The sequence below is a fragment of the Magnolia sinica genome, chromosome 7, assembly GCF_029962835.1.
Source record: "Magnolia sinica isolate HGM2019 chromosome 7, MsV1, whole genome shotgun sequence".
Classification (NCBI taxonomy): Eukaryota; Viridiplantae; Streptophyta; class Magnoliopsida; order Magnoliales; family Magnoliaceae; genus Magnolia; species Magnolia sinica.
The window spans coordinates 3,936,690-4,001,192 of record NC_080579.1 but is presented as its reverse complement, the minus strand read 5'-3'; the positions used below and the strand labels follow the sequence as shown (position 1 = coordinate 4,001,192).

At 41.3% G+C, this 64,503-nt stretch overlaps 5 protein-coding genes across 5 annotated transcripts; 3 read left to right on the top strand and 2 right to left on the bottom strand.

Annotated features, from left to right (window-relative positions):
* The first annotated feature begins 21,867 nt into the window (after positions 1-21,867).
* On the top strand, positions 21,868-30,911 carry LOC131250881 (calcium-binding protein CBP-like). Its single transcript, XM_058251259.1, has 5 exons — positions 21,868-22,339; positions 29,210-29,256; positions 29,356-29,531; positions 29,826-29,844; positions 30,588-30,911. The coding sequence occupies exons 1-5, from the start codon at positions 21,895-21,897 to the stop codon at positions 30,690-30,692; spliced, it is 792 nt and encodes a 263-aa protein (XP_058107242.1). The 5' UTR covers positions 21,868-21,894; the 3' UTR covers positions 30,693-30,911.
* Positions 30,912-34,172: 3,261 nt separating this feature from the next.
* Positions 34,173-38,812, top strand: LOC131250878 (protein FAR1-RELATED SEQUENCE 5-like). Its single transcript, XM_058251256.1, has 4 exons — positions 34,173-34,348; positions 35,748-38,199; positions 38,323-38,472; positions 38,571-38,812. Exons 2-4 carry the CDS (start codon positions 35,752-35,754, stop codon positions 38,655-38,657), a joined length of 2,685 nt encoding a protein of 894 aa, XP_058107239.1. The 5' UTR covers positions 34,173-34,348; positions 35,748-35,751; the 3' UTR covers positions 38,658-38,812.
* Positions 38,813-42,299: 3,487 nt separating this feature from the next.
* On the top strand, positions 42,300-43,111 carry LOC131251895 (uncharacterized). Its single transcript, XM_058252890.1, has 2 exons — positions 42,300-42,490; positions 42,716-43,111. Exons 1-2 carry the CDS (start codon positions 42,341-42,343, stop codon positions 43,109-43,111), a joined length of 546 nt encoding a protein of 181 aa, XP_058108873.1. The 5' UTR covers positions 42,300-42,340.
* A 2,929-nt stretch (positions 43,112-46,040) lies between these two features.
* LOC131251894 (uncharacterized) lies at positions 46,041-51,795 on the bottom strand. The gene is made up of 16 exons (XM_058252888.1): positions 51,685-51,795; positions 50,063-50,092; positions 49,307-49,957; positions 49,086-49,226; positions 48,941-48,994; positions 48,780-48,851; positions 48,605-48,673; positions 48,417-48,497; positions 47,856-48,319; positions 47,689-47,770; positions 47,509-47,601; positions 47,160-47,414; positions 46,971-47,068; positions 46,821-46,893; positions 46,619-46,746; positions 46,041-46,197 (listed from the first exon to the last, which is right to left on the bottom strand). Exons 1-16 carry the CDS (start codon positions 51,793-51,795, stop codon positions 46,041-46,043), a joined length of 2,559 nt encoding a protein of 852 aa, XP_058108871.1.
* Positions 51,796-52,275: 480 nt separating this feature from the next.
* On the bottom strand, positions 52,276-55,420 carry LOC131251893 (putative disease resistance protein RGA1). The gene has a single exon (XM_058252887.1). It carries the CDS (start codon positions 55,120-55,122, stop codon positions 52,276-52,278), a length of 2,847 nt encoding a protein of 948 aa, XP_058108870.1. The 5' UTR covers positions 55,123-55,420.
* Positions 55,421-64,503: the final 9,083 nt, after the last annotated feature.

The window sequence follows — 64,503 nt, the reverse complement described above, 5'->3', positions numbered from 1 at the left end:
CAAATTCTGGGAGTTTTAGTCATAGTTTGATTCTGATTTCTCTCCCATTGCTTGGTATCCCTATTTAAAGGGTTGTGAATTCATTTTTATTCATTAATTAATTAATTTCAAATTTATTCGAATTTATTTCTATTTTCTTGCTTTCTTTCCTCGTGGATTCGAGGAGTCTCTGTGAGGAGTCTAGAGAAGTTATGTAGATTCGGAATAGTTATCCTCTTGAGGAAGACGGTGCTCGACCTTGTGTCCTTCCCCTGCGTCAAGTGGAATAGAATCGATCAAATTTGAGCAACAACAACTGTAATTTGTTCACAACATGTAAAGCCTTTACTGGCAAATACATGCATCTAAACAGCCCATGTAATCTGTTAGTTGTAATCCCTTTACAACTTAAGGATTTTGTAAGCATCTAAACGACCCCTTAGAGAAAACAACAAGGATTAAATGACCGCCATTGAAACCTCAAGTGGGCCACACACGTTCAAAAGGAATCACAATCTGTTGAGTATGCAATTATAATCCAAACAAAATAGATTGGGTAATATCTCCTCTTAAGATTGGCAATAGGTCTAAGATCAGCAACGTTCTATTATTGTTGATAATTAACCAGAGATGCCGTGTAGTGGTGACAGTAATATGTTTGAACGACGGCAATGGTGGACGCACAAGGGTCTTGATTTGGGGATTTGGTTTTTTCACACAGGGATGCAGGAAACAAGAATGAAAAAGGGTTGGTTTGTCGAAGATGGGGGTTTGGACGGAGATGTTGCCGAAGGTAGTGTTCTGACAGTTGTAGGGTTTGCAGATCGAGAGCCAGAGGTTTGGTGCAGTAAGAGAGATAATGAAAAGAGAGAGATGAGGATGGGCACATGCATAGACATATTCCTATGCCCGGGGTTATGTGGGGTCCACAGATGACCCTGACATATCCACTTCGTCCATCTGTTTTAAAAGATAGCAATGGGGTAGGATTTTAAAAATCAGGAATATCCAAAATTAAGGTGGAATACACCAACAAAATAGTGGGAACAACATACAACGTCAATAGTTAAAACCTTCTTAGCACCCCATAGCATAGAACAGTTTAAAACTGTTTCAAATAGGAACGGTCTTGGGTTCAATTAATTGGAACCAAGGGGATGCCTAGACAAAAATCGTTCCAAGTAGGGCTCCATGGTATCCACCATGATGTAAGCCCCGTATCCTAGACCGTACCGTTCCATAGGCTTCCGCGGTCTTCCCGGTCGAATTTCGGCAACCTTCGACCCTTAATCGGTATTTGCGCGGGACCTGAATTCTCGTGCCGTCAACCCGAGTCGACTCAACCCAGGGCTTGTACCTTAGCGACCGCGTCGTCGCCGCGGTTCCGATGCCGTGACTCACGCGCTGATGCGATACTCTGGTCGGGAGTTGTGGGCCAGCGTTCGGTGCGAGGAAACGCCACGCGTGTGAATCCCGAGAGAATCTCTACAAGGTGTCACATCAATCAATCAATCCCATCAATCCCATCATGTCAAGTACACATCAACTTTCACCCTTTCCAAGCAAGCCCCAAAAGTCAAAAAGTTTCTTACAACCCATAACTCCTCTTACAACTTTTGCCAAAAAAGTCAAAAAGCCTCTTACACACCCATCCCTCTCTCTCCCATCCATCACTCCATCACCCATCACTCCCTCTCTCTCTCCCTTTACAACTCTCTCTCTTATTCATTTTTTTTTCAAATCCAATCCAAGCAAGAGAGCACCATACGTATGAACTTCTCCAAGCCCTCCCATGGTGAGAAAAATGCTCACGTGTGGCCCACCTTTCCATCCTTAGATCTCTCATCTCAACCATCCATTTCTTATCTTCCTTCATCAAAGAGAAGCACTAGGAGCTAAGGAAGCCAAGGGAGCAAGAAGATCAAGTGGTGGGTGTTTTGATAGGGTAGATTTTGATATTTTTAAGATGGACCAAGTGAGGCCAACCGATCAATGGTTTGGATCTCGCTTTGGACCCTAAGATGTGGCCGATGGCCCACTTGGATCATCATGATCGTTCCATGATGGGGCCATTCTCCATGGACCCCATCATGATGTTTATTTCCTTGCATGCTTAGGGTCATCTAGACCATCTATTTTAGTGGAGAATGGATCTCCACCGTTGGATTTCGATTTCATGAACTCATATGTAATGGGACCCACTTAATGTATGATTTAGTGCAAGGGAGGGCCCATAGTGCCGGGGTCCCTCCATCACACGGTCTCACTCTCTATCTCTCTCCCTTTTATTTTATTTATTTTATTTATGTTAATGAGGTTATGTGGCCCACTTGAATGGACCCCACCATGAGGTAGGTATCTTATCCAAACCATTTATAAGTGGGGCCCACCTTATATGTGTAGTACCCGCACCATCCATCAGTGGTGGCCCACCTGAGCAGGCCCACCTTGTATGGCAGACCGTCCAGCGTCCAGGGACGCTGGACGTTTTAATGGGAAAACACAAATACTAGCTTGGTTCAAGCTTGGGTGGTCCACTCATGTAGGCCCCACCTTGATGTATGTATTAAATCCACACCATTCATTCCTTTTCCAAGCCCTTTTTAGGCGTTGACCCAAAAGATGGGATCAATCAGACCTTCGGGTGGGCCATACCATAGCAAATGGTGGTTTTCACCATTGAAACTTTCCCTGATTGTTTATACGCTGAAATATGCCCAATATTGGGCTTGTTTTGCCTGTCATGATGCATAGAGAGCCATTGGACGGAGTGGATTTGCGATATGTGGACCCCACCTGTAAATCCATGAGAAAACAGAAATTAAAAAAAAATATAACAGGTAACACAGCAGCTGCTGTTGCTGTGTCAGACGCAGCAGGTAGCGCCTGCGCACGGCGTCCGGGCGAACGGGCCACCTTGATGTTTATATACCATCTAAACCGTTCATAGGGTGGGCCACCCCCTGACATGGGCCCACCCCAAAAATCAGCGTGATCCAAGACTCAGGTGGCCCACACCGTATGGAACAGTGGGATTGAACCTCTACCATTGAAACCTCTTTTGGGCCCACAGAAGTTTAGGATCAAAATGAAATTTGTTTCTACCCTTCATGTAGGTCCACGTGGCCTTCTCAAGGGGTTGGATGACATATAAATATTATGGTGGGCCCCACATGGAGCCCACATAGATGTATGTGTTTCACCGTCCGCCTGGACGGTGGACGTGGAGCCCACTGTGATGCGTGGAGCCCACTGTGATACGTGGTGCCCACTGTGATGTGTGTGCATGCGTGTGTGTGTGCGTGCGTGCGTGTGTGGTGTGTATGTATATTTATATATATATATATATATATATATTATATTATATTAGATATAATATCATATGTATATATATTATATTATATCATATTTAATATAATATTGGTGGGAGGCCCACCTCAGTTGCTTGTGGCCTGTGATTAAGGCCACCTTGATATAGATGTAAGGCCCATGGGTCGAGGCCCATAGATGTATTAGGGGCCCATGGGTTATGGCCCATTAAAAGTGTTTTGGGGCCAATGGGTTTAGGGCCATTTGATGTACATATGGGGCCCAATTGGCGAGGCCCATTTTGATACACAAACGGCCCATAAAATTAGGCCCATTTAATGCATTCTAAGGCCCACGGGTTGTGGCCCATTGCAATGCGCATAAGGCCCATTGGTGTGGCCCATTGTTGTGGCTCACTTGATGAACATGAGGCCCATATGATACGGCCCATTTGATGCATTGAAGGCCCAATGAGATATACCTAAGGTTCATTGCAATGTGCAGCCCTAACATGATTTATGTAATGATGTTTACGTCAGGGCTATGCCTTGGGAGCAATGGTGGTTTGACGTCCACATTGCAAGTATAGTGTGGTTAAATGTCCGCATTATGACTTTCCCTAGGGCCCATTGTTAGGCTCGTACGTTTGATGTGTAGGCCGTCTAGGCCCATCTTTGTTATGATTATCATTCATCTTATATAACATGTTAGTTCCATGATTCATGATCATATGCATCATACGTATGCTTGATATGAGAAATGACTGATCATAGTATATGCCTTCGGACAGATTGTCTAGAGGCCCCGTACAGGGGTGTTGCCCTACATGAGCGCACGATACGCGCAGGATTGCTGCATGACTGGATAGTGTGATTCATGCATTCGCATTGTGTGATATGGTTACTATACGCCCTAGCGACATCAGGGCCGTAGCCTCCACAGACATATCGTGGTTGGCAGGATTGGATACCGAAAATACTGTTCTACATGGGGTGCGATAGATATCCCTGGGTGAAAGTCCCTAAACCCTTATGGTACCAGGAGGTTGCTCCAACGTCTAGACTGAGTGGATGCATGAGCGCTGAGTGCCGATTACCAGACGGTTGCGCTTTCCACTGTGTCGTGGTCGGTTGGAAGGGGGTGCGGCCTTACCCGCCCGAGAGTAGGGGGCAATGCTAGGCTGAGTCTGACCAGCTCGAGGAATGGGTCCGCTATTGACGAGCCGAGCCCGATATTGGCAGGCGGATAGTGAGGTCTTTTCCACTCACCTTATTGCGCGCGATGGGGCGACAATCTGGCTTGGAGTGTACTAGACCTCGGTGATATTCCAGATTTTGAGCTGTATTGATATGTGGACTTAGATGAGGATTTGTATGCTTGAGTTGCATTTCGCATTGCATGGTCTTGGTATGGCCAACATCATTCTTTGCACCGCCTGGCCTTGGTACGGCTATGGTATTCTTAGCATTCATCAGCATGTTCCGCATTACTCTGATACTGCATGACTACATTACCACCTTGAGCATACACTTTTACCACCCTCTAAACTTTCTATAAGCTTATGCACGACCGTTGCGTGCAGGTGACGTTGGATCGCAGCAGCGCTGAGGCTTGGGCGCGTAGCTGATCTTTTTGGAGCTTTTGGTCTATCATCATTGTATTTTTCTTATACTCGTTATACTTGTAAAGTTTTTGATTATAGTGGAAATGTGATGGAGTTTTTGGTTGTTGTTGTGAGTTATGCCTTTGGTTATGCTTATTACGAATTAAACTGATGTTGAAAATCCTCCTTGTAGCATCCCAGGACCGGAACCTGGCGAATGGGCGCTGGGAGCCGAGAATGGGGTTCTACGGAGGCTGTCGGCGCCGGATTCGACGATCGAAAATTTTGTGAGCCCGATTTCCGAGTTTGGGGCGTGACACATGATGTATGGGTTTTATCCACAGGGTCCATCAATTTTCCAAATCATTTTAGGGTATGATTGGAGGCAGACTTGGTACTACTCCCTTCAGGACTTAGCTAGCGATGGACTTTCCTGTCAAGGGATCTAGGGTACCCACCATGATGTATGTATTTTGTCTAAGTTGTTCATCTATTTTGAAAGATCATTTTAGGACATGAGCCCAAAAAGGCAACAGATTAAAAGCTTGAGTGGAGCACACTAGGAAGGAATGGTGACAATGGCTCCATTGTTGAAACCTTCCTACGGCCCACCGTGTGTTTATTTGCATCCAACCTGATCATAAGGTCATGCCTAGATGAAGGGAAAAAATAAATATCAGCTTAATCCAAAATTTCTGTAGCCCTTATTGTTGAGGGTCAAATATTGCATATCAGACCCAGTTATTGCCTGGATTTATGAACATGGTACCGTTGAATAGCCCATTTTAATCATGTTTGTGTTGCAAGGTGGAATTGCGAGTTGAGACTGGATCGGGATGCTAAAAGCACGGATTTAACGTTCAGAATGCACCAAGGCAAGGGACGGACTCCAGGAGACCAAGATCGACGGAATTACACGCCAGGGATCCGCGAAAATTGAGAAACTGAAGCTCAAGCGGCCTGAAAGTCAGCCAGAATGCAAGATCACTGGGTTTCCATCATCTGTTTGGCTCGAAACTTTATACATGGCTCGAGGACCAAAAACTAACCGTACACGTCAAATTTCAGCCATTGGATCCTCGTGAAAGTAGATGAACTAATAGATTAGTCCATAAAACCCTGATTTGGGGCCCACCCGCTGTCTAGATACGCTTTAACTTCGGCCCCCACGGCTCAAATGAAATGGGGAACAAGATGGATGGTGTGGATTTCTCATAATCATCATACAGTGTACATAGTACACTTTTTGCACTAAGACGTGCATGGCAACACAGGGACGTATCCACTTCAAAAAAACAGAACTCTGTTTCTGGTATGAAATAGAGACTGCGGATGATCTCAGTGGGCCATCATCATGGTCCAAATGCTCAATCCGAGCTGTCCATCATGCAGAGGGGCTCGATTTAGCCAAACCTATGTTGACTTTATGCACTCATGCACACACACGTGTTGGTTTCAATGGTCACAAATGGACTGCCCTACAACTATTGCAGCTGATTTCTTCCGTGGGTCACGCCGAATCTGATCCAAAACTGTCCCTTCCCAACCGAAATTTCGTGAAGAATATTATGGATGGCATGGATTTCTCAAAACACCGAATGAAGTGGGCCCCACCAAGCATCAGCGCAGCTTCCGTGCGTGAAGTTACGCACGTCCAAGATTTTCGGAAGTTCCGGGAGGTGGTGACCCACTTATGATGATTAGATCAATGATCTGGACCACTCAGTAGACTCCAACGACTCAACTAATGAAGACCTAGGAGAGTGAATTTGAAAAGAGCTGCATGATCAGTTTTTCATCGTCCAAACGCAGTTCGAACGGTGGTCTAAAAAGCTAAGGAGGGCCACATAAAAACGGATGAAAAACCGTCATGTTCAACCGGTTTTTCGTGTACAATCCAAGGAACGGACCCGATCTCGCAAGAAACACCAAGAAATTGGCCCACCATCATACTAGCGCAAGACCGTTTCACAGCCTCCGCACGCCGAGAAAACCGGCCGCTGTGGGCCATTATGCGATCAAATACAAGATCAGCTTGATTATCCAGACCGTCCAAAAGGTGGATAGGAGGGTTTTTACCCTTCTTATGCAGTTGGAATTCGCGGAATGGATGACCATTCGTCTCGGTTTCAGTTCAAACGCAACTGTTTTGCGTTGTTGCTGCGTAAAACAGAGACTCGTGTCCGGCTCTGTTACAAAGGACGTGCGGAGCAAGGGGGAGAAAGCGGAGGAGTTTTTTTTTATATAAAGCTGGACGTGGAAGTAGAAAGAAGAAGAGTTTTGGAGGGACGTGAGGAGTTGGGCTTGGACGGCTGCACAAGTGAAAGGCTTTGGCTGGAACAGGGGGCTGGAAACGAGAGAGAGAGAGAGAGAGAGAGAGAAGATAATAAGTTTTTTTTCTTATTTTCTTTTATTTTTCGTTTTCTTTTTCTTTTTATTTGCTTTGAGTTCAAGCCATTCATGTCTGGCTAAACCTCTTAGCTAGGGCTAAGAGGTGAAGCCTGTAGCGTGATGGGAGACTGTTATTATGCCTTTTATTTAGACTGAATTGAATTTTGATTTAATTTTATTATGAGAATATTTGTAGTCTTTAATGGCCTGTTGTGACTGACATTACAATGGGTTTGCAATGGCTTTGAGTATTTCCTTTTCTCCTTTTATGTTCATGACGTCAGGAAGCCCTATTGTTCACCATCGTCTCATGGGCATGGTCGGATGACGGTACCCTTCCTAACTTTCATGCATTGTTGATTGGTTGATAATTAGTTTAATCCTGTTGTTTGCTTTGTCTCCTGGGCATGGTTAGATGATGGAATCCATTCTAATTCTTATACCTTTCATCTCTTGAAAACCAGATCAAGTCAGTTCAGTTTAAATTCAATAAATCTTGATGCAGGCATAAGATCTCCTTGATCCCTACAAGTGGATCCTCTGAATCCCTAGTTTCCTTCCTTTGAATTCCTTAAGTTAGTAGATAATTATTCCACAAATTATTCCTTAAATTCTATTTGGTTTAGATCACCTCTTAGTCTAGTTCTAGTTCTACTTGGTTTCAGACAACGTACAAGTTTCAGTCCCTGTGGATTCGACCTCGGTCTTACCGAGTTTATTACTACATCACAACCCTATACTTGGGGAGTGAACACTTATGGGGTTTGTGGCTGTAGGCATTCAGTCCCCACTGTTTCTGTGGTGTGGTCTACCTGGGCATTCAACTTGTCTTATTTTTGGGCTCATTTTTCAAAATGGATGGAGGGAACAGATAAAACACATGCATCATGGTGGGCAGAACCATCCGTCCCTAGCTAGGTACCGGAGAAGGTTGATGTAGAGCGGGTCGCAGACAGCTTCATGGCCAAGATGGATTAGAAAAGGCCCGGTCGACGACAGAAGTGATCCGGACCATCGGACCTTAGATCGGGCGTATCTCGCAATCCGGAATGAGTTATCTGACGTAAAATATATGATTTTGGGGTAGAACGAGCTACTTTAGCCAACCAACCCGCTATGCAGGGTTGCGTAGCCCGGAATTGCGAAAAACCCCTTGATCGATGGTCGTTTCCCTGTTTTAATTTCGTTTTTACTATAAATAGTAAGTTTTAGTTTTGATTATAACTCTTCATCCGTCGGGCTTTAGGAGTTGCGCCCAACGTGAAAAGAGCTTAGAATAATTAGGGGAACGGTTTGGTGAAGCCAAATAGGACACTTACTATTTTTGGCCAAAAACCTTGCGCACCAGTAGACATCACGACCGTCTATAAATAGTAAGTTTACTATTTATAGTAAGTCGCGGATTCTAGGAGTTTGAGTTGTAGTTTGATTATGATTTCTTTCCCATTGCTTGATACCCTTATTTAAAGGGTTGTGAACTCGTTTTTAATTATTCATCAATCAATTTCGAATTTATTAGAATTTATTTATATTTTCTGCTTTCTTTCCTCGTGGATTCGAGAAGTCTCTGTGAGGAGTCCAGAGAAGTTCCGTGGATTCGGAATAGTTATCCTCTTGAGGAAGACGGTGCTCGACCTCACGTCCTCCTCTGCGTTAGTTTGGTATCAAAGCGAGGTTTCTCCTCGGATTGATGATTTCTAACGACGGGTCGGGCAACAATCCCATGGGCGGTGCTCTAGGGAATTTACCTTTAACGGCGGCAGCTTTCGAAGTAGCGCAACGAGAGAATCAGCAAGCCATGCAAGGGCTGCAGGCTTCCATCGACCGCATAGCAGATCTCTTGGTAAAAAACCTAAGGCAACTCCGTTTTCCTGGTGGTAATCCTCCACCCCCAATTAAACGCCCTGATCGCAGGATAGTACCGACAGTGCATCTAAGGGTCATTCCTGAGGAAGGGGGCTCTAGTGAGGAGGAAATCGACGACATACTCTTCCAACACCCCAGACATGGCGGCGATCGAGTAGATCGAACGGATCGAAAATTCAAGATGAGGGTTGATATTCCTAGCTTCAATGGCCAACTACACATTGAGGATTTTCTCGATTGGCTTTCTAAAGTTGAGCGATTTTTTAACTATATGGACATCCCTGAAGTAAAGAAGGTCAAGCTTGTGGCCTACAAGTTGAAAGGAGGAGCTTCAGCTTGGTGGGAACAACTGCAACTCGCGCAAACCAGGCAGACGAATGCACCAATCCGCACCTGGCAGCGAATGAAGCAGCTACTACGTGGCCGATTCCTTCCTAGCGATTACGATCAGGTATTATTCCAACAATACCAAAATTGTCGACAGGGTAGTCGGTCGGTGAGAGAATACGCAGAAGAATTTTACCGCCTGGCAACGCGTAACGATTTGGTCGAGACTGAATCGCAACAAGTCGCCCGATTCAATGGTGGATTGCGTATGGCTATCCAGGATCGGGTCCAGATGCAGTCTGTCTGGACGATGAATGATGCGATCAAGTTGGCTAGTCGTGCAGAAGCGCAACTTGAACGTCCTAACACATGGACTTATCCTACTGCAAGGATTCCTGTGGCAGGTCTGCCCCAGGGAACTGCACAGCCTAAGGGGAAGGAGCCCGTAGGAGCACGCACTCAACCTCCTACGTTTGAGAACCGAGATCAAGGAAGTGGGCAAGCTAGACCCCAAAGGGGCGTATCGACTGCTGCTGGTCCAAATAGAATCCTGAACCCCTATGCTCGGCCAAGGCCCGGTAACTGCTATCATTGTGGCCAACCGGGTCACCTATCAAATACTTGTCCCCAGCAAAAAGTGGCAAACCTCGCTACCAATGATGGTAGTGTGATAACGCTTATGAAGATCCAGATATTGAAGAACAGGAGCATACCACTGAGGACGAGGCAAATGATTCAGGTTGGATTCAGCAAGATCACGGCGAGTCGCTTGTCGTGAGGCGACTATTATATGCGCCAAGAAAAGAAGTGCATCCACAGCGACATAACATCTTCCGCACTAGGTGTACGGTGAATCGAAAGGTTTGTGACGTGATCATTGATAGTGGGAGTAGCGAGAACATCGTCTCCAAGGTCATGGTGGAAAAATTGTAATTGAAAACGGAGCGTCATCCCTCTCCATATACAATCGGTTGGATCAAGAAGGTCAGCGAAACAAAGGTAACTGAACGGTGCACCATATCCTTTTCAATTGGCAAACATTATAAGGATGAAGTAGTATGCGATGTGGTCGATATGGAAGCATGTCACATACTACGGTCGGCCCTGGCAATCTGACCGTGATGCCACTCATAAAGGGCGAGATAATATATATATATCTTCGTCAAGGATGGCCGGAAGACCATATTGGCCCCTATGGATCCAGAGGGACCAGCTGAAACTTCTAAAGTGGAGGGTCATTTTCTCTTAACCATACGGGACTTCGTGGAAGAATCAAAGGAAACAGGACAGACTTATGCATTAATTGTAAAAGGGGAAGAACTCGAGCCTACCAAAATCCCTGAAATACTAAGGCCCCTGCTACATGAATTCAAAGAAATCTGGCCCGATGACCTTCCCGATGGGTTACCCCCCATGCGGGATATCCAACACCATATCGACTTTGTCCCTAGGTCCAGTTTATCGAATCGTCCCCATTATCGAATGAGTCCGAATGAGTGCGAGATTCTGCAGGGACAAGTAGAGGAGTTGATCCGTAAGGGTCTTATTCGGGAGAGCATGAGTTCATGTGCTGTACCAGCTCTATTAACTCCAAAGAAAGATGGGAGTTGGCGCATGTGTGTCGACAGCCGAGCCATCAACAAAATCACCATAAAATATAGGTTTCCTATACCACGGTTGGACGATATGCTGGACATGTTAGAGGGTGCAAAAATATTCTCTAAATTGGACTTAAGGAGCGGCTACCATCAGATTCGAATACGGTCGGGTGATGAGTGGAAAACAGCCTTTAAGACCAAGGAAGGATTATATGAATGGATGGTCATGCCCTTCGGTCTTTCGAATGCGCCTAGCACATTTATGAGATTGATGAACCAAGTTCTGAAACCTTTCATTGGGCGGTTCGTTGTGGTTTACTTCGATGATATTTTGATATACAGTCAAGACGAAACCACCCATATGGAACACCTCAAGAAGGTCCTTTAAGTGCTCACTAAAAATAAACTGTACCTCAATTTAAAAAAGTGCAGCTTCATGACTGATAGCCTATTGTTCCTGGGTTTTGTCGTCACATCCACGGGCATTCGGGTGGATGAGGAAAAGGTGAAGGCAATCAGAGAATGGCCGGTTCCTACAAATATTCACGAAGTGCGAAGTTTTCATGGACTGGCGACATTCTATCGTCGGTTCGTGAAAAATTTCAGTACCATTGTGTCACCAATCACAGATTGCATGAAGAAAGGACAGTTTTAGTGGACTGACGAAGCCGACAGGAGCTTTGCCGAAATCAAGCGCAGATTATCCACGACCCCGGTTCTTGTACTTCCCAATTTCAACAAACTATTTGAAGTCTAATGTGATGCCTCATATGTCGAAATTGGAGGAGTTTTGTCTCAAGAAGGTAGGCCGGTAGCCTTCTACAGCGAGAAACTTAGCGATGCACGTAAGAAGTGGTCTACATATGAGATCGAGTTATACGCGGTGGTCCAGGTACTGCGGCACTGGCGACATTATTTGATTCAAAGGGAATTCATACTTTACACGGACCATCAAGCTCTCAAATTTATTAATAGTCAAGCTAACTTAACCGTGTGCATGCTAGATGGATCTCGTTTTTGCAGGAATTTACATTCGTACTAAAACATAAGTCAGGGTAACAGAACAAAGTAGCTGATGCATTGAGTCGCCGTGCAACTTTGTTAGTCACTATGAGCAATGAGGTTGTCGGGTTCGAGCGCCTCAAAGACATATATGCCAATGACGACGACTTTAAGGACGCATGGGTTAGATGCCAAGAAGGTCACCTCGGCAACTTACATATGCAAGATGGGTTCCTTTTTAAGGAAAATCGATTGTGCATCCCAAACAGTTCGCTAAGGGAACAAATAATCTAAGAGCTACATGGAGGTGACCTCAGTGGACACCTTGGGCGAGACAAGACGCGAGCTCTTGTGGAAGAACGGTATTACTGACCGCAATTGGTACGTGATATGGGAAAGGCAGTCCAATGTTGTTATATTTGTCAGACCTCTAAGGGGCAATCTCATAATATAGGCCTTTACACTCCGTTACCCGTGCCTGACGGCCCTTGGGAGGATTTATCTATGGACTTCGTGCTTGGTCTCCCACGAACACAACGCGGCATAGATTCGGTGTTCGTGGTAGTAGATCGTTTCTCCAAGATGGCACACTGTATTCCATGCAAGAAGACTCTCGATGCAACACACGTGGTGAATTTATTCTTCAGAGAAATTGTGCGGCTACACGGGGTTCCTAAGACTATTACTTCTGACCGTGACACGAAGTTCATAAGCCACTTTTGGCGGACTTTGTGGACTCGATTCGATACACGACTTCAGTTCAGCAGCGCCTACCACCTACAGACTGACGGTCAAACTGAGGTTGTGAATTGCACGTTGGGAAACCTCCTTCGATGTATTTCAGGAGAAAAACCGAAGCAGTGGGATTTGGCTTTATCTCAAGCGGAGTTTGCATTCAACAACATGGTGAACCGCTCGACAGGAAAATCCCCGTTCCAGGTTATTTATGGACGAGTCCCTCGCCACACACTAGACTTGGTCCCTCTGCCCAAGCTCCCAGGCATGAGCATTGCAGCGGAATATATGGCTGACAAGATCATGGGCATTCATGCGGAAATACAAACCAAACTACATGCCTCGAACGTAAAATACAAGGAGCAAGCCGACAAGCATCGGCGACAAAAAGTGTTCGAGGTGGGTGACCAAGTAATGGTCCATCTGCGCAAAGAACGATTTTCGATCAGAGCGTACAACAAGTTGAAAAATAAAAAGATTGGATCGGTACCAATCATCCGAAAGATCAATGACAACGCTTATGTTGTTGATCTTCTAGATAACATAACAATTTCACGGACTTTCAACGTCGCGGACCTGAACGAGTATCATGAACCAGAGCATGACGAGAACTCGAGGACGAGTTCTTTTGAAGTGGAGGAGACTGATGTAGAGTGGGTTGCGGACAGTTATATGGCTAAGATGGATTAGAAAAGGCCCGGTCGACAACAGAAGTGATCCGGACCATCGGACCTTAGATCGGGCGTATCTCGCAATCCGGAATGAGTTATCTGACGTAGCCCGGAATTTCGAAAAACCCCTTGATTGATGGTCGTTTCCCTGTTTTAATTTTGTTTTTACTATAAATAGTAAGTTTTAGTTTTGATATAACTCTTCATCCGTCGGGCTTTAGGAGTTGTGCCCAACGTGAAAAGAGCTTAGAATAATTAGGGGAACGGTTTGGTGAAGCCAAATAGGACACTTACTATTTTTGGCCAAAAACCTTGCGCACCAGTAGACATCACGACCGTCTATAAATAGTAAGTTTACTATTTATAGTAAGTCGCGGATTCTAGGAGTTTGAGTTGTAGTTTGATTATGATTTCTTTCCCATTGCTTGATACCCTTATTTAAAGGGTTGTGAACTCGTTTTTAATTATTCATCAATCAATTTCGAATTTATTAGAATTTATTTATATTTTCTGCTTTCTTTCCTCGTGGATTCGAGAAGTCTCTGTGAGGAGTCCAGAGAAGTTCTGTGGATTCGGAATAGTTATCCTCTTGAGGAAGACGGTGCTCGACCTCACGTCCTCCCCTGCGTCAAAGGTAGTACTCAATCCCCACCTGTATGATCCAAAATTTGAGGCAAATCCAAAGTTCAGGTGGACCACACCATAAGCAGCAATGATAATGACACCCAATAATGTTGAAGCCTTCCTAGGTGCCACCATGATGTTTATTTGCCATCCAACCAATTCATGAGATCATATAGATGTGGATGAGGAGAAAATACAAATATCAGCTTCATCCAAAACTTATGCAGCTCCTAAGAAGTTTTTAAATGTGGCCATTCAATTCCCACCATGTGGTCTACTCAAGTCTTGGATCTGCCTCATTTTTTAAATTCATAACTTAAAATGATCTGGCAAAATAGATAGATGGGGTGGATAAAATACATACATCATGGTGGCTCCACATAGCCCAACCTGCTTGGACGGATTATGGTAAGGCAGGGGGAAGACCCAATCAGTTTCTGGTTAGGTGAGGCAAAGGTATCTCACTACTTTGAAAATGGGCCTTTAACCATGGTTTTTAGCCTCAGTTCAAAAAACTGAAGCTAAAGGATGAGGCTAACGGCCCGCTACTTAGCCACAGTTGCTAGGTAACTGAGGCTAAAAGTCCTCCTTTTTGCCTGGTTATTAAGGAATCGAAGTTAAAAGTCTTGAGCCCATAAATGAGGCAGATCTAAGCCTTGAGTGGACCACACCGTAGGAAATGGTGGGGATGAAGCTACTACAGTTGAAAACCTCACATGGGCCACATAATTGTTGAATCAAGCTGATATTTATTTTTTCCCTTCTTCGAGGTCCGTCTAACCTTATGAACAGGTTAGATGGCAAATCAACATTAAAGTGGGCCATATGAAGGTTCCTGTGGTGTGGTCCACTCAAGTCTTCAATCTGCCTCTGTTGTGAGCTTGTGTTCTAAAATAGATTATTAGAATGGATGGACTGTGGGATATTATCTATATGCGGAATAGGCCCACGGATCTGTCTGTGCATGGGACATGGCGATCAGGGGTCGGATAGCTTACCTAGCTGTGACGCCGCCATGGAAGCCGGATAAGAATACCAGAATACCTGTAGAACTTAGGATCTTCCTCTCCTTCACACCCTTTCTGCAAATCAGTAGATGGGACTCGAATTTCTGCTATGGTGTAGGATTGGGGACCCAGCTCTCTTTTATAGAGTCTGTGGAGAGGGAGTTTGAAACCCATCACAACTCTCTCTCCCATGCTCCACGTTGTAGCATCCTAGTTCAACTCAAACTGCTATCTGCGTAAGACAGCTATAGCATTCCAGCGCCAGTACGCAGAGCTGCGCAGATAGACTGCGCAGCGCATCACCTGAAGTGGGGCCCACTGGTCTACTCAATCATCCAGTCCAACTGTATAACAATCCAGACCGTTGATCAGTGAGGCCCACTAAATAGAGTTCTTACATGGACAGCATGGATAAAACACATGCGTCATAGTGGGCCTTGAAGGCCCTGACCGTGCGACCCACCTCAATATATGTGCCATCCATCCGATGTGCCTATTCATTCTAGGACATGGTCTTAAAACTGAGGTAGTTCCAAGATCTTAGGCAGACCACGAAGTAGAGATTGAGCTCCTACCACTAAAAACTTCTTTGGGAGCCACAAAAGTTTGGATCAAGCTGCCTCACCTAACATGGTACACCTGACTATGCTGAAATTTTGTTACTTCTTTCGGTCCATTTGTGATAGGCACGAGCTTCCTCTGTATCCTACATCAGACATTCTACCCTACAACCGTTGTTCAAGAAAAACTAAAAGAAAGAAAAAGAATTAAGTTGTCTCAAGTTTCTGATGATAAGATCTGAAAATTCAACAACTCACACAACATACATATAGGGAAAGCCTAAAAAGTAAGGGAATTAAAGATGATGTAACGATGCAAATGATGAAATTCGAATCCAAATAATGACTAGCCTAGATCTTAGACTCGCAGCTTGACCAGCTCCAGTTGCTTGAGAAACTTGGATGCAAGCCATGACTCCAAGCGATCACAATTGGTTGCTTGGGAGATGGTGAGGGTGAATGGATGGGAGTGCACTAAGGGGTCGTTTGGCACCGTGGACTGGAGGGGGTTTCCAATCCCTAGTTGTTTGGCAGCATAAAGTAATTGGGGTTTCAAATCCAGAGGGTTTCCAATCCCCTCTTTGAGGGGGTTTGCAATCCACGGTGAGAGCTTGGATTACACCTAAAATCATTTCAATAGTTGCAGGTGTAACATGTGTCACTATACACTATCATTCTATTGGGCACACTAATGATGATCAACACTGTCTAAACATTGTCCATGTAAATCAGCACCGTCCAAACATTGTCCAGCACCGTCCAAACATTGTCCATGTAAATCAACGATTAAAAATCGTTGGTTAGTCACTCAGACATGATCTTGTGCTTGTGGCCCATCCGAGACTTGGAATTTCATCATTTTCGGGCAAAGCATATATTTTAGCAAGCTTCTCACAACTATTGTATAAAAAATTACATATCTCACTAATTAGAGATATTAAAGTTGATTTAGTAATTAAATTCAAATCCCTGTAAATATACTACCGGATAAGTACTTTTGGATTAAAGTTGATTCACACTCCAGGGTGCCAAACACACTGGGAGGATTGCAAATCCAGGGGATTTCTAATCTTGAGGGTTTCGAATCCAGGGGTTACAAATCCACGCTCCCAAACAGGCCATAAGGGAGTTGATGGCCATAAGCTTGATGATCCAAGGCTGGAAGGAAAGTTGGAGTGGGCTAAGTGGCCCAGGTGATGGTTGTTGGATTAGCATGAGTTTTTTTCAGGAATCCAGCTTGGGGAAACCATGATGGATTGGCTGGCTGCAGTGAACACCACACACAACATAAGAATCCTCTTCCAAGTGTAGAGTCCTTTATAATTCTACCATTCTACTTTCATTAACCTTCTGAATATAAAGTCTGATGGCCTTTGTTGATCAAAATTCAGTGTGAAAGCCCATTCATTTATTATGTAGGCCACAATTTATAAAGCAAATCAAAGCTAGGGGTGTCAAAGGGCCCGTTAGGGCAAAGCCAACCTCTAATCAAGCCCAGCACAATTTTTTACTCTAAGACCAAATCTAGCCTGGGCCTATGATGGGCCAAAATGTTTAGCTTGAGCCTAGCCCAGAGTTTTTACAGAGGGCCCAGCCTGTAATTTTGAAAATTTAAAAAATAAAGGAAAAGGAACCTTAATCGAAGGAATGGTGACAACAACTCCCATGGTTGAAACCTTCCTAGGGCCCACCGTGATGTTTATTTGCATCCAACCTGATCATAAGGTCATACCTAGATGAAAGGAAAAAATAAATATCAGCTTAATCCAAACTTTCTGTGGCTCCTGAGAGGTTTTCAGCGGTGGGCATTTAATCCCCATTATTTATGTGGTGTGGTCGGCTTGAGCATTTGATCTGTCTCATTTTTGGGTTCATTATCTAAAATGATTTTTCAAAATTGATGGAGAGTGTGGATAGAACACATACATCATGGTGGACAGGACCATCCGTCCCTAGCTAGGTACTGGTGAGGGTAGTACCCAATCCCCACCTGTATGATCCAGAAGCTGAGGCAGATTCAAAATCTTAGATGGACCACCGCAAGAAACAGTAGTGATTGATCATTAAATACTTCTTGCAGACTATAAAAGTTTTTTTTTTATATTTTATTTTATTATCAAGATGATATTTATTTATTTTTTCCATTCATCCATATCTATGTGACCTTATCAACAGGTTGGATGGTAAATAAACATTATGGTGGGCCTTACGAAGTTTTTAATGGTGGGCGGTCAATCACCATTATTTCCTATGATATGGTCCACTTGATATTTGGATTTGGTTTTGTTTTAGGCCAAATTCCTAAAATGTGATATGTACAAATGGATGGATAATATGGATATACAATACATACATCAGGGTCAGCCCCACTGTCAAAGCTGCACTCCGTTGGGTGAGGCAGGGCTGCACCTAATCTGCTTCCCATATTCAATGGCAAGTGTACCAGGATGGGGATTGCAGATTGAAATTCGTGCCTTACATCCGATCCTTCCATCAGTTTTGACAAGTCATTATAGGACATGATATAAAAAACGAAGCAGTTCCAAATCTCAGGTCGACCACACCATAGAAAACAATGGCTATTGACCATTAAAAATGGGATACAAAAGTTTTAGATTAAGCGTATATTTGTGTGGTCCCTTCTTCCAGGTCTTTGTAATGTATCAACAGGTTGGATGGAACATAAACATTCCAGTAGCCCCCAAAAAACTAGCCTAACCAATAATTATGTGGCCACACTATAGAAAATGAATCCAAAAACTCCAAAATCCATGTAGTGTTTTACATTGATGGTTGTTAGATTAGCCTGATTTTTAGAGCATCCAACTTTTTTTTTTTCTATTCTATGGGAATCTGAATCATCTACTTGCCATGAGTAGAAAAATCCTGTTTTCCTGCACCGTAATTGGTCCATGTCATCATCACTGACAACATCAGTGATGACATTGTTAGTATTGCTATATTAAATATAGTGTGATGATGATGTGGCCCAATTAGATTGCAACAAACAAGATTTTCCTGCTTGTGGCAAGCATAAGATCCGGATTCTTTTTATGGAAACATGCTGGATAGGTTGGATGCCATTAACATAGTAATCACATCTTATTTCACAGGGACTTTACAGGAGCATCTCTCTCATCGACACTGGATCCTACTTTTGGCCAGACTGGGTGCCCTATAACACTTTTCACCTACCAGTCTACCTCATCAGGACTGTTATGCTTTAAGAAAGGCCTGAGAGCTCACCATGATACTGTCTAGGATCTTTGATGATTGTTGTTCTGGGTTGAGCCCAGGCTCATTTCTACTTAATGGTCCAAGCTCAATCACAAATTTCAGGCCAGATCATCAAATGGGCCAGGACACTGTTACTAAATTTAAGCATTTAACATGATGGTGAATGGTCAGTGTATTCAAGTTTGGACACATTTTTTGGACCAGCTTTGACATGTCAGAATAAATGAACGGTTAAGAGAAAATGAGCATCCAATATATATGTGGCCTATCTCATGCTCTCATTCAATCATTATAGTCTTGGTCACATGATCTTTATTTATGTCTTTGTTTTTGTTGTGTGTGTGTGTGTGAAGTTGGACAGTACCAATGCAAACTTTATTAAAAAGAAAAAAATTACATGAGGAGGGGGGCAAAGAACCCGACCTCCAAAACAAACAACTTCTGTTATTTGCAAAACAAAGGCAGCAACCAAGCAAACTAGTCTTCCTATATAGATTATAGATTGACGTGTATTAAAAGTAAATCCATTGAAAAAGAAAAAAGAAAATAAATAAATAAAAAGCACACAATTCCTTGAAACAAAACCAAATGAAAAGCTATTGTTGATTTCCTCTCCGACTCTCCTCGTATTGGAGTGAATCCTTCAAATCATTGAATATTTATATTCGGGATGTGGGCAATCTTGTGACAATCTTCTCCTCCATCTCGGCAGCGTTCTTTTCAGAGTAGACAGTGTGGGACTTAATCTTTATGCGGAATAGGCCCACGGATCTGTCTGTGCATGGGATATGGCGAGCAGGGGTTTAAATAGCGTACCTAGATGAGACGCCACCACGGAAGCCGGATAAGAATACCAAAATACCAGAATTTCTGTAGAGCTTAGGATCTTTCTCTCCTTCACACCCTTTCTGCAATTCACAAGATGAGACTCGAATTTCTGCCGTGGTGTAGGATCGGAGACCCAACTCTCTTTTATAGAGTTTGTGGAGAGAGAGTTTGAAACCCATCACAACTCTCTCTCTTCTACGCTCCACATTGTAGTATCCTAGTTCAGCTCAAACTGCTATCTGCATAAGATAGCTATAGCATTCTAGCCCTAGTACGCAGAGCTGCACAGATAGACAATTGTTGATATTAAATTGTTGAAGCATGGTAAGGTGTTGCAACTCCTTCGGTAGAGACATCAACTCTAGACAATTGAAGATCACCAGAGTTTGGAAGGCTTCAAGTTGTTCCAACTCTTTTGGTAGAGACTCTAACTTTGAACAATGGAAGATGCGCAGAGTTTCGAGGGCTCTCAGTTGTCCCAACTCATTTGGTAGAGACTCCAACTGTGGACAATCATAGATCTCCAGAGTTCGGAGGACTTTGAGTTGTCCCAACTCCTCCAGTAGAGACTCCAACCATGGACAGCTCCGTATCTTCAGAGTTTGGAGAGCTTTGAGTTGTCCCAACTCCTCTGGTAGAGACTTCAACTGTCGACAATTCTTGATATCCACAGTTTGGAGGGGTTTGAGTTGTCCCAACTCCTTTGGCAGAGACTTCAACTGTGGACAATGCCAGAGTTTCACCTTAACTAGATTGGAGAACATTGGATTCCCTGTCCATTTGGGAAGCATGAAACCTTTGTAATGCCATATTTTCAACTCTTTCAAGTTTGCGTGAGGCTGAAGGCTTTTGAATACTTCCTCCATCCTCTTCACTTCATCATCCAACGGTTCACCATCTTCGTCATCGTATTGCAAGGATAGAGCACGAAGGTGCTGCTTCTCATGCAGTTCTGCCTCGCTAGCTTCATCCCCGCTCCTGACATTTTACAAGCCGGTAATTCGAAGACTACCTTGAAGATGAGGTGTCTCAATTCTCCACATTTACTTCCTTGGTCGTCGCCCCCCACAATGAACTCTGTTAGCGTCCGAATGCCAGTTAGCGTCCCTATACCCTGCGGTAAATACCTCAGATCATTTAAACCTTCGAATTCGGAAACGGATTGGCTACTCCCCCTGAGACCAGACCCGGAGCTGGTGGTCGGTGCTCTGTGGGACCATCATGATGTAGGTGTTTCATCCATTACTTTCATACATTTTTAAATATCATTTTAGGTCTTTTTCCTAAAAATTAGAGGGATATAAATCTCATGTGGACCACACCACAGGAAAACAATAGTGATTGGATATCCATCATTTAAATCCTCCTAAGGCCCAATGTACTGTTTATTTGACATCCAATCTGTTGATTAGGTCATAAATACCCAGATGAAGGGAAAAAACAAATATCAACTTGATCCAATACTTTTATGGCCCCCAAAAAGTTTTTAATGGTCTAAGTTCATTCAACACTGTTTCCTTTAATGTGGTTCACTTGAGATTGGGATATATCTAATTTTTTGTGCATTACCATAAATCGATCTAGAAAAATATATGGACGGAATGGATGAAAAATATACATCATGATGGGGCCCACAGAGCACCGACCACCAGCCATTGGCTGGTGGCAGGGGGAGTAGCCAATCCGTTTCCTCGAATTCTAGATGTCTCCGGCTAATCATTTTCCTCGTACCTCTAGGCAGTTTTCTTAGCTCATTACAGTGATTGCACTAGATCATGAACTAAATCATGCATCTTGCAGTAGACGATGCTCACATACATCATGGTGGGGCCCACAGAGCACCGACCACCAGCCATTGGCTGGTGGCAGGGTAAGTAGCCAATCCGTTTTCACACAGGCCCCCGCCCCACCTGTTGCACGTCCGGGATCTCTCGCGAGCGTTGCAAGTTGTCATGTGTGCCGCAACTAACCTCTTCACTTTATACACGCGCGAATCGATTTCGCGATTTCTTTGTCATACACGTGTCTCACGTGATGACGACATCGAGTGGCATTTTCGTAATATCTTCCGTCTTCACGTGCATTTCTAAATCCACACTTCTATAACATCCAGTGTCCGTCCGTTCAACTTCCCCCCCCCCCTCACACTCTCAGACGATGGCAGGTTACGGCTACGGTGCGCCAGGGTCGCAACCCCCTTACGGCTCGAACCCCTACGCCCCTCCCGGGCAACCCTACGCTGCCGGCCCACCGCCATACGGTGCGCCATCAGCGCCATACGCCCCACCCTACGCCCCGGGCGAGAAGCCCCCAAAGGAAGGCAAGCCCCACAAGTACGACCAAGGCGGCATGGCTCCTCCCTCCGCTTATCCTGCGCCATCTTCCTACGGCAGCCCGTTCGCCGCGCTGCTTCCGTCAACGTTCCCGCCCGGGACTGACCCGAGCCTCATAGCCTGCTTCCAGATGGCGGATCTGGACGGGAGCGGATTCATCGATGACAAGGAGCTGCAGAGGGCCCTCTCTTCTTACAATCAGAGCTTCAGCATCAGGACCGTTCATCTGCTCATGTATCTCTTCACCAACAGCAACGTTCGGAGGATCGGTGAGAGCCCCTTTCTTTGGATTTTTTCTTTTCAAATATTGATTTATTTTCCTCCAATAATCGGGGCCGAAAGGTGTTTTTGGTGGGGGAGTTAGGAATCAAGTCGGGGAAACCAATGTGCGCACGTTAGTGTGACCATCCTTTTGGGGACTATTGTATGCCGGGTGGGTACGGTTCGTTTACCAATTGCATCTATCCCCGCGAATGAGGTGATAGTCAATCGCGATTTCTAAGTTGTGGTGACTCATCCAGTGCCACGTGGTAAACATGCACGGGTGCACCTCAGTTTAAACCCTTCCGATGGTGGGCCCACGGGGGAGGGAGCATCAGTCGACAGTGGCAGTTATCAGATGATCGTTGCCGTCAAAATAGGTGACTATCAAATTGACGGTCAGGTCAATGACAAAAATCTGATGTTGATGGGCCCATGATTTCGATGGTCGGGATTGTCATTGTATGGTAAACTTAGAATCGTAGGTTTCATCCACGCGTATCCACGCGTCCATTCATGATTGGTGCGTGTTTCATGATCCGATAAGATAGGCGCGTACGTTAGCAAAACGCGGTGTTGGTGTGGGGACGGGGCTGCGTTTCTGATTCGAAGTACCACGCGGCAACATTTGAAAATGACGCAAGTACCCTTGCAAACCCCCTTTGACCCTTGATTTCTGCTGGATACTCTGGTCATTTTATTGCTGATTCATAATCATGCTAGGGAGTATCTATCTCACTTTTATTGCACAATCCCAAAATGCATTTGAAGCCATGCTTAAAAATTCGGTTGTGACGGGTCATTTTGGCCAGTGGCCCAAGCTGTACGGCCTTATCCAGAACTCAGATGGGCCACACGATGGGAACAATTTAAAATTCAACCTCCAAAATCACGTGGTGTGGACCACCTATATGGTTTTGGATCAGGCTGATTTTTAGGGTGTCCCTTCTTCATGGTGGGTGCACCTTATGGGTGGGTTGGATTGCCATAAACACACCATGGTGGGCCCCACACACAATTTGGAAATTTTCTGCCATTGGCGTCCCTAATTCAAGTGGTGCAGCCCACCATAGTTTCGGATCTGATCACCACCTGATCGATCATCCCCACTATGAACATGATCATAATCATTTCTCTATTTAATATATTAAATGTGAGTATTGCTTTAGTTGAGCTTAATTAATTAAGTACTTTAATAATTAGTGGGCCAGAAGCTGGTATCATCATATCTTACCGTTCATCAGCTGATGTGTACCCAGGCTATCTTTTTTTTTTTTGTTGTTTTTTTTAATGCAAGTGGGGCTAGTTGGCAATAATTCACCTATCTGATATAATTGACTATGGTCTTGTATTGACTAAAACACCCATACATGAACTGCATATGATGGAGCAGATGTAGACCTAGTTGGACTGGGATTACCCCTCCAGTATGGAAATTGGTACTGGTCGGTGCTAGAAAAAGCTCTGTGGGCCCCACCATAATGTATGTGTTTTATCCATGCTGTCCACCAATTTTTCCAGCCCATTTTAGGACATGATCCCAAAAATGGTGCAGATCCAAATCTCAGGTAGGCCACACCACAAGAAACAGTGGTGATTGAACGGTCACGATTAAAAATTTCCTGGGGCCTACTGTAATGTGTTTTTGCCATCCAACCTGTTGATTAGGTTCCATAGACCTGGATGAAGGGAAAACATAAATATCAGCTTGGTACAGAACTTGTGTTGCCCCCAAGAAGTTTTAAATGGTGGGTGTTTGATCATCAATGTTTCCTGTGGTGTGGTGTGCCTGAGATTTTTTTGTGCCTCATTTTTTGGTTCATGACCTAAAATGAGCTGGAAAAATGGATGGGCGGTCGATAAAACAAATACATAATGATGGGTGCCCATGGAGCTTTTCCGGCCTGACCAGTACCGACCTCGGTACTGGAGGAATCACTATGGAATCCGACTCCGAACTATTTCTAGTCAAAAAATCAGAGCAGGTTGAATCATGGTGGAGCCCATGTTGCATAACTGCCCAGGCTACGGTAGGGACTTGCACTGTGATGATTTTGATAGCTAGACACTGCATCATTTTCTATATAGATTAATACCGGGAGGGTAGCCTTTCAGAAAAGAAAATCATTTTCTATATAGATTTATATGGGGAAGGTATGGTGGAAACCATGGCAACAATAGATAGAAATGTTAGTTGCAGCGATGCTTAAAAATACGTGCCAAGACAAGCACACTGCAATTGCTGATTGTGCGTGCATGATCCGGGTCTTTCATCAGGTGGGCACTGCAGCGAATGTTCCTTTGCCCAATAAATCCACCTGGTCAACTGCCACACGTGGCACTAGTGAGCCGGCCTGCCATTTTTTAGGCTAGGAGATTGCGTTGCCTGCCAGATGAACGTTCTGGATCTGGCATGACTGTGCCTGTTTGCAGTTGTGGGGTGCTTGTTGGGTGAGAGTGCAGATGCATGGCTGCAAATAGCACTCCTCTCCCTTCGCTAAGTCTTCAATTAAAGCTGCTTTTTTATTTTTTCTAGGTCACAGTTATCAAATTGCTTCCCACTTTGAAATAATATATAAAAAGATATATATATTTTTAACTTGGTCTAAAATGTTTTGGTTAGAAAACTACATTATCATGAGAATGCCCCAAGGTGCCCAAAGCCTTTACCTTCCCTTATAATAAAAAGAAAGCTCACATTCTACTTGCCTCTTAGAAATAGTCCAAATCATCAGACGATGGGCTTGATTTGTTTGGGCCAGTGCCTGAGTGTAGGATCCGGTTGGAACGATAGATAGCAGGATGTCCTTAGTTTCATTGAGGGCACCAATTGTAGAGTCCCTCAAGAAAAGGTATCCTGATGGTGCATCTAGAGCACCACCTAGTTGGACAGTCCTAACTGTTTGTGTTCCTTTGTCTTTAGCCAAGGTTGAGCAATGCAGTTGTGGTACAGTGTCATTATACCATAATTATTCGACTCGAACCGGGGCACTGTTATATGATTCAGCTATCTAATGCAATGGGCTATGATCCATTGTTGACTTGCTGTCCAAATCATGACGTCCTGATGGAGAATTAGTCATGGGGCTAGAAATCATAGCAGGTTGAAGCAGGCTTCATATCCCATCTCTGCCTGATTACTGGTCTGTGATTGGCGACTCTTGCTAGGGATTCACTCTGGGGATGATTCAGTTAGCAAACAAGAGAACATTTTCTTACTCTTCATTTTAGTAGGTAATAGTTTATGGGTGGTAATTTGGACAGTGGTTGGAAGTGAGATAGAGAAGGGGTCTCACAAGCATGTCATGGACCTCATATGTAAAAGCTTGTGCAACATCAGCTGTTTTGGCATGATCCCCATGTGTGGTCCCCATATGTGTCCCCACTCAAGGTCTGCTTCATATTTCTGTCGGCCACATCTGGTCAAGTCTTGTACAATTTTTAATATGGTATTAGAGGTGGAACTTATGTTGACTTGCCTATTATAAAATATTATTTTATAAACTTTCATCTGTGAAATGTTGAAAATGCGGAACTTATTCTCTTTTAAAATTAAAGTTTACAGACCATCTGTATGTCATAAATTTTTGCTCTACTTCTAGAAATATTGGACGTATTTTGGCGGAACTAAAATGACCTTTTAGGTTTTAGGGGTTGGCTGAAGATGTTAGGGGTGGCAATGGGTCGGATTTGGGCCGGACCAGGCATGGCCCAAGCCTGGCCTGATACTTAATGTCCAAGGCCTGAGCCCGACCCAAGTTTTGCATGCGCCTGGTACAACTGGCCCAAGCTCCAAACCCGAAAAAATTGGCCGGGCCCGGGCCTGACTTGACCAGACGGGCCCGAAAAAATGATAAAATCCCCATTTCTCACTTGAATGTACCTAATCTATCTGCCTTTCAAAAAAAAAAAGAGTCCCTAATCTATCTGTTTATCAAGTGTGCCATACATGCAAAAAGAAATAAACACCTAGAGGATGAAATCAACAGTTTACATTCAGGATGCATGTGTTGCCCAATCAAGGATTAGATTGGCATATTTGTAATGATATAAGATTATGTACATGTGAAGTCAGGTTGGACTGGGCTGGGGTAAGATGACTTGAGCCTGGCCCATGCATGCTGGGCCTAATCCTGGCGCATGGGCCAAACTAATAGGTCCATGCCTGGTACAAAGCTGTGTCAGGCGCGTCAGGCTTGCCACCCTTAAAGAAGAGTGTCCCTTGGCTAGCACCATGTGTTGAGGCCTACTCACAACCAAGAGCAGAATAGCCGTCCCTTCAAGTCAAGAGTATCTTCTTCTTCTTTTATTTATTTACTTCTCTTTTGTTGGTCCAATGAGTCCTGCCTGCACTGGTTAAGATCTGAGTTGAGCATAAGATCTGAGAATGTACAAATACACCATATTTCATAAGAAGGCAATAGAGTCAAGTGGACTTAGTAGGATGCTTTGGCAAGTAGAATTTTCTTATGCATGCATGCACCATTCATTTCAATCAAGTCATGCATCCACGATTGGATGAAAATTCAACTGTTTGGTTAACCTAAATGTTTATCTGTTGAGTTTCAACTGTTGGCGAATTCTTCAACTGTTCATCTGATGACCAACTGATCAGACAGTTCAGGATTAGTCAGTGAGCATGATTTCTTAGACTATTAGAATGGTCCTGTTTGTTTTTGGGGCAGGACCATCTTACATTCAGACTCCTGTTGGCGGGGATAAGGCTGACATGATGATGATGATGATGATGACCATCTTACATTTGAACTCAATATTTGGAAGGTCTGGATGTACCTACATGCGTGTACATGCCACGTGTTCTAGTTGCGCATCATATTTATTCAAAACGCTAAAATTTTCTTAGGGAATCTGCTTTTATTTTGCTTTATTGGATGAGTCTCTTTACTGTCTGTTTAAAGAACTTTATGTGATGCACCTTGTATTTTATTTTCTCTCTCTCTCTCTCTCTCTCTCTCTCTCTCTCTCCCCCTAAAATTTTCTTAGGGAATCTGCTTTTATTTTGCTTTATTGGATGAGTCTCTTTACTGTCTGTTTAAAGAACTTTATGTGATGCACCTTGTATTTTACTCTCTCTCTCTCTCTCTCACACACAATGAGAGAGAGAGAGAGAGAGAGAGAGAGAGAGAGAGAGAGAGAGAGAGAGAATTCAGTATGCTAGACACTATCTCACTATTTTAACTTCAACAATTATTTCTAACAGGTTCTGGGCGGTACCATGGGTTCATCTAGATATTGGATCCTTGGATATTCTATTCTCTTTGAGGGTCCATTTGATCCATTGCGGGTCTCCGAAAGTATGACCTCAAGGCTTGAGGAAGCTATACATACATGGGGCTGAGGACTAGAGCTGGGCATCGAACCGATTCGGATCGGATTGGGTCCAACTCGATTCGGTCCGAAATCTACATAGGTTGACCTGAACTCGATCCGATCCGGGACCGAGTCCGGGACATCTAACTCGAACCGATCCGATGCACGGTTGGCTTGACCCGAACTGAATCCGACTCGATCAAGGAAACCGAGTCGGATCAGGTTGGGTACGATTCGGATCAAAATTTTTAACTGTGAAAATCATTATCCTCGTTGCTATTTTCGGTGTGGCCCATTTGAGCTTTAGATATGATTCAAATTTTTTTTTTTTCAAATGCTCTAAAATAATCACGAAAAATGGATAAACGGTATGGATATAATAAATACATCATTGTGGGGCCCATGTAATTTTGATCTCATTTGAACCGTTCGTACAACTCGGAGCTCGAGGCGCGTCTCCGCTCGCCTTTGCACGACACGTATCTACACAGCTGTGTAGTGTTGACGTGCTGTGCACGAAAGTGCAGTGACGTGCATAGTGCATTGTTGTATTGACATTAGCAAGTTCTGTGGGTCTGATCATAGGGTATGTGTTATATCCAAACCGTCCAAACCGTCCATCCATTTGGCGAGCTCGTCTTAAGGCTTGAGACGAAAAATAAGACAGATCTAACTATCAAGTGGACCACGCGAATTGTTTAACGGTGAAAATCGTTATCTTTGCTACTATTTGTGGTGTGGTCCAGATGATCTTTGGATATTATTCATTTTTTACATAATGCTCTATAATGATCTCTAAAAATATATGAACGGTGTAGATATAATAAATCCATCACTATGGGGCCCATATAACTTTGATCTCCTTTGAACCGTTCGTACAACTCGGAGCTTGAGGAGCATCAGTACTCGTCTTCGCACGACACATACCTACAGTAGTTATATAGTTGGTGTGTGGTACACCAGCAAATCCGCTTCCGTAACTCAGTGGGCTCTTTTATCGTACTGAGTAAACTCTGTTGGGGCCCACCGTGAATGCATGTGCATGTGGTTTATCCACTCCGGATCGGGTCGGATCAGTCCGGATTGACCACGATCCGAAAAACATTCAGATCTGAATGGCCCAACTCGCTTCATACCAATCCAGGCCATTGGTTCAGTTCGGATCGGGTCGGATCCACCGGATCGGATCAGACATGCCCAGCTCTACTGAGGACCATGTAATTTCCTCTTGTCCTTTCATTAGTTTTAGGGCTATCTGATTGCAGACTTGTCCTTGACTGAGTTGGGACTGGTACGAGTTGGTACCACGAGTCACCACTCCAATTCAGCCCCAACTTGGGCAAGGCAGGCCGATTTACCCCTGATTTGGGCAAGTCTGCTCTTCCCCGAACATGTCGGGACAAGTTTCCTAGTCAAAAACCATGCTAAAGGGGCCTTGCATCTGCTGTGGTTTATTATAAAGCACTATCAGTTATGCAGATTTGATTTCTGCAAAAAACAAATTCTCTTTTGAAATCTTGTAACCTTCTCTTCTCTATTCACAACAGGACCGAAGGAGTTCAGCTCTGTGTTTGACAGCCTTCAGAACTGGCGGGTAAAGACTCATGAATCATGAACCTGTTTGTTTATGCTCAGGCTAACAGCAGTGTTGATTTATTTATTTTAAATGTGCATTTGTGGAACATGATTTCAGGGGATCTTCGAGAGGTTTGATAGGGATAGGAGCGGGAAGATTGATGCCTCAGAGCTACGAGAAGCTCTTCTGAGCCTTGGATTTTCAGTTTCTCCAGTCATCTTGGATTTACTTGTCACCAAATTCGATAAGAGCGGGGGCAAAAATAAGGCAATCGAATATGATAATTTCATTGAGTATGATCCTTCTCATACCGCACTTAATTTCGCTGCTTGAGCATTCCGTTGGGCATTGGAAAACAATTACTTACACCCAGTTTTTTAGATTCATTCATCAAATTTTCTATTTTCATGATAAAATAGTACTTTTGGATAGCATTCTACTACCATACGTAGAAACTGTGTATAGTTTTTTTTTTTTTTCAAACAGTATCAATGTTAAGCAGCAGCTTCATATGTTTCTGTTTTTTTTTTTTTTTTCCTTAAATAATTTTCATTGACCCCTTCTTTTATTTGGTGGCTCTTATTCAGGTGCTGCCTAACTGTTAAGGTGAGTCTGGTTCTTATCTTCCTTTTTTTATTGTTCCCTTCCACCCCACCCCCCCCCCCCCCCTTTTTTTTGTGAAATGATCGTGTGCATTAGTGTGGTCTAGATCCCACCCACTAGTTGCTGGTAGGAATCTTACCACACATTTGAAAGTGGGCCTCTGAAACTTTGCGTTTTTGAAATGGTTGTGAGATTCATGCCAGACATCTCTTATTACCGGAAGATAAATGTATGCACTGACTCGATTCTCACCGGGACACCCAATCATCAATCCAGATGGTGCATTAAATAGTAGTATTTGGAGCAAGCTATGGTGCAAGGTTCATCCTGATCAGATTGATCTCCCAACCCTTTGAATGAGGCCAATATGTTACAACCGTCTGTTTTTTATGAGCCCTAGATTGCATGTTTGGAATAATCAGACCAAAGTGCTACTTTGGAATCATAGGCAATACAAAGCGAGAACTACTAAATAGATGTTTCAAGAAGATGATTGGACTTATTCTTTACTCAATCTTGACTGTCCATTTTCCATGCTCTATATGAATGTTCAGGATCATCTGATTGGCATGATTTTTGCACCATGGTTGTCCCTATGCGAATGAATGGACTGCCCAAAATTGACAATTGGCTGTCTCATGTGTCATTTAAGAACCTTAGGGATGTTCCTAACCTCCACATGGAGGTGGGGATATTAACGTTCCCCCTTATACATGGATCTAAAAGCTGTGGTTATTTGAGTGCAGGGGCTGACAGAGAAGTTCAAGGAAAGGGACACGGCGTACTCAGGCTCAGCAATGTTCTCCTATGAAGCTTTCATGTTGACCGTTTTGCCCTTCCTCATTGCTTAGAAATCTCTCCCCCTTTTTCCTTGCTTCGTTGTATGAAGTTAGATGTGGTTTCCGTGTGCTTTGGATTTGTTATAGTGGAACTAGAGACCCTGCGTGTTTCTCTCCACTCTTTTTTTTTTAAAAAATCTAAAACGTGTACTTGTAATATTAGGGTGTGTTTGGACGTGCCTTGAATTGCAATACAAATAATGCAATCTAGTCAAATATCATTCCCCTTCATTTTGAATTACGTTGATGGTTTTAACTGCAAAATACAAATTGACCATGGACAACGACGGTGCTTGTGGGTGGTTAGTTCGGTCTAATAGCTGGTGCAGTGTGTGATGGAAAGAAAATGTGCTACAATTTCGGCCATTCCTACCTTAGCATGAATAATGCTAAACAAAGGTGATTGCAATCTGATTATTTCTTCTTTATTGAAGAAGTTTTGTAATTCAACTCAATAGGAGCGCCCTTCCAGGTTTGCATTGGAAAGACACAGCAACTTGGCATGGGAAAGGCATGGAATGTATACTCCTCGTTGGGCACTCCACCTGATTGTGAAAAATCCACCCCGTCCATACATTTTGCCAAAGTCATATTAGAACATGAGCCCAAAACCGAGGCAGATCAAAAACTTGACAGGAAACGGTGGGATTGAACACCCACCGTTTAAACATATGTGAGACTATAAATGGATTATGCTAACATCTTATGATTACATTTCATACCAGTGGGAATGACCTTATGACCTTATGAACAGTTTGGATGGCATATAAACATCACGGTGGATGCCAGGAAGGTTACAACGGTAGACATTTCCCTCCCCCACCTTTTCACCTTTTCCTGTCGTGTGGCCCACTTGAGTCTTGTATCTTCCTCGGTTTTGGGCGCATGCCCTAACATGAGCTGGAAAAAAGGGGCGAACGGGGTGGGTTTCTCACAAACATCACATTAGGACCCACCTAGCTTCCGACCGCAGGAACTTCCAGTCCCCCATATATCATCTATATGGTGGGCCCCACTTGATCTCAGCTCCATTGCCTTGCACATGTTCCATGTTGGCATGTGTTGATCTCTGGAAGAGTATTGTGTTGCTAAGCACATACGGACCTCTATGATCAACCATCCGATTCATTCATCAGATGGGTCCACCATGTATATGACCTGGCCCAAAAATAGGATCGCCGCCACCGCATCAGATGGGCTACATGAGTTCACATCCAGCGTCCTCATGTGGGCCACATGATGCATATTCTGATATTTTTGGCCAGACCATTTACACAACGGGCCGCACCTGATGCGGACAGCTCACTGACTCATCTGGTTGGATCTATGGTCCGGGCCTATTCAAAATTTTGATTTTGCTCAGCCCGTGCCATGCAATCTTTCCTGATAACATCACACTCGTACATGACATCTGCAACGGTGGGCCCCGCCATGAATATTACAGTTCTCGAACATCAGGTTGATCCATTCACTAGGTGGGCCACGCCTATATGTTGAATCAGACCGACAGTTTTCCATTGATTACAGTGACGTGGCCTATCTGATGAACGAATCAACCTGATTTGTGTTCCAGTCAATCATCAGGGTGGAGCCTGACTGTTTTGATGGCATGGATGTCCCACACAAGTGGCACTTTAGATCATCAGTTCTCTCTGAGAAAACCACTTAGGCCGGTTGGACTCCCATCCACATGCAACCCGTCGTGGCACGTTTAGGTATTGGGCCCACATCCAATCTATGGGTTGTTAGACATCCAAACCCAGCCCAAAATAGACTGGACTCAGACCGAGCTGGGCCTGTCTAGCCCATCCAATTTGAACTCTTAACTCTAACATTTCGTTTGCTACTATGAAATGGTTTTAAGACATGTACGAGTCGACTCGATACAACGAGTTACTCAGATGAGTCACAACTTGACTCAGACCCGACAAGTTTGGCCGAGTCGACTGAGTCATTTAAACATGACTATATCCAAGTAACATACATATTCACAAAAATGGAATAAAGACAACATGAATACAAATACTAGGTAGTTTAACGGCAATACAGAAAAGCAGGCCCAGGCCCAGCCCATATCAAGGCCCATGAACATTTTCAGCACTTATCTTCATCAAAAGCCGAAGCTAATACACCATGCTTATGGTGTATAGTAGAAAACATGTATGCCCTTCATTGGTTGAACTGACCTTGCATTTTGTTTAAATCCCTGTAAAAAAAGAAAAAAGAAAAAAAGGAAAAAAAAAAAAAACATCATTAGATGAGTAAATAAAATAGGAGAATGTGACCGAACTACCCCATGTGGGGCCATGGTTCAGTACTCTGAATGTGTTGGTGTAAAGGATCCGGGCGCGGATTGGGTACTACCCCCACCAGGACCTACCTAGAGAGGGACTGTCATGTCAGGCCCTCTGTGGGGCCCACTGTAATCTATCTGTTTTATCCATGCCTTCTATCTATTTTGAGATATCATTTTAGGGCATGAGTCCAAAAAAGAGACAGATCAAGGGCTCAAGTGGACCACACCGCATGGAGCAGTGGGACTGAACTCTCACCATCGAAAACTTCTTAGGGCCCACCATGATGTTTATTTTCAATCCAACCTGTTAATAAGGTGACATAGATCTTTGTGAAGTGAATAAATAAATATCAGGTTGATCCATTTACATATGCACACCGTACATGTGCATCTATGCATATTGAACAAAGGATGTTTGGAAATCAAAAAAAGGAAAGACAATCAACCATGGAAAGGCAAGAAAATGAACAGCTATGATCTTTGAATCCAAAAGATTTTTGTTGGAGCACTCTTCATCAACACCGGTCTACCTCATTAGGATTGTTAATGTTTCAATAAAGAGCCTGCCGCTGAGCCAGGCTCATTTGTACTTAATGGTCCAGGCTCAATCATGAATTTCAGGCCAGATCATCAAATGGGCCAGGACTCTGTTACTAAATTTAAGTGTTTAACATGACCGTGAATGCTCAATGCATTCAAGTTTGAAAAGATTTTTTGAACCAGCTTTGACAAAATCCGAATAAATGAACGGTTAAGAGAAAATGAGCATCCAATATATATGTGGCCCATCTCATGCTCTAATATAACTGACCTTTAAGAAAAGACAACTATATAGTCTTGGTCACATGATCTCTATTCATGTCTTTGTTTTGTGTGTGTGTGTGTGTGTGTGAAGTTGGACAGTACCAAAACAAGCTTTATTAATTAAAGAGTCCGGATCCTCTGCCTCCCGCAATATCATTGGTCCAGCTCGACACAGCTGCCACGTAGGACCAGCAAATCTGTTTCCGTTTCATATTAAAAAAAAAAAAAAAAAAGAAAAGAAAATCTCTCAGCCGTCTTCCCTAACGGCAACGGCACCACGAGAAAATCTCTCCGCCGTCTTCCCTAACGGCAACGGTACCATGAACGGCAGTTTCCATTTCCGGTTCGCAGAGATTTCTTCTCCCCTCGTTTCTAATTTCAAGTTCTTTCCGTTCACGGATGGATTTTATCAAAGCGGAAGAAAAAGAGGGGTTTTTTCTTTTGAAGATCGGAGGCCCTCTTTCCCCAATCTCTCACAATCCCTCTTGCCCATTTTCCCTCGGGCAGCCGATAGCCGATTTCTGCTATTTCTTCTATTCATCCATCGAAGATCCACCCCACCTCACAGGTATTTTAATTTTTTTTACATAATTTTTTACAGATTATCTATTTATTTATGTTTTCCTCCATTAAAAATCCTTTTTTTTTCAAGGCTATTTTCTGTGATCTGCAATGGACCCACTGAATGAATGGTTCAGATACCAGATTTTTAAATGAGGAACATTGGATGCTGTTTTTGAATTGCCTGTATGCATGTAGACTAATAGGAGATTTTCAGGATTATTCAGATTTACTTACAGATAGAAGTGTCCTGAATAATCACTCCTACCATCAAATTTTAACAAATTCAATGAAAAATATCATGCAATTGCAAGCCACTGCCTCTCGTGGTAGACAGCCTGAAAATGAGTTGAGCACTCCTCTCCCTCCAATATTAGTGGACATGAATCTAAAAGATCCATATCGAAATGGGTAATTGAAATTTGTATATTGAATGGTCAGGATCTTCCAAGCCCATTTTGAGGAGCATTAGACAAATAATCTGGATCACCAAACAAGGGGACCCACAAGTATCTAAATAAAAGCATTAGGACCACCAGTCCCATTTATTTTTTTTATACATGCAGCCCAGCAGATTCCTGAAACAGTGTTTTTGACCCATCTACACAGGAAGCTTACTTGATGACAATACATGTTTATGGTCAAGCACAATGCCAAATCCCCATGTAATAAACATCCCTAACTACATATCTCCTACAGCTAAAAGTACAAATCTAGAAGTTCTTGGTCGGAGCCTATGGATTTTGAATTCTTCCAGCGGGCCAATTCAAAATTTTGATTTTGCCTAGCTTAAACCCAGCCTATTAACATCCCTATGAGTAACAAACTTGCATGGTTATGTATCTATTTAGAAATTGGAAAATATTTTAGATCTTGAATTAAATCAAAGAGAAACATTAATACTTTATATGAGTGATATAAAAGTAATTAACATTGAGCTGAGTTATGAGTCCTTGATTCTAACAATCAAAATTCTATAGGAAAATCCACAACTGGCCCATATGCATAACGTACGACAATTGCTGAGTTCGACCACAGTTAAACTTAATTAACTTGCTGAAATAATACCATAGAAACATTAAGCTAGTTAAAAGACTTGAAAGTTTTTAGCATACAGTAATCAGAATTTACATACGGGACCCATGATAACAGTTGATTTCTTTGCAACCCCCTTGTGGACATGGATACCTTAAAAAAGATAACCGAAAAAATATCCTCAGATTTGGCCTTAGTTTTAGCTACAAGATATTGACATTTCCACCATTGTTAGTTTTGATGTTATTTTGCCACTATACAATAATTTGCAGTTAGAACTAAAAATTAATATGCCATGTGTATGCATAAATTGATTAGATTATTGTTGTAAAGTAGGTCATTTATTTTTAAACACTATTTTTGCCTTTCAGGTCAATGGAAAGTACTATTTTCTTCAAATCATGTACACCACGTGAGGTGGAGGACTCGTCTCAATCACAACCTCATATAGACATTGAATCAGAAAATGATATAAATGAATTAAGAAGCTCTAATGTATATACGAGTGATTCAGGCATAGATGAAAATGCATCTAATTTGAAAATTGGTGATGAATTTGAAACAGAGAAAGATGCATATAAGTTTTACAATAGTTATGGACGGAAAGTTGGTTTTAGTGTTCGGATTGATACTAGAACTATAGACCGTAAGACGAGAGTAGTGAAAATGAGAAAATTCGTCTGCTCTAGAGAAGGTAAACGACCATCTGATAAACGTGACATAAATGTGAAGCAACACCGCGATGAAACAAGAACAGGTTGTAAGGCATACATGACAATTAAGTTGGGAGTTAACGGTAAATATCAAATTACCAATTTTAATAGTGATCATAATCATATACTTGCATCTCCAGAAGAATCACATTTACTAAGATCACAACGAAAACTTTCTGTAGCTCAAGTAATGGTAGCTGATGACTGCGACAGATCTGGTATAAAGCCAAAAGCAACATTTGATTTAATGAGCAGACAAGCTGGTGGTCGACAATATGTTGGACATAATATGGTAGATTTCAAGAATTACTTACGGACGAAAAGGATGAATGCAATGAAACAATTCGATGCTGAGGGTTTACTGCAATTTTTCAAAACAAAGCAAGTTGAAGATCCAAAGTTCTTTTACTCCATTCAAATTGATTCTGAAGATCGTATTACCAATATTTTTTGGGCAGATGGAAGAATGATTTTAGATTACGATCTTTTTGGAGATGTGATTTGTTTTGACACGACGTATAGAACAAATGAGTATGGACGACCATTTGCACCATTTCTTGGTGTTAATCATCATAGACAAACAGTTTTTTTTGGGGCTGCACTTCTATATGATGAAACCATTGATTCTTTCAGATGGTTGTTTAAAACTTTTTGTGATGCAATGTCTGGAAAAATGCCTCAAACCATTCTCACAGATCAGGATAAGGCGATGTCAAGTGCGATTAAAATGGAATTAACAAGAACAGTTCACCGTATTTGTGTTTGGCATATGTTTCAAAATGCGTGCAAACACCTAAGTCATTTATTTAATTCTTCTGAATCTTTTGGCAATGATTTTAGTAAATGTGTCTATGATTTTGATGATGAGGGTGAATTCCACCATGCATGGGAAACAATGATTCAGAAATATGATCTTACAAATAATACATGGTTGCAACAATTATTCAATGAAAAAGAGAAGTGGGCATTAGTGTATGGAAAAAAAGTATTTTGTGCTGATATGAAAAGCACACAACGTTGCGAAAGTTTGAACAAGGATTTGAAGAGATACTTACATCCAGGGCAAAATATTCTCAGATTTTTTGAACATTTCGAACGATTGGTGGATGATAGAAGGAACGCTGAATTAGAAGCAAATTTCAAAATGACTCAAAGTTCACCCACTGTGTTGTTTCCTATTAATATTTTGGAGCATGCAGCTAGTGTCTACACGACAACCATTTTTAAATTATTCCAGTCTGAGTATACCAACAGTCTTGGTCAAACTGTTGAAAAACTAGAAGAGTCTGGGATGGTGATTAAATACCAAGTACGTGAAAGTAAAAAGCATAGACTCCACATCGTTACTGTGAACTCAACAGATGAGTTTTTTGAATGCAGTTGCAGAAAGTTTGAATTTATGGGTATTTTATGTTCCCATATATTAAAAGCAACAAATCATACCCTCACAAGACTGCCATCGAAATACATCTTAAAGAGGTGGACCAGAGAAGCTGCTTCATATTCCTTTCCGTCGGTTGTTAGAGGATGTGGCTTGGATGGAGACTCTAAGAAACTACGTTCTCATCGTTATAACAGCTTGATTTCCAACTTTGTTAAGTTGTCATCAATGGGTTGTGAAAGTGAAGAGTCATTTCAATGTGTTACTAAATATTCTGAGTTGATGCATCAGGAATTGCAAAAAATATTTAGAGAAAAAGCAAAATTAAAAGGACCATCATCCATTGAAGATTGTTGCAATAATAATGAGAGTTATAGACAGGATGATTGTGTAATTTTAAATGTTGACAATGCACAGTTGAAAGACAAAATCATTGAAATAAAAAAAGAAGCTCATGAAACAAGAATGGGGAATCTCAATGACTTTAACAAAGAAGATCCTGGAATTAAAAGAAAAGGAGCTGAAATTGTTGAAGGTAAAGAAGAAGCTTATAAAATCAAGAGAAAGGAGCAATGTCGTGGTAGACCTAGATTTAAGAATTGTTTGGAAAAGGAAAAAACAAAGAAACGCCAAAAGAAAGTGCAGAAAAGTGAACCAACGCTATACCCTACTATTGAAGATCTCAGAGATGCGTCAAATCCAATCCATCATCATACATGTCTCACACAGGTACGTTGTTACCATCTTGATTTAATATGTAGAAATTTAAATATTTTCAAATCAATGGAAAAAATTAATTGTTAAATTTATATTTATTTGTGAATTTGATTTTCATGTTGTTACTTGTATCAGGGATACAATGGTGTTTGTTTGGATCCCGTGACTACTTACTTTCAATCAGGGTTATCTCATTCCGTCGTTCAACCACATCAAGCCGTCCAGGGCCATCTCCAACCCTCGATTCACTTTCCTAATAATTTAAGTTTCACTCAATTACTTAAGGTACGAAATTGCATTTATGAACAATTTAAATAATGCATATTAATTCTCTTATATTTTTTTTGATACTAACTTGGATTCATGGAATGATTAATATGCAGAATACTACAAATTACGCAGCATTCCAACATCCTGTCGCAGGTTGTAGTAGTTCAATAATTGGAAAAGAAGGACAACAATCCTCGTGACTTATGAATGTTCTACGACAAATTTATTATCTAAATGTCATTGATTTTCTACTCCTACTATCACAAATGTTTGCTTGTATAGACAGTAGATTACAAATTCTAGGCACATTTGTTCTTCTCGTTATTTTTTGTAGGTGGCTGTTACTTTTTCCTTACATTTGTAGTTTCTGTGGATGGTATGCATTTTTAACATAAATAACGAGTTCAAAAATTAGATGATTAAACTATGGGTGCTTTATTCTTTTTGTTATTTATTTTAAACTAGCTCATGAAATTTGTTCTCTAGACGACACTCCATTGTTCTCTAGTATATATAGCACATGGACTGCATAAAACCTAATCTGGGATCCTAATCTTTTGATGTACATATCTGTAGAGAAATGTGTTGTTAGCGGCTTACTGTTTATAGTGGCATTCCAATTGTTTATGATATTTTGTGGGTTTTGCCTCTTGTTGGGCTGGTGATGATGAGATGGGCTTATGGTTTTGAAGAGTTGAATGTGACTGAGATTTCATATGTGGAAGCTTATGGTGTTTCCATCAGGCTGTTGATGGTGGGCCCCAGTCTTCTTCAAGGAGCTGCTGCAAACGGAGCTGTTATAGTGTATTTTGATATTTAGATTTTTTTAGCAATAGTATTTTGGTGAACTCTTTTTTTTCCCTTTATCCATCCCATGGATTGTTGATACTGGTTTTTTTTTTTTGGTGTGTGATATTTGCTAACGGCATCAATTTCAGATAGTCATGAAGTATTTGGTGTATATTATTCCATTGTGCCGTAGATAGGTATTTATTTATCGAATACTTGAAATTCTAGGAAGTTTTATGGTGTATCTCCATGCTTAAAAAGCTGTTATAAACTTCTGATCTGATTTTAGCAGTTGTCATCTTAAATGCATGGATTTTGCCATCTTGCCAATGCCATTTAATTTAATTTAATTAATTAATTTATTTATTTTAAATCTTTGCATATTTATGGAAGGAGCATTGAATTTTTGCTATCTCATCGATTGTTGATTCTATTTACATATTGGATTTGGAAAATTATCAATATTATCATGTCCTGTGCATTGGAATGTGCCTGTTGAGCCTGTATCAAATTGGACACTGTTGGGTCTACAGTATGCTGTGGGTTCGCCACAAATCATTAAGTGTTGATGACCTGCCATACTGTACATGCATGTCTATCCAGATCATCCAAACCATGTGCCCTGCTTGAATGGATCATAGCCTGAAGATCGCACTGACCAGATGATGCTCATGGTCTGCCTTTGCCAGTTGAATTTGGACTAATGCCCTTTTTCGTTTTAATCTTTTGCTTGGGCTGTGAATTCGATGTTAGGATCATCTGATATTTTTGGCTATGATCATCCACAAATGGGGCCCATTATTTGAACAGTCTAGATTGGCATGCGTGTATGCCATGTGTGCAGTGAATGCGTTGTTGCAACTTGGTGGTGAAAAGTGGCAAACACATGCAGTAGCCTAATGCTTAATTTGTGAGCTTACATTGAATTCTGTACATGGTAGAAATCTGGCATGTGTTCACACACACGTGCGTATTGGCTACAGTGTTTTTGGTATTCAGATGATGTAGTGGATTCAGTTATTTGGTCATTAGAATTCTAAAAGTCGCACTGTGGATCCATTCCAATTCCTTAATTTCCTTGTTTACTTGATAATTTTTGAAAAGAAGGAACATATGTTTTACTAGACATGGAAGAGAGGTTTTGAGCTGTATTTTGTTTGTTGGCGGTCTTCTGATGAAAATGTACTTGCTTCTGTGATGTTGTGCAGTATTAGCTTCAGGAAAAAGGACTGTTAACAAATCAGAATTTTTTGGGTAACAACCTGCATTACTGTAAGTAGTAGATTGAGTTCAAGATAGGACTATGGGATCGCTGGCTAGTTTATATGCGATCATCTGTGAATTTATGCTGTCCTGCTATGCATGTTTTTTAATTTTTAATTTTTTCCTTTGAACTGCTTAAGTCGCAAAGACCACATGCGTGCGGTGCTCGGCTGTGAGTAAATTCGATTGCTCAAGGTTCTACACCCATTGTACTTGTTCGTTTTGCTAGTAGCCATTGTTTTACATGGACATCAATGACTCTGTGGCCTCATTCATTTGTTTCCTTGTCCTGTTCCATGATATTATAAGTCGGTATTAAAAGATATTGAGGATTTTCTGGCTCCAGCCTTTGCATTGAATGACTAGGAAGGGTTTTAGGGTTTGCTTTCCAAGAACCAACTATGCTAGTCATATCTTGGAAAACAGTGCCCGTCGACCATTCAGCTGGCCTATTAGGTTGGTTGGTATTTCTTTTAGTGTTCTCTTTATACCCCTGCCATGCCATATTGGCATTACCTATGATTAACTGAGAAATTTATAGCTGCATGTGGTTCTTTCGATGTCTGTGCTTTAAATGTCATTCTGTATAGGGCCCTAAAGTGAGACCTTTGAAAAGCACAATATTACGTAAGGTGTGCGTTGGCCTTTGACTTAATAGTCATAATCGTTTTTCGGCTTCAAAATGTATGTGCCCGCTAGCGCATTTTACTAACAGTCTTTCAGGTGTTGCTTGTTGGGTTGCGTACGTCTTTCTGCTGAAAAATGGAGTCATCACGCTCCCCCGCGCATACTCATCTTTTTTTCATAAAAAGAATAAAAAACATGAAAGTAATTGTTATATTGAAAATTTGGCAAATCCATCTATGAAGAAGCTGTGTGAAACGGGTCGTGGTGCCGATGAACTGAACAAATACAACAGAATGTTTTCCATGTTGGCATGTGGAAAACATTCAGCATGTGCAAAACATTCAATCAAGAAACGTTTCTGTCGCTATTAGTGATTCTTATGCCATCATTTCCATTATGGAACATTCTAAGTTGATGCTCACCTATCAAAGATTGGATTTTGGTATTCTTGCTAATGGATCCTTGTGGGACATGATCCTCCCACATAAGCTCATCAGCATGGCCTGATCAGATGTGAGGGCCATCCTGGCAAAATCATCCAGTGTCTCTAGCAGATGGCGGCCACACCGGATCATCTAATCATCATAAAAAAATGGCAATGAAAATATTTGTAGCATATGTCCTATACTTCTAATTTTCAGATCTTAATCTTAATTTTCCCATTGTTTTCTTAATTTTCAAAATCTATCTTCTAGTGACAGCCAATTCTCTCTGAATTTTCCTTTTGAAGTAGTTCCACATCTCTTAATATTTGCAAGAGTAATAGACAAGCCCCTCAAGAACAACGACGATTTCGTCTGGGCAATCGATACTCCACTTGCAGGGAAATTCATCAACGACGTTGAATATTGCAGGGACCTGTTCCCTCTGTTATTTTTCTCTTGGAAAACATAATTGACATGTAAGGAAAAGGCTTCTTAGTTGCTTCGTGTAGCATAGCAATTTGCATGATAACCAATTATGTAAAAAGTAGTGGAGGGATCTAAATTTGTTGTAACTAGAGCTTCCAGATATCTTGATATGCAGGAGGATCAGTGACATAAATGGAACAGCCTGGACTTTTCCACCACAAATTAGATGGACAAAAATGGAGACACTGAGTTGAATTCTTATCTCTATCTTCCTTATGAAGCTAACATCCTTCCTTTGGATTGATGCATTACCAGGTCCGATTCTTTGTCTTCCCTTTGTCTTCAAAAGCCAAATGGAGCCTAAGCCTCTTTTTAAACATATTAGACTCCATATGGTCGTCACAAGCCAAATGGAGCCTAAGCCCCTTTTTAACTCTGCCAATGTAACTCTTGCATTGCCGGTCCCAAGCCCGGGTAAAGGAGGAGGGAGAATGGGCATCAAGGTGAGTTGTGTACTATTTATTCATGCATTCATGCATTTTATTCTCTCCCATCCCTCAACCCCTCCATTTTGGTAAAGAAACCCTGTTTTGTTTTGTTTTGTTTTGTTTTTGTTTTTTTGTTTTTTTTTTTTTAAAAAAAAAAATTGAAAGTTGCTGGTTTTTCACCTGGGTTTATTTTGTTTTATCTTCAGTTTTTTAATGTTCTGCTGTTCATTTCTTCTGCAGAGATTGAGGTGGTTTACTTTCACATTTGCTGAGAAAATGGAGGGAGATTCAAGGGAAGGAGAGTCCTGCCAGCAGTTTCTTAATCTGATTCCTAATGAAAGGGATTGGTTGGTAAGGGATAGAGGATCCTTTCAAGTTACAGAAGAGAAAAAGCTGGAGCTGAGGATTGGGCCACCTGGGGTCTGGATTTCCAAAGAAAACTGTAGCAGAGAAAGACTCCTCTATATTGGGTATTTTCCAAAGGCTCCCAAGAACAGCAATTCTTCTGTTGAACCAGAGGTGGATTATTGTTGGCATGTCCACAGTTGGTTTCACTTGCACTATCTACTTATTTGGTGTCAATGTGTAGTATCTGAATATTTTACAGAAATTTGTCCAACTACAGATCATGTGTAAGATTCCATTACAATGGAATTAATCAGGTTTAGTGCAACCTCAAGTGGCAGTCAGCTACGGATCTAAACTGTAGCCAAAGTACATTTCTACGGACTTTATCCGTAGCCTTTTGTCCACTTTCTGGTATTATATATTTTGAATTTCTTCATATATTTATTTTAACAAATTTAGTGGGACCAGGTCATTTTGTCCGTCAATTCATTTAGTGGAACCAGAGATGTTGTGAGTGAAGTCCACTTAATTTATTTTTTAAAGCATTTTTGTATAGTTTTTTTTGAAAGCATGCATAGACAAATGTATTTTTTTTTGTTTGATGTATGGCTGAATGATAAAATTTAATTGATTTAGTTCTAACTGGCTAGCATTGTTGTGTTTATTTCACCCATACCCAAATAATAACTAGCTAGTATGCAGAGACATGTAATTTTGGGGTTCACACCCTCTTGTAAGAAACAAGAGTATTTGCAATTAATTTCGCAACCTCGTCACTTTATCTAATGGAATCCCATCGCTTTATCCAGTAATCCCATCACTTTATCTACAATAACCTCATCACTTTGTCTAGTGAACCCCGTCACTTTGTCTAGTGAACCTCATCACTTTGTCTAGTGAACCCCGTCACTTTGCACTTCAAACTCGTCACTTTGTCTAGTGAACCCCGTCACTTTGCACTGCAACCTCGTCACTTTGTCTAGTGAACCTCGTCACTTTGCACTGCAACCTCGTCACTTTGTCTAGTGAACCCCGTCACTTTGCACTGCAACCTCGTCACTTTGTCTAGTGAACCCCGTCACTTTGCACTTCAAACTCGTCACTTTGTCTAGTGAACCCCGTCACTTTGCACTGCAACCTCGTCACTTTGTCTAGTGAACCCAGTCACTTTGCACTGCAACCTCGTCACTTTGTCTAGTGAACCCCGTCACTTTGTCTAGTGAACCCCGTCACTTTGCACTGCAACCTCGTCACTTTATCTAGTGAACCCCGTCACTTTGTCTAGTGAACCTCGTCACTTTGTCTAGTGAACCCCGTCACTTTGCACTGCAACCTCGTCACTTTGTCTAGTGAACCTCGTCACTTTGCACTGCAACCTCGTCACTTTGTCTAGTGAACCCCGTCACTTTGCACTTCAAACTCGTCACTTTGTCTAGTGAACCCCGTCACTTTGTCTAGTGAACCCCGTCACTTTGCACTGCAACCTCGTCACTTTGTCTAGTGAACCCCGTCACTTTGCACTTCAAACTCGTCACTTTGTCTAGTGAACCCCGTCACTTTGCACTGCAACCTCGTCACTTTGTCTAGTGAACCCCGTCACTTTGCACTGCAACCTCGTCACTTTGTCTAGTGAACCTCGTCACTTTGCACTGCAACCTCGTCACTTTGTCTAGTGAACCCCGTCACTTTGCACTGCAACCTCGTCACTTTGTCTAGTGAACCTCGTCACTTTGCACTGCAACCTCGTCACTGTGGCTAGTGAACCCCGCCACTTTGCATTACAAACTCGTCACTATGTCTAGTGAACCCCATCACTATGTCACCGTGGGGTTGAACAAATTAGTTTAATTTAGTTAACCTATGTCACGTATCCAATTAATTTCCAAGTGCCTGAGTATGAAGCGTCATGTTGCCAGATTATTATATAACTCCAAATTAAAACGGTTTGCTTTCGGTCTTGAGGCTAAAAATATTAAAAATCCGCCGGTATCCACCAATGGGATTGAACTCACCTAGCGACATGTGGAGGGACACCCCGTCACATGCAGTTTGGGGCATCCATGCAGGTTGTAGGGACTTGGCTGCACATGCAGTTTGGGGCATCCATGCAGGTTGTAGCGGATTTTCAGTATAGATGGTGAGTCCACTCTTGCACTGTGGTTCGGCCGTTATATATTAGACATGCCTGATTTTTTTTGGTGCGAGCATCTATCTATGGTGGGGCCCAGAAGATGAACGGCTTAGATCTTAATCCAACACGTGTGCCGCTTAGGCAAGTGTGGAATGTGATTCAAGTAGGAATATCTGACCTAAGACTTGGTTGGACAATCTTAACCATGAACGAATCTTTCCTACTAAATATGGACTTTGATGTTTGTCTTTTATAGCGTAGTTTTGAAAGGTTACAAGCATCCAAATAGCAAGGAATTTGTAATCTAGCTAATGATATGTTGGGCTAATGGATGAGTGCATTAATATCCGCGGATGCTTTTCTCAACAAAACGCAAGAAACGTGTTTTGAAACCTGGAAATTCAAACCTGGAAATTCTTCATATGCCATATAACAAACTCAAATTAAACCACACAAGTCGTAGGCCCTGATTCAGATGGCTTTTAAACCATACAAGCCGTAGCTAGGATAATCACTGCCATTGCTGATGTATGAATCCTGTGCACAGTTCTGCAGTTATAATATGAGCCTGAATTATCCAAAGTTGATATTTCAAGCCTGCCTGGTAGATAACTAATTAATATAAGTGGGTCTGACCTTACAAACCAAATTTGTTGATTTTTATCCCACACAAAATATTTAACAAGCCACCACACAAAAGAGAAAAAAGAAAAAAGCAAAAGCCTGTATTGATAGGATGATCCAATCCATAACTTGGATACTCCAATTGAACAATCTAAACTGTTATTTTTAACAGGCTACCATGCAACAATTGCATTCATTGGACCTAAAAAAAAAAAAAAGAAAATAAAAAAAAATAAAAAAACTCTTGAGAAGATCATCCGCAACCACATGTGAGCAGAAAGAGCTCCATACGCTGAAATCCATGACAGATGCATGATTCCTTACAAATTAAACACAGAAAATAGGATACGTGGTACTATTCAATGCAATTCCTTACAAAGTAAAGCCAGAAAATAGGATAGTTGGTACTATTCAATGCTTTGGTTGAGGATTTGTTACTTACCTTTGGGTTCTTTTAGAAAGTCAGGCAAAAACAAAGGGACCAAGAGTGGATGTATTTGCAAAGGGAGGAGTCTTAAGCTTAAGCATAGCCCTATTATGATTGGCCGTGATGACAAGGATTTTGAAATCTTGGAAATTAGCAAGTACGAATTCATGATGCTTTAAATCAGAGGTGGAACTGCCAGTGTGCAAGGAAGAATTAGAGAGAGCCAAGATTAAGATGATCTAATCCTAATGCACTCAATCAATGAAAGCAATAGTTTTCAAACATCCACCTAGCAGGACCTACCATGGGAAAAATAAAAATTCTTAAGGAGCCCTATGTATGCCTATAACTTTTCTAAAATATAAGTTACAAGTAACTTTGTGCAGCAGATAGTGCTTAGGAGAGGAAAATTACCTAGGACTCTCTCAAGCTATAACTTTCTTACACTTGAAAGTTGCAAAAAATTTACAAGTACTGTGGGTATTTTTCCACTGATGAAGGAGAATTTTGGCTTGAATTCCATACACAACAAGACCCATCATGAATTCAATCAGAGCATATTTGCATCCCGCAACAACTATGATAATAATAAAAAATAAAATCAAGCACATACCTTCCATTAAAAAGATTTTCATGATTGTAAGTATGTTTCATACCTTTACATTTCACATTTTGTGGTGTAATCATTTTACCCAACATCAGTTGTGCAACCAACTTTTTTCGTTCAAAATTCATTGGCCCCTGATGATGAAAGTGGATCGTAAGTATGTTTCAATAATTTTGTATAAGAAAAAGGAAAAAAAAGGAAAATTTACCGAGTTGAAATCAAATATATCTCCTCGGGAAAGACATTCCATAAATTTCATTAAGTAGACACCACAGTCAAACCTGCCAATACCATACAGAGATAGGTAAATATTATTAAATAAGAGTAAATTCACATTTTTAAATGGAAAATGACTTACGAATTTGGTTGCTGGGGACATTCTTGGTCTATAGAGACAGTAAATCCATCACATTCTATTTCACAACTTTTTAATAAATGGATCTTCAAACGTGAAACCTACATTTATAATGAAGAAGTATTAAATACTTTCACAATCACAATTTTTTTAAGTTAAATGTTCTTCCATTGAAAAAATTAATATACATACCATCGTATTGATGTAGGTTGATGTTTGGTGACCTTTGAGAGAGTTATAAATTGAAAATATTTTTCTCTTTAAGTCAATGACAAGCAGGTACCAATGGGACATTTCATTCAGTGGGATCATAATTTTTTCTTTATTCTTTAGCTCGTAAGGAATCTTCCTCATAATACATTCAATTTTTTCATCATTACCATCATAATATATATCTTCAATTTTCCTGTCTCCTTTCGCTATAATTCTCGTTGTACACACATATTTCTGCAATGGTTTAATTTAAATTAAATTAACAACATTTAAACACAAATTACTTATACATGATAATTTTAATACACATATAAATGAGAAAGCTTACATGAAACCATGCGTTGAAGAAGTGGCATTTTAACAAATTATGCCCACCACTATTTTCTCGAATAGCCATCAATTCGGTATACTTGGATATAACCTGCATTAAATTTAACATATTAATCAATTAAGTCATATCCATGAATGATGGATCATACCTCCTCATAATATAACATTTAAATTATACCTCATCATCTACCCATTTCATTGGATTCAATAATGACTCTAAGGATCTCCTTTCGACACGAAGTGGGCCAAATGTTTCATCCCTAAGGACATATATTATCGTATTAGTACAAAAAGATTTAAAAAATAAGTGGGTGGGATAAAAATTAAATACTTAAAGCATCTTACTTGATTTTATTCTGAGCTTTAAGAGTTGTAATTGCATTCAGTTCTTCTTGGGATAACATATACTCATTACTCTTTTCCATACGTGATTGGATTCCAGGAGTTTCACATATACTTTTACCTTTGGTTTTACATTCAGTGTATGGAGATTGTAAAACTTTTGAAGGAACCCTTTTCCTACCCTGCTCTTTGACACGCTTTACTAAAGAGTTTTGATTTGTAACAAAAGTCTCTTTTATCTTCGTATTCGCATGAAAGGGAGTAGAAACTTGTGGTATGTTAGAATTTACTTGCATGTCCTTGATTATCTCACATGATGTAGCTTCCCAATCGCGGTTTCTCTTTAATTCTTTCACTTCATCAGACAACCGTTGTATGATTATTTCTTTATCAACTATCTTATCTCTTAACTCTTTGTTTTCCATCAGCAATTCTCTGTACTCACTATTATCTTCATTTTTCTTATTCTATATGAAAAAAACATAATATCTTATTTAGATTAAAGCATTCCTAATTATTATGGATGAAAAATAAATGCATATGAAAAAAGTTTATTGTGATTACTTGTATCATTAAATTCTCTATAATGTTCAAAAATTTAGGTTCAAATTGTCTGCACGTTTCGTTGACTGCACTTGATATCACCTGTATAAAAATCACAAGAATCAATGAAATGGAATTAGTATTCTAACGCATTGTTATCTATAAAATATACACAAATTTTAAATAATTGTTGTATTTAGAATAATTACATTTTTGTCTTTATTTTGTAAAAATATAGGCTCCAAACGACTACATGTTTCTTGGGTGATATTTGATGCCTATATACAAATCACAATAAAGATAATAAGGAATTAGTATCACAAGATAACATGATTAAAAAAATATACGCATATATAAAATATTTGTTAAGTGGGGAACAGTTACAATTTTCTCTAACATGTTGACCAATTTAGGTTCCAAATGACGGCACATTTCTTCTATAGTGTTTGATGTATCCTGTATGCCAATTAAAAATACAAATATTTTTAATGTGTGATCACTATTGATTGCATATCAAGTACAAAAAAGAAACACGAATCACTTACAGGGGGAGGTAGTAGATTTCTCTCTTCATACGTAGGCTTTATTTCTTCAATAACCTGATGGATATAAATATATAAATGTATATACTTTATTTGAATAAATTAAATATTAATTTTAAAATCTTAATTGAGTTATATAATTGATTACCTGAGTGTAGATGAGATTATCAATATAGTTCTTATGTGTGTCAGCATGCTGGTAACCACCTTCTACCCATCTCAATAAACGTGGATATACCATTTTTGTTGTTAACATTGGCTGATGAATGATGTGCTCTTGTAACCATGGCTATGCATAAAATAAATTCATATGAGAAAGACACATGAGAACAACAAGAAAAAAATTAATAAAAGTATTTGTTTACTTACTTCTAGTATCATGACACATCCGTTCACATAGCTCTTCTTCTCCTCCACACATTTAGAAATACTTTTAACCAAGAACTCATAAATAGCAGTAGCCCAATCATAACTATTCAACTTTTCCAGGTTATTCACATAGTGCAAAAAGATTTTTGGTGTGGCATGATTTGAGGTTGGAAATAAAATTGTATTAAATATATACAAAATAAAGAGTTTAGTAAAGTCGGCTAAACATTCATCCAAAGTTTCTTCCATCCACCTCTTAATATTCTCCTCAATCAAATTTCTCAATATAAGAGCGTTCGGAAAATATTTATTTTTAAAATTTTCATCGCAAACATCTAGTTTCTTATTCATATCTAAATACTCTCCATTCATACTCAACCCCAATATCAAAGCAATGTCTTGGGGTTTAATAAATAGCTTATTTCCTCCAATGATGAAACTTTTAGTTTCGTTATCCCATCTACGTATAATAGTATTTAAAAATGTGCGTTGAACTGCTAACCTTGGAAAACGTAAAAATTCCTTAAAAGGAGTGGTTGAAATTGCTTTTTTATGTTCATCTTTTAAATTAATTTGATTGATAAAATCAAAAAATTTTGATGGGGTACATCTGGTGTTGTAATCATAGTTTTTTGATTGAACTGACTCATCCTGCAATCATGAAAATTAACAACGATTACGGCCATACATAACTTTTGTATCTCATTTTAAAATTTTATTTAAAAAAATTAAGAAACATAAGGAGAGGTTACTCACCATATTAAGCACAATATGCTTTTGAAGAACCTGTCAAATGAAAAGGATAGACACCTGCTTAAGGACAAAAGATTGCTGGTCAAAAAAATATTTCTTTACAAAGAGAAGATGCCCTATATAGTGACGATTATTTATCAGTCTAATTTTGTGCAGAATATCATGAATTGGTGCAATCAGGTGCAACTTTGATTAAAAATCTAGAAACAGCATGTAGCTTATGCTACATGCTATGTAACTTATGCGTCAAGCTTCAAAGAGGTGAATGCTACACTATACACAATTAGCTATTTAAAACACTAATAAGGATTTTAGCCTTTGAATTGGAACATATATCAATGGTACAAACCGGTTAATGAGAAATCTCACTTTGTATGGTGGAAAGACAACAAATAAAAGTACTAAATGGGATATTTCAACCCTATCAAATAATCAGTTTTTGTATTTGGAAAAAGCTCAAATCCAACCGCTAGTCTCAACATGTCTTATTGTCATATGTTGTGGTGTGTTCAAGCAAACCTCTATATTGGATGTATTCATTTCTAATTCTATACTTCTCTTGCCACTCATTCATCTCAACATTCTCATTTCAGTTATGTCGTCATGTGAATATGTTGCATGCATGGATGGTTGATGCTATAAAAAATGGGGGAATATTCAAAACATTATGAACATTGCATCATCTACTTAGTCCCCCCATACATTCTGTTATCTGCGCCAAACAGATTTTATACCACTACTTCCATCAAATTTTTAATATTTTTTATGAAACACTCAAAACTTCCTATTCTGATATTACTTTTCTGATTGCAGCAAGACCAACTGTGAATATTGCACACGGGTTAAGAAGTTGCTATCACAGTTGGGGGCGAATTACAAAGTGATTGAATTGGATGTCAAAAGTAAGTTCTTTTTCAATTCACAAGAGTAGAGACTGCAGAAGATTTTTGTTTTTTCTTAGTTTCTCTTTCCATTTCTTGGTCCTTGGCTAAGAACATTCATTGTAAAACAGCGCTACCAATCCTCAAAACACCTAGAATTCCATGGCAGAATATGGCGTGCCCTGGAATTAAAGTTCTAGAACGCAACTGTTATGGATCTTTTAGATTCATGTCCACTAATATTGGAGGGAGAGGAGTGCTCAACTCATTTTCAGGCTGTCTACCACGAGAGGCAGTGGCGTGCAATTGCATGATATTTTTCATTGAATTTGTTAAAATTTGATGGTAGGAGTGATTATTCAGGACACTTCTATCTGTAAGTAAATCTGAATAATCCTGAAAATCTCCTATTAGTCTACATGCATACAGGCAATTCAAAAACAGCATCCAATGTTCCTCATTTAAAAATCTGGTATCTGAACCATTCATTCAGTGGGTCCATTGCAGATCACAGAAAATAGCCTTGAAAAAAAAAGGATTTTTAATGGAGGAAAACATAAATAAATAGATAATCTGTAAAAAAATTATAAAAAAAAAATTAAAATACCTGTAAGGTGGGGTGGATCTTCGATGGATGAATAGAAGAAATAGCAGAAATCGGCTATCGGCTGCCCGAGGGAAAATGGGCAAGAGGGATTGTGAGAGATTGGGGAAAGAGGGCCTCCGATCTTCAAAAGAAAAAACCCCTCTTTTTCTTCCCCTTTGATGAAATCCATCCGTGAACGGAAAGAACTTGAAATTAGAAACGAGGGGAGAAGAAATCTCTGCGAACCGGAAATGGAAACTGCCGTTCATGGTACCGTTGCCGTTAGGGAAGACGGCGGAGAGATTTTCTCGTGGTGCCGTTGCCGTTAGGGAAGACGGCTGAGAGATTTTCTTTTTTTTTTTTTTTTTTTTTATATGAAACGGAAACAGATTTGCTAGTCCTACGTGGCAGCTGTGTCGAGCTGGACCAATGATATTGCGGGAGGCAGAGACTCTCTGCCTCCCGGAGGCAGAGGATCCGGACTCTTAATTAAAAAGGAAAAATTACATGAGATGGAGGGGGGCAAAGAACCTGACCTCCAAAACAGACAACTTGTGTTTATTAGAAAAACAAGGCAGCAACGCAGCAAACTAATCTTCCTAGATAGATTGACATTTATTAAAAGTAAATCCATTGAAAAAGAAAAAAGAAAATAAATAAATAAAAAGTACACAATTACTTGAAACAAAACCAAATGAAAAGCTGTTGTTGATTTCTTCTCCACCTCTCCTCGTATTGGAGTGGATCATTCAAATGAATGACTTAATGGTGATATTCGGGATGTGGGCAATCTTGTGACGATCCTCTCCTCCATCTTGGAGGCGCTCTTTTAAGAGTGGACAGTTGAAGATATTCAATTGTTGAAGCATTGTGAGGTGTTGCAACTCCGGTAGAGACCTCAACTCTGGACAAGTGAAGATCTGCAGAGTTTGGAGGGCTTTGAGTTGTCCCAACTCCTTTGGCAGAGACCTCAACTCTGGACAAATGAAGATCTCCAGAGTTTGGAGGGCTTTGAGTTGTCCCAACTCCTTTGGCAGAGACTCCAACCGTGGACAATTATAGATAAACAGAGTTTGGAGGGCTTTGAGTTGTCCCAACTCCTCTGGTAGAGACTTCAACTGTGGACAATCGGATATCTTCAGAGTTTGGAGGGCTTTGAGTTGTCCCAACTCCTCTGTTAGAGACTTCAACTGTCGACAATTGGATATCTTCAGAGTTTGGAGAGCTTTGAGTTGTCCCAACTCCACTGGTAGAGACTCCAGCTGTGGACACTCCCCGATGTCCAGAGTTTGGAGCGCTCTTAGTTGTCCCAACTCCACTGGTAGAGACTCCAACTGTGGACACCTCCCGATGTACAGAGTTTGGAGCGCTCTTAGATGTCCCAACTCCACTGGTAGAGACTCCAACTGTGGACACCCCCAGATGTACAGAGTTTGGAGCGCTCTTAGTTGTCCCAACCAATCACCAGGTAGTGACGTCAGCTCATGAAATCTATTAATCCTCAAACAGTTAAGGTTGGGGAGCACAGGTAAGTGCAACGCCTTCAGCTTTGGGCAGTTACCTATGTCTAATTCAAGGAGTGACGGCATAACCTCTCCATCTCCACCTCTCAATTCCCACTCCTCCCAATTTGGCATTTCCTGGAAACGGAGGGTCTCCAGCTTGGGGAATGAGACACCACCACCACCACTTCCATCATTTTGATCATCCCCACTAAACTCACCACCCACTTTTTTCACCTCTACCATTCCCTTAATAAAAAGAAATTTAAGGGATGGTAGTTTCCCAAGACCTGGTAGTTGTTTACACTTGAGACAATGCAGGAGTTCAATCTTCACTAGATTGGAGAACATTGGATTCCCTGTCCACTGGGGAAGCTTGGAACCTTTGTAATACCATATTTCCAACTCTTTCAAGTTTGTGTGAGGCTGAAGGCTTTCGAGCACATCCTCCATCCTCTTCACCTCATCATCCAACAGTTCACCATCTTCGTCATCATACACCAAGAATAGAGCATGAAGGTGCGGCTTCTCATGCAGTGCTGCCTCGCTAGCTTCGTCCCTGCTCCTGACATTTTGCAAGCCGGTAATTGGAAGATAACCTTGAAGATGATTGAGGTGTTTCAGTTCTCCACATTTATATCCTTGGTCGTCAACCCCCACAATGAATTTTGTTAATGTCCGAAGCTCAGTTAGTCTCCCTATACCCGCTGGTAAGTACCTCAGATTATTTAAACGTTTAAATTCAAGATGTCTCAGGCTAATCATTTTCCTCATCCCTCTAGGCAGTTTTCTTAGCTTCTGACAATCATTGAGTCTCAAGGTCTGTAAATTGATGCAATTACTCAATTCCTCTGGCAACTCCTCTATGCCTGTGTGAGATAAATCAAGATATCTCAAGTGTTTCAACTGTCCTACTGTCTCAGGCAATTTCTTGATGTCAGTGCGACTCAAGTCCAATGCTCTAAGGTGTCTCAGATGATGAAATAAATTGTCTGGCACCATAGAGATTTTCGAACGTAGTATCAAGGTCCGCAACTTGTGGGCCTGATGCAAGGTGGCCGAAATGGAAGCCGCTTTATGAGCTTCATCACCAGTTTCATCATTGTCAACTAAAAAACAATGCCGGACATTATTTAGGTTCCCCACCATTGCAAAGTCACTTCCTGCAACATGTTGCGCTAGATCATGAACTAAATCATGCATCCCGGACCTGAATATACTGCCATCACGAACGATTACTGCATCTGCATCTTGGAGGAGTGAGCGCCTTTGCAAATCAACAAAATACTGTTCGCCAATTTCCTCCATGTCTTCACTTCCATTAATGGCGCAGATGAAACCTTGTGCCACCCATAACTTGACTATCATATCCTTCTCTATCAACCAATCTTTCGGAAAGACGGAGCAATATGCAAAACACTGCTTCAGAGCAGGAGGCAAATCATAGTAGCTTAGTAACAAAGCTGGCAAAATGCCTTCAAAGACATCACCTGAGTTCCACATCTCGCTTCGCAAGACAAACTCCCACCGGCTTCTAGTCCTTCTCGACTGCATGACACTCCCTACTGTCTTTGCAGCGAGAGGCACCCCTCCACATTTCTTTACGATTTGCCTTCCAATCTCTTCCAGCTCAGAACGCTCTTCTTCACTCCGATGCTCCAGCGCTTTACTTCTGAACAATAACCAGCAATCCTCATCGGATAAGACCGCCAGTTTGTGCATGTGATCAGTGCTTCCCATCATGCGTGCAACATCTTCAATACGAGTGGTTACAATGATTCGACTCCCGGGTGCACCATCTTGGAAGGGAAGTATCAGCTTCTCCCATTTCTCGCTGTCTTTGCTCCAAACGTCATCAAGCACCAGCAAGAATCGCTTTGCTTGCAACATACCACGGAGGAGACGTTGCAAACGGTCCAGGTCTTGATGATCACAATTAATAGACCCATCTGCAGATTTTATGATTGATTTCGTAATCTGTTTCACATCAAAATGTTCAGAAACACAAACCCACATTTTCATGTCAAAATGCCCCTCCACTTTCTCATCGTTGTAGATGAGCTGAGCAAGAGTAGTCTTGCCCAAACCCCCCATTCCAACGATAGAAATGACAAAGGGCACCTCAGTTACCTCCTGCAGAAGCAAGCCTATGACTTCATTTTTTTCACCTTCTCTGCCTATCACTGACGATGGGTTGACTAGGGAGCTTGTTTCTCGCTCTGATCTGATCTCAACCTGCCTCAATTCACTAACCACTCTCTCACCCTCCCCACTATCTGCTCTAAGACCCAATTGGTTCTTCTCTTCAGCGATGTCACGTAATCTACCCCTCACCTCCTTTATCTTATTCCCAATTTTGTGGCGTAACTTGAGATGATTGATGCTAGTAACAGAGGAGAGGAAGCTTCTTACCTTCTTCATGCTGGAAGAGGACCCAATACCTTCATCGGGTGCTTGTGATTTGAGAGCTTTTATCATCCATTCATCTAGTATGTCATCTACATCATAGGCCACATCTTTGACATTCTGCAACCAGATCTTCACAGCTTCGTCCTGTGATCGCCGAGTTTCAGCATCTTTAAGCACAGCTTGGATTAAGGTAAACGTACGGGAAAGCTTTTTGATCTCGTCGGTGACACCCACCAACAAAGCTACCTCATCTTGGATGAGGTTGTTCAACTTCTCTGCTACGTTCGAGACCAGCGGATAAGCCATGTCTTCTTTTTTTTTTTTTTCCTTTTGGGTATGTATGGATCGCTAGAAGGGAGGAATTTAAAGTGTGAGAAAGATCTAGAAGGCTTAGAAAATATGCAATGGTAAGGATTTTCACGAGTAAGGAAGAGAGAAGATAGAGAAGCAAAAAATGCTCAGAGACAGAGGGAAGCAAGGAATGCTGAGAGAAAGGATGCAAATGTAGAGAAGAATAGAAGCGGGGAAAGAAGGTGCCGATGGTATAGCAATGGTTAAGATGTGTTGCATTGTAACAATATGAATCGAAAGGTCTGGAGGAGCAAACCATGGGCCCCACGTGTTAGAACCAACGGTCGAGATAGTTGGACAGTTAAATCGATCAGCCCGGGCTTTCGGTTAGCTCTGAGAGGTATGGCATGGGTTCAGAAGCTAAAATCAGACGACTCCAAGCATCCAATCGGTACCTTATAAAATGGACGGTTGAGATTATTTGCACAGATATAAGTCTAATCAACAAACGGAACCATCTATTTGTTAGAGATGACCATGGATCGCTTATTGTTTTAAAGCAATTCTTTTACAGGCAATGCTATCCACTCCATGGACAGCTTAGAAAAATAAACAGCTATCTAAAAGAGAGGAAAACCATGGAATGCTTCAACCATCCCCTCAGTGACCCTTGAAAAAAACTATGTTCCAGATCTAGTCAACGGTTCAGATTCAACGATTGGAATTTCCAAATACCACGGTAGACTCCATGCGGATTGCCTGTGCCCCAGCCACAGAAGTTCATGTGGTCAGAAGCTACGTGGGCCCCTAGAGATTCCCGTTATAAATCCACTCCGTCCATCGGTTTCAGGCAGATCCAAAACTTATGTGGGCCATACCTACACAGCCTGGATTGAACGTACGCCACTGGAAACTTTGCAGGGCCATAGAAGTTTTCAATCTGGATATATTTGTACCTACAGTTTATCTAAGTGCTAATAACCCTGTGAACGGTTTGGATGGCATATAAACATCATGGTCGGCTCCAAGAAGGTTTCCAGCTGTGAGAGTTTTTGTTCCCACTGTTTCATCTTGTGGTGTGGCCAACCTTAGTTTTGGATCTACGTAATCTTATTATGGTAGTGCAAAACAGATGGACGGAGTGGATTTATCGCTTACATCTCTGGGGCCACAAACAGCTTCGACCAGTGGGAGGCGGATTGCGTCCTACCCCGCCCGTCTCTAGCCACGGACGGGCAGATCTGTATGGAGCCCACTGGGATGTATCTATATATCAACGCCGTCCATCCCTTTCCTCGTATCATTTTAAGGTATGGTTTTAAAAATTAGGCAGATCCAACGCTCAAGTGGACCACACCAAATAGTAAGCTTGGTTGCATTAAATGCACAAATACATTAGGATGGCCCCACACAGATGTGCCCCTTCTTGGCGGACGCGGATTAGATACAGATAGACTGAGACTTGCTAATGAAGTGACGTCACCAAGTTCTGTAGGGCCCACCATGATGTATGTGTTGTATCCACACCGTCCATTTATTTGGAGATATCATTTTAGGGCTTGAGACAAAGAATGAGTCAGATCCAAAGCTCGAGTGGACCCCACCACAGAAAACAGTGGAGAGAGTGACACCCACCATTAAAAATTTCTAAGGGCCACAAAAGTTTTCGATCAAGCTGACTTATAAACAGGTTGGATCTCAGATAAACATCATAATGGACCTTAGGAACTTTTCAACGGTGGGCATCCCTCTCACCACTGTTTTCTGTGGTGGGGTCCACTCCAGATTTGGATCTGATTCATTCTTTGTCTCATGCCTTAAAATGATCTATCCAAATGGATGGATGGTGTAGATACAACACATACATCATGGTGGGCCCCACCGAACTTGGTGACGTCACTTCAGTAGCCGTCCGGCTACCGGACCTGTCAGTATCTAATCCGCGTCCCTTCTTGGCTGGAGACGGGCGGAGGCAGTAGGCAATCCGCGTCCTCGACTGCCAGGTGAACCCAACGCCTGTAGCTCCGGAGTGTAAAGACTCGTAGGACTACCGTCCATTTTTTGAGCTCATTTTAGGACATGATCTTAAAATGGAAGCCTACTCAAAGGTTAAGTGGACCACAATATAGAAAAAAGTGGCATAATGGTATCCATTGTTGCAAGCTTCCTAGGGTGGCCCACAATCTGTTCATGAGGGTTCATAGGACTGGATGAAATGAAAACACCAATATAATCTTCATACAATTTATGTCCCCAGGAAGGTTTCAACCATAGGCGCTTTAATCTTCACTTTTTTGTGTGGTGTGGTCTACTTAATTTTTAGATATGCTTCAGTTATGGCCTCATGTATTAAAATGAGCTGGCAAAACGGATGGACGGCCTGGATAAAATGAAAACATCAAAGTGGACCACATAGGTCTTTACACCAGGGAATTGCATGGCGTTTGGTTGAACATGCCATCCGCGTCTCGGAGGAAGTATTCAATTGCAAGTGGACGGCTATTATTTAACAAATACATAGACACGGAATCTCGTAAATCACGCAGCACTAGGAAATTCGTCTCAGTAGAAATATTCAATCGCAAGTGGACGGCTACTTTTTCCAACGACATCAGACACATGGAATCTTGCAGATCAGGCAGCACTTGGAAATTAACTCAGATGGGTGGATCTTTTTCAGTCAAAAGGTTCATTGATACTAGAGCTGGTACGAGATGACTGGACTAGCCAAACTGGACTGGTCCGACGCGTTAAAATATAGTACTTGATCCTAATCGAGTGGGTGAATCGATCCAAATCGAGTTTGACTTCATCCAATCCAAACTCAAATTAAGTCCAGTTTAAGTCACCCAATAACTCAATTCGACTCGACCCGAAATCTAAATCAGTACTGATTTGACTAGATTTGAAACTCGACTCCTACATTTATACTGAAAAATCTAGATATGATGTTGTGTAGCTGATGGAGTGGCGCCAATTCTTGCAAGTGAATCTAAGTTTTGAGTTGTGATTTCAGCCAGTGGATACCCGCTGCACTCGACCCAATTCAGTGCCAGCTCAACCCGACTCGGTACTTGTAACTGGGTTGGACTCGGTCCAGATTAGCTTAGGCCAAACCCAAACCTTGGATCGGGTCAGGCATGCTAGACTCGCTACCGAGCCGGGTTGATTTCAGATAAAACCTATTTCAAAACTGGATTGATTTGGGTCAACCCTAACTCGGTCCAACCCAACTCGATGCATATCTCTAATTGTGATGGACATCAACAATTTTTTATTTTAAAATTGGATCACCCAAATCCCAAAAGTAATCTATATTCTTGAAAGATTAAAAAAAAAAAAAAGAAGAAGAAAAGAAAACTACCTTAACTTACATATATTGCAATACTTTTACCCAAAGTTTTCAATAAGCTAGCTACCTCATTCCATTATATAGGGCTAGAAGTCGGGTAGGTTAGGTTGAGTTGGTGCTCAACCCTAGCCCAACTCAAAGTTCCTGTACCTCAACCCTAATCAACCCAACCCAACCTTGGGTTAAGGATTATCAGCCCAAGCCCAACCTAAGCAGGATCAGTCAGGTAGATACATGCTAATATTTTCTTTATTACATTAATCTATTATATTTTCAATACATGTCTTATTTTTTGCACTTATGATTTTATTAATTATATATGTAGTTCTTTATCATAAAGTGTTGATACAGAAATCTAGTTAGCCCCTTCCGGACCTGTTTACCTACACAAGGAATAGACAAAGAAGACCTTGGCTAGAACAAGAGACCCTCTACGTCAAGAAAATGATTTGGGTCTAGTCGAGTATTGAAGGTTTAGGGCTAAGGATAGTGCGTCCCTTTCACCATTAGAGATACCTTATTTATAGTTTTAATAGAGGCGGTGGCATAGAGGGAATCTCCTTATTTAGTAGGTGCATATTGGACATGGATTCAGATCTCGGATTAGTAGGAGGATCCTCCAAGATCCTTGGTGAAGTTCTTGGGGGTCTGAGCATGTCGCAGATATCATCTGAGATCCTTGGAGAAGACTTCGGATGGATCTTTCTTAAGGTGAGATCTAATTATCCAAGACCATCAGAGATGTGCAATGGGAGGCTGAGGTGGCCTTGGCCGACTTGACCCGGGAATGGCATGTTGCTTTAAGCTATGCCGACCTGGGTCACACCAACTTGGGCTGTGACGACCTGGGTCATGAGGACCTAGGTCACACCGACCTGGGCTATGCCGACCTGTCTCCTTAATTGAGCAACGGGATGGGATGTTCCTAATGAACTCTGGGAATCTTAGAATCGACGAAGGTAGTGCTCTTTCGAGCATTTGGGCATGTTAGTAGGTGTTCTGATCTGGTGACGAGATGCAAAACCCGATCTTACTTCTTACTCAAGTTTTAAGTATGAGATCAAACCCGTTGTTGTGTCTGACCTAGGAAAGTGTTTAAGGTTCCGACCTGACCTTTCATCATTGGTTAGCCTATTTTCCTTATAACAGTAAGTCCAAGCATCCAATCGGTACCTTATAAATAAGTCCAATCAACAATCTGAACCATCCATTTGTTAGAGATAATCATGGATCGCTTATCGTTTTAAAGCACTTCTTTTACCAGGCAATCCTATCCACTCCATGGATAGCTTGGAAAACAAATAGCTATGTAAAAGAAAGAAAACTCATGGAATGCTTCAACCATCCTCTCAGTGACCCTTAAAAAACCATGTTCCAGATCTAGTGAATGGTTTAGATTTAATGATTGGAATATCCAAATATCACAGTAGACTCCATGTGGATTGGTTGTACCCTAGCCAAAAGTTACGTGGGGCCCACAGATTCCCGTGATAAATTCACTCCGTCCATTGGTTTCACAAGACCACAATAGCACACGAGCCTGAAATTCAGGCATATCCAAAACTCATGTAGGCCATACCTACCCAAAACACCTGAGATTGAACGTCCACCACTGAAAACTTTGTAAGGCCATAGAAGTTTTCTAGTGAACGGTTTGGATGACATATAAACACCATGTTAGGCTCAAGAAGGTTTCCAGCAGTGAAAGTTTCCATTCCCATTGTTTCATTTGGTTTGGCCCATGTTTTAGATGTACCTGATCCTATTATGGTCTTACAAAGACTGGTGGATGGAGTGGATTTGACACGGCCATCTATGTGGCCCAAGTAGGGATGTACACCAACCGAGCTAGCTCGGTTAGCTCACTCAACTCGACTCGAAAATGCTCGATTCGACTCGGTTCGAAGCTAAGTTCGAGCTAATTTTTTGAGATCAAAAATGAGTTCGAGTCAAGTTTGAGCAAGCCCTAGCTCGACTTGACTCGGATCGAATTCAGCTCGAATCGAACTTAGATCAAACCAGTTCGATGACTCGGTTACTTTGCCATTAATGTTGCTCACGAAGTGTTTGATAAATGGCTCAACGAAGTGTGGCTGGTGGCAAAGAAGGTATGTACATGAAATAAATACCTTTTTTTTCTTGGTTTTTCTTGGTTTTTATGTTGCTTAGAAGGTGTTTGATAAAATACCTGTAAAACCATTGCTTCTGTTTCACATATAGAGGAATTTTGAAGGGGTGGTCCAGCTGTTTGTGGAAATGCCTCAATGGCAAACTTGGCTCGATCTTGGCCTGAGCTATTGACCGAACCGAGCCGAGCTGGCCAGTCATGCTCGAGGACTGAGCCGAGCCAAGTTCAAGCTGAGGTTAGCCAGTGGCTAAGACGAGTCGAGCTGAGGCCAGCTCGACTCGGTTTGACTCGATGTACACCCCTAGGCCCAAGCAGCTCCCGTGTGCCCTGGGGACGTGCAATTCACATCCATAAATGATGTGACAGGAGATGGGACGTGGACTGTGCGGTGAATGGACGTGAAAACTTAGGTGGGGTCCACCTTGATGTTTATGAGAAATCCACACGGTACATTCATTTTTTACAATCATTTTAGGACATATGGCTCAAAAAATGAGCTGGATCTGGCCTGAAAATGTGATGATTGAACATCCACAGCTGAAATATTCGTAGGCCACAAATGTTTTGAATCATGCTAATATTTGTGTTCTCAGTTAATCCAGTAGGAATTACGTTATGAACTGTATGGATGTCATGTAAACATCACTGTCGACCCTAGAAAGGTTTCAATGGTAGGAATTTCCCTACCCACATTTTCCTTTAGTGCGGCCTACTTCAGTCCTCAGTCCTTATATTTTTTCTCGAAAGTACTCAAATGATGTCACGAAATCGGACGGACGGGTAGATATCTCACAAAAATCACTCTTGCCCCACCTAGGTTTCCAAGCGCCAGGAAATCCGCAGCCCGCGGTGAACCAACACCTATAGCTCCGCTGTATAAAGAGCCCTTGGGCCCTACTGTGATGTAATGTATGTATTCTTTCTACACTGTCCATCCGTTTTTCCAGCTCATTTTAGAGCATGAGCTCAAACTTGAACCCTACCCAAAATTAAAGTGGGCCACACTAAATAAAACAGTGGCAGAATGATACCCATGGTTGAAACCTTCCTAAGGCCCACACTAGGTCGCACAGTGATATTTATCTGTGTACAACCTGTTCATAAGGGTTCATAGAACTGGATGAATGGAAAACATGGATATAATCTTGTTCCAAAATTTTTGTATCCCCAAAAAGGTTTCAACCATAGGCATTTTAATCCTCAATTTTGTGTGTGGTGTTGTCCACTTAATCTTTGGATATGCTTCAGTTATAATCTCATGTATTAAAATGAGATGCCAAAACGGATGGAGGACATGGATAAAACACAAAGATCAAAGTAAACCATACAGGTCTTTACAACAGGGAATTGCATGGCGTTGGGTTCACCATGCAATCCGCGTCTAAGAAGAAGTATTCAATGACAAGTAGTCGCTAGATTTTAACAAAGACATCAAATTGACGGAATCTCGTGAATCACGCAGAACTTGGAAATTCGTCTCAAAATAAGTATTTAATGGCAAGTGGAGGGCTAGTTTTTCCCAAAGACTTCAGACACATGGAACCTTGTGGATCAGGCACCACTTGGAAATTAACTGGAACGTGGATATTGAGATGTACCTGAACAATTTTTTTATTTTAAAATTGGATCTCCCAAATGCTAAAAGTAATTGTTATTTTTGGTAGGTTTTTAAAAAAAAAGTCAGTGGGGCCCACCTTGAATGTATGTGATCTATCTACACCGTCCATTTGTCTTTCTGTCTAAATTAAGTGGTTGAGCCCAAAATTGAAGCATATCTAAAGGTCAAGTGGATCATACCACAGGAAACAGTGGGGATAATGATTTCCCCAGTTGAAACCTTTCTAGGCCCTACAGCGATGTTTATTTGTCATCCAACCTTTTTATACGATCATAAATACATGGATGAAGGGAAAACAAAAATATAACCTTGATCGAAAACTTATGTGACCTCCAAGAATTTTTCAATGGTAGACATTCAATTCAACTGTTTCTTGTGGTGTGGTCCATTAGAAGATTATGTATACTTCATTTTTTGGTTCAGTCCCTAAGATTATATGATAAATTTTATGGAAGGATCAGATCAAATACATAAATCATGGTGGACCTCACAAAGTTTACCCGGTACGCTATGCACGCAGTGAGTTACTCTCTACGCAATCTGCTTCCTTTAACTAATATATACTTTACATTGCGATTTTCATAAGATTTTCAATAAACTACCTCATTCATTTAATTAATTATCATTCTATTATATTTTTTATTTTTAGAGAATTTTATAAAATTCTACATTATTACATGGGTTTTTAGATCATGCTACCTTTTGCAATAAAGGTTTTCAATAAGCTGCCACATTAATTCGAGTAATTATTATTAGAGTTCTTTTCAATTAGTTTTTTTTTTTTCAACTAAGCTGGTCACGCCATGAAATCAAAGGGTCATTGGCTTTGGTGGGTCCCAAAATTATACATTATTACATACGTTTTTTTTTTTTTTTTTCTTACCTCGTGCATTACTTCTAGTCACCTGAATCATGAATGGGCTGATTTTTTAGCCTTAGGACTAAGGTGGGGTGACACATATGTTGGTTAGAGTTGATTTCATATAAATATTACAATGGGGCTCACTCAAGCTATGAACCCTTGCTCGCACAGCTAGACCTACCAAAATTCCTTTTAAGCAATGCCACCATTAATAAAACTTGAATTAATGAGGTTGTTTATTAAAAACCTTTTTTTAAAGGTAATACGATGTAAATATCTAATTAATAAAGTAATCTGATTAATAGGGTAGTAATTTGTAAAATTTTCTACAATTTTCTACTTTTAACAACTGCCAATGTGAGGAAATGGGTTAGCGGCTAAGGTGGGCCCACCATGATAACGATCTAAAATTCACTTTGACCATTAAATACCACACCAAAATTTAAGCAAGTGAGATTTATATCCCTCTTATTTTTTGGATCAAGCCCTAAAATGATATGTAAAAATGGATGAACGAAATGAATGAAACATATACATCATGTTGGGGCTCACAGATCACTGACCACCAGCCACTGGGCCGGTGGCAGAGTAGCCACGCAGACCGTGTGGTGAACGGATGTGGAGTTCTGTGCTGGAAACTTAGGTGGGGCTCACCTCAATGTTTGTGAGAAATCCACACAGTCCAATCGTTTTTTAGATCATTTTAAGATATGGGGCCAAAAATAAGTCAAATTCAATACTTAAGTGAGCCGAAAACGTGATGATTGAACATCCAAGGTTGAAATATTTGTGTTTTCAGTTCATCTCAATAGGAC

What these genes read in the sequence shown, in the direction of transcription:
- LOC131250881 (XM_058251259.1), top strand. Translation starts at nt 21,895, where the DNA reads ATGGCAGGTTACGGCTACGGTGCGCCAGGGTCGCAACCCCCTTACGGC. An exon ending in CAGCAACGTTCGGAGGATCG is followed by an intron (nt 22,340 to 29,209) that starts GTGAGAGCCCCT and finishes TATTCACAACAG; the next exon opens with GACCGAAGGAGTTCAGCTCT. An exon ending in ACAGCCTTCAGAACTGGCGG is followed by an intron (nt 29,257 to 29,355) that starts GTAAAGACTCAT and finishes ACATGATTTCAG; the next exon opens with GGGATCTTCGAGAGGTTTGA.
- LOC131250878 (XM_058251256.1), top strand. Translation starts at nt 35,752, where the DNA reads ATGGAAAGTACTATTTTCTTCAAATCATGTACACCACGTGAGGTGGAG. An exon ending in ATCATACATGTCTCACACAG is followed by an intron (nt 38,200 to 38,322) that starts GTACGTTGTTAC and finishes TACTTGTATCAG; the next exon opens with GGATACAATGGTGTTTGTTT. An exon ending in GTTTCACTCAATTACTTAAG is followed by an intron (nt 38,473 to 38,570) that starts GTACGAAATTGC and finishes ATTAATATGCAG; the next exon opens with AATACTACAAATTACGCAGC.
- LOC131251895 (XM_058252890.1), top strand. Translation starts at nt 42,341, where the DNA reads ATGGAGCCTAAGCCTCTTTTTAAACATATTAGACTCCATATGGTCGTC. An exon ending in GAGGGAGAATGGGCATCAAG is followed by an intron (nt 42,491 to 42,715) that starts GTGAGTTGTGTA and finishes TTTCTTCTGCAG; the next exon opens with AGATTGAGGTGGTTTACTTT.
- LOC131251894 (XM_058252888.1), bottom strand. Translation starts at nt 51,795, where the DNA reads ATGAACGGCAGTTTCCATTTCCGGTTCGCAGAGATTTCTTCTCCCCTC. An exon ending in ATAATCTCATCTACACTCAG is followed by an intron (nt 48,995 to 49,085) that starts GTAATCAATTAT and finishes TATATCCATCAG; the next exon opens with GTTATTGAAGAAATAAAGCC. An exon ending in AAAGCTCAGAATAAAATCAA is followed by an intron (nt 47,771 to 47,855) that starts GTAAGATGCTTT and finishes ATATGTCCTTAG; the next exon opens with GGATGAAACATTTGGCCCAC.
- LOC131251893 (XM_058252887.1), bottom strand. Translation starts at nt 55,122, where the DNA reads ATGGGGGGTTTGGGCAAGACTACTCTTGCTCAGCTCATCTACAACGAT.